This window comes from Siphateles boraxobius, unplaced genomic scaffold, assembly GCF_051911475.1.
Source record: "Siphateles boraxobius isolate OS27281-9 unplaced genomic scaffold, OSU_SipBor_1 61, whole genome shotgun sequence".
Classification (NCBI taxonomy): domain Eukaryota; kingdom Metazoa; phylum Chordata; class Actinopteri; order Cypriniformes; family Leuciscidae; genus Siphateles; species Siphateles boraxobius.
Window position 1 is genome coordinate 3,781,467 of NW_027509188.1, and position 72,089 is coordinate 3,853,555.

At 38.0% G+C, this 72,089-nt stretch overlaps 2 protein-coding genes across 2 annotated transcripts; both read right to left on the reverse strand.

Moving 5' to 3' along the window:
- Positions 1–21,320: 21,320 nt before the first annotated feature.
- LOC143718642 (uncharacterized) lies at positions 21,321–23,987 on the reverse strand. Its single transcript, XM_077209670.1, has 3 exons — positions 23,812–23,987; positions 23,299–23,388; positions 21,321–21,753 (listed from the first exon to the last, which is right to left on the reverse strand). Exons 1-3 carry the CDS (start codon positions 23,842–23,844, stop codon positions 21,445–21,447), a joined length of 432 nt encoding a protein of 143 aa, XP_077065785.1. The 5' UTR covers positions 23,845–23,987; the 3' UTR covers positions 21,321–21,444.
- Positions 23,988–50,722: 26,735 nt separating this feature from the next.
- LOC143718473 (zinc finger BED domain-containing protein 4-like) lies at positions 50,723–52,876 on the reverse strand. Its single transcript, XM_077209534.1, has one exon. The coding sequence runs from the start codon at positions 52,874–52,876 to the stop codon at positions 50,723–50,725; it is 2,154 nt and encodes a 717-aa protein (XP_077065649.1).
- Positions 52,877–72,089: the final 19,213 nt, after the last annotated feature.

Genomic DNA, 72,089 nt, shown 5'->3' on the forward strand with positions numbered 1-72,089 from the left:
TGAATCATCAGATCATTAAGGCATGTGTCGAAAACAACAACAGAAGTACCAATATCCGATGCCAACCCAAACATATCACGGGTGCCAGAATCAACCACCACAAAATAATCTTTGTGATGAATGACGACACTAACTGTGGACACTAACAACTAACTGGTGACACTAACAACGACACTATGAAGATTTAGCAGACACATTCCATCTCTCAAAAAATATTCTTGCAGCTTTTCATACATTACTGACTCCTCTTCTAAAAATCCCAAATCTCTGTACACTGGCAGACCAATTTCTACTTTCCAGTTCCAGCCAAACACATTGTGCTGTTCAATCAACTTACACAACTCCCGGTTACCATCGCTTTTCTGGCTTGCCTTAGCTACATATGTGGCTAGCTTCCTCCCTTCCACACATATGTCATCAACATCTGTCTGTACCCATGTACTTACACTTTACATGTAAATTGTGGTATGATGTGCATTTATTAACAATTAAAAAGTTGTAAACAAATAAATATAATTTATTGACTTTTGAATATCGACTTTTTCAATAAATGCAAGACAGATTTAGCTGTTATCATATTAAAACTTTTGAAATGTTTTACCAATTCATGATAGGTGATGATTATCTCTCATAATGCATTCACTTTTTTTTTATATAGCACATTACACAAGTTTCAAAACAGCTACGGAGAAACAATTTGCAATACTCCATTATAATACCCAAGTGAAAAACATTTTATTAAAGACAAAGTTATGCAATTATAATTGTGTGGGTATATTATGGATATAATGTTAATTGTGATTGAAATGTGCACGTCTGTGAATGGTAGTTTAAGGGAAAATCTGACATTTTACTAATAAAAAAACCGCATCAAAATTAAAGCTGTCTCTAATGACTTAACACAAGCTGTAAACCCAACTAAATTCTGCCTATGAATTAATATTTATATAAGGAAATGAATTGATTTGTTTTTTACCACATAAAAAAACGTGTTAAGTAAACAAACTCACTTTTAAAGGGTTAAAATGCTGATATTAAATAAGGACCAATATTGTTAAACTAACAGTGGATTTGTCAAAGAGAAACCTCAACATCCTGTGAAGTGTCAATAAAAATAACATTATTTAATCGAAACTCACCGTGTGTAATGTCTTCAAATTGTTATCGTCGTTCTTGTTGTCTTGAAATATCAGAATAAGTATCTCGAGTTGTGTATCTCTGTATTTGCTGAAAGCTAAAGGGTGTAAATAGCTTACAGAGTTTGGTTTTAACCCAACCAAATTTTCAATTTTAAAAGATGCTCCTTGTTAAATTCAGACAAATGAACTCATGTTTGGCCTGTAGTTGATATTTATGCACATATTTCACTTGAATTATAGGCTACAAATTATATTAATTGAATAGTTATTTACAAGTAAAAAAAAAAAGATGTAAAACCATATAACACCATTAGCCTACACGTGTAGGCCTATTGAACATTTTATTTATATTGAAATATCCGAAATAAAACCATTCCAATCAAATCACACTTAAGGTCCTATCTTACACATGCCAAATATTTAAAATAAAAGGATTACAATATAAAAGATTATTATTGTGTACATAAAATTATGGTGGAATCCGGTCTGCTCACGCGCTTTTACCTCGCACACGAGCAGGGCTGGGTTTCCCAAAAACATCGTAAGCCTATAAGTTCGTAAAAACGATCGTACAACTGATCTTAATATTATGGTCTGTTTCTCAAAAGCATCATAAGTTAAGTAGCACTTGAAAATCTTCGTAGAACTACGAGTGCTCTGGAGTAGCCTAGTCTAACCGTAAATCCCCAAATGCATCCATCCTAAGAAGACAGATCTTTGAGGTCACCTGCACCTGGTTTTGATTGTCCTTTATTGTACACTTTATTGTACTCGTTTTTTGTTTAAATTACTTTATAAATGAAATAATTAAAAAGGAAAGAAAAAAATAGAAATGCACATCTAAATTAAATGAATGAAGAAAAAAAATCATAAAAGAACGAAGTCATTTGGGTTCATTTTTATGGTGTTCTTTAAATATGTTTAACTCTATCTCCTCTAAAATTAGGCCTACATTAATTTCATCTTTTTGAAAGGTATCTTTTATTGTTTGTTTTTTGTTCAGCCATTTTGTCAGTGCCTCTGCCTGAATGTAGACTTGTCTTGGTTGCTAATCAACAACAGATGACGATTATTAGGTTAAACGTTCTGAATACGATTCCATATAAGGTTATATTTCAGCACTTCGTGAATGGACAGCGACTCTTAAGTAGGCTAGCACGTAAAACGCGTTCTCACGCGTTCATGTTAAGTGCATTTTTGGGAAACGTGCGTGGAATTGCGGCGAGCCTTTGTAACCCTGCACGTAGAGAGCGCTCTTAAGAGCTAAGATACATAGTTATCGGAAAACCCTGCCAAGTTCAGTTTGCGCTCCACTTTTTCCAATAACTGGTTTTAGAATTGCTTCAACGATTCACTAGTTCGTTAATGTAATTACCAGTGTTGTGTAAGTTACTTCCAAACTGTAATACATTATATATTAATTGTTACTGTTATTTAAAAGGAATTCATTACAATATTACTGTCTCAGAATTGTAATGTGTTACATTACTCCTGTATTACTTTTGAGTTACTTTCACCAAAATAGCTATACAGAAGTAGAACTTAACATTCTAGGGCTGTAACGATATGCGGTATGAAACCGAAATCGCGACACTCAGATCCACGAACCTGCAGAATCGCGACACACCCCTTCCAACTCCAAGAGTTATCCTTCCCGTCCAGATCCAATGCTACCACATCTTTAAATTACTATTAGTATTATTTGAAGATAACATTATAAAATATGTAGACCTACACCACAAAACTAGTTGAGGATAAATTATTTAAAATTGGGGAATTCCAGCGTTATGGATTTTTTGCAGTCAAAACTTGAAATATAAATTCTCAGAAAATGCATTTAATACCAAATATATTGAAATGTCTGTATCCATAGGCTACTCCCTTAAAGGAGTCCAGACATTAGAAAAATATCAGTCGAAGAAGAAGGTTGGCTCTCCACAGAACATAAAATATTAATTTTTCGTGTTGTATTTTATTTTTCGTGTTCGCATTTATGAGGAAAAACAAATGTAAGGACGTGACAGTTCTCCGTTACGGACGCGAGCGCTCTGAAAGCGGCACTAAAAGACTGCTTTAAAACTTTCACAGAGACCTCAAACAGAAGACACAAAGCCTTTCTTTAAAATGAATTTCGATTTGTATTAATTGTATCTTAATTTTAATCAATTTTTCATCAACCAATTGCCTGGATTTAATAAATAAGAAGTAGCCTAAATATAGCAGACAATAGATAATCACGACACGGAGGCGCCGGCGCGTGAACTGGAGCTCGTCTCATAAATGCACCGAAACTCAGCGTATAAAGTAGCCTACTTCACAGACCTGAAAAATATATCTATATTGAAATGTCTACTTGTAAACAGAACAATTCAAAACGAAAGAAAACAGACTGCTCTCTGCGAAGATCACGAGTCAGCATCATCCGATTAATAAACAATTAAAATGTCTCCTTGCTATATTTGACATATTCAGAATCATTGCTTTTGCTGGTTCTTTGTGACAGCATTTAGGTGCTTTATCAGTAGCGCTGCCGCCACCCTTAGCTACATGTTAGCCACATGAACACGTCACCACCGCATCAAAAACATGATTGCGTGATGAAAACATGAAAAATACCACCTAAACATAGCCTAACTGTTTAGAAAGAAAACAGAACAAATAGAGTAGCCTAATGCGCAAACGTCTATCTCGCGGATGTACAGTCTTCTTCATGCCATCTTCACCCATTAGCCGCTTTTCCACTGGCCCGCGCGAGCACAGAGGCCGACATCATGCCTCACGGCAACCCTGTCAAAAAATAAATCGCTATACAAATATATCAGACGCTGCCATTTTGTCTTTATTTACAAACTTGGACACCAGATCGGTGATGAGTTGAGTAGCCGAATGTAGACGAACTGCTGCGCGTGTGAGAGGGCGAATACTGAAGAACGAGCAGAGAGAGAGTTTCCCGGTCTCTCTCTGCGGAGCCAGGCGAAAATATAAAGGCTTCACCATCTGTCTTGCTCTCTCTCCCTGGCACATATTAATCTAAATAAATCGACACGATGGTAAAAGGTCGGAAGACCAGTTTCATGTGGAGCATTCGGATATATTTTTTTCCTGAATTACCGCTGGGTGTGAATTGTGCTAAAATACCTTCTTCTATAAAAAGCGTTCCGCACATTCAGCTGACATAAACCACACTTTAAATAAACGAAAACCTATCCAGTGATTAAATATTTTCTGTGTTAACACAAATCTTGTGGGATGTCCTAGCTGCCGGGATAATCAGATTGTTCAGAGCTCCAAAATTAACATGACGTGGTCAACTTCTGAACAGAGCGCCCTCCACAGGTCAAGTAAATATAGCAAAACCCTAAAGTCCTTCAGTTATCTATCAGTCAGAGTAAATAGGCAGACTAAAACTAAATATTTTTATTAAATAATTATGATATATTATTATTGCATATATTTTTTATTAAATATACAAGTAATACATTTCATTTGTACAGAACTATTTTCATAGGCACCACCACAAAAATATTTTTTAATGTGTAAATTGTGTAATGTGTGTAAATTGTATAATATACTGTAGGCTATAGCAGCATACAATCAATGCCCACATTTTTAATAGTCAGTTGTTTCTCTGGTGTGACCCAATAGCGTCATTTGTAATTCTTTAAATATAATTACTTTTAAAATATGTGTTATTTCAAGTGTGATTGGCTGATACATACACAAAATCGTTATATAATTTTCAAATTTAAACCACTTGTCAGATCGGAGGTTGCGTTATCAAGGTAAGCTGTGTTTTTCATTTCGCTAAGATAAGTATTATTTTAGTACATTTATAGATTAAGTATAAGCGTGAATACTGTTTATAGTTGATTAATGGAGTAGGCTACTGTGTTATTTGTCACCAGGTAAATGTGCATCTATAAATGATGAAGATATGTAATCGTTCTCCATAACGCAGTCACTTCGCGTTACCAAGGCAACGACTGACGCGTTTGTATTACATTTCCAAGAGCGGCCGCTATCTGCCCCACATTGATAAAAGCAACAGTAGTTTCATGTTCTTGCAGAAAAATTGGCACTTAAAAGTCCATAAAAAATTATGTGTGAAAATCTAAACTCATGTTTGACTTTGAACTCTTCAGCCCTCTATTATTTAATGTCTTTCATATAAGATGTGCAAATTTAGACACATTTCAAACATAAAAAACATTTTGCCCAAACATTCAAATACACATCACTGTGCTAAATGACCTGAACCAAAGTATAGCTTTACAACTCTGAGTTTTAAAAATGTACATACCATACTGTCGTACAAATTACCTTGAATGACAATGCTAAACATAATATTACCTCATACACATGTTCTTACAAACATGTACTCATGTCAATTAGGGATGGCGAAAACTAAAAATGTTCTTGATCGACCACCGAGCCTCATTAGCCGGTTGAAACCGGTTATCCGATTAGTTTAAAATATGCCACGCTATTTGAAATAACAGCCATTTCGAGCCGCGCCTGCAATTTCGCAACTCTGTCGCATCTCTCTCTGCCTCCCGCTCACACACACACACAGCCCCGGCGCCGCGCTTCAACTCACGTCACTTTTTTAAATCCCCTACAGAAACGCTGTCATTTTCATCCGGATTGCAGGTCCACTTTGTTAAGCCTTCCTGGGGTCGGGGGAGTTAGGGATCAATGGTTAAAATTTATTTTGAACTTGGTCCCTCATAATTATTACCCAAATCTCGCTCTCTGTGCTGCACATGTTACGGAGGAAAGCTTGGTTTTATTGACGCCATTGTTATAATACACCAAAGCACAAACTACCGGTAAAGGAAAGGTGCGTGACGTTTCCGGAAAACGTGCACTGGGCGATTAGCGAATCACAACACTGGGCCAGCTAACCAATCTGAGCCCATTGCGTAGTTTTGAGGGACTGACTTCATAGAACCTGGAAACCATCAGACCGTTTTTACAAGGATGGACAGAGCAGTGTAGAATAAAGGTAAAATATATGAAAAATAATGCAATTTTTTAAAAACAAAGCATGAACACGTTACAGTGCACCCCACAAACACAATCAAGCCTTCGAAAAAATGTTTTACCACCCCTTTAATATAATTTAAAATAAAAAGGCTGCAAAAACATTGCTCATTGACATAGTTATAGACTTCTGATGTTTAAAAATAACTATTGAATTATTACTGCAGGGTGTTTATGAGCTGATAATGAAAAGCTCATAATGAAATCATAAAATGTCAAATTAAAATAAATAAATAATTTTTAAATCTAAACAAAGCACTAAAAAGTTAGTTTGTCATGTGACCATTAGCCGACATCAGAGAACCATGAACAAGCAAATATGTTGTTAAATTACTTTAATATTAACCTAAAATCTACTGACCTAAAAAACGACTATATTACAGAGTTATGGAATAATAAATGCGTAAAGAAACAACTGATTTGCCCTATATTAGAGCTTTGGCTGCACATTTTTATCTTCTACAACTTAACCTTTCTTGATTCTACAGCTGATTGAGGTGGATGGAGTGAATACAGTTTCAGGCAATGGAGAAGATAAAATTGAGCTTGACGTTGATATCAGGTGACGCACACATCTATTCACTGCCTTGAGATTGAGATATATTTGAGATTCACATGCAATCATGAGGCCCTATAATGAGTTAATTGTCTATTGTCTCTCAGAGAGTGATTTAAAAGTCTTGTGTAATCGATATTGTGTCTGTATTTCACAAGCTGAAAAAACCTGACCATTAAACTGCAGCCAACTCATATTTGTAACATAACACGAGTGTATATCCTATTTAAAGACTTCATTTTTGTTAAGTTTTCATTCAAGTTTTAGTTGTTTAGAACAAATTCAGCAGAATGGTTCAATTTGTTTGTAAAGAGTAATAAGCAAACCTAATGTGTCCTCTCCGACATCTTTTATAGTTACGATGGGGAAGTCGATATAAGAGCGAAGTGTTTATATATGAAATGTGGTGTGCAGAACATACAGGAGAGATTATGTGTTGTGAGTTGTGACTGTACATTTGATACATGGTGCCACTGTAGAAATTAAATCTTGATAATTTCATTTATGCGTGTGGTTTTGGAGCCACCATTCGTGGGTGCTGTGACCGTGTTTTTCCAGGAGACGATGAAGCTGAATAAACACATCAGTGTCATTTTTATCTATTGTATATTTGTGTTTTGTGTTTTTTTTAATTATGCAGCATACATTAATATTCAGAGGACAATGTTGTTTAGTGTCAAAATCCAACATTTTAAAGACATTACCTCAAATGCAAACATTAGCCATTAAATACATAATTGATCATTAAGTAGTAGCCTACAGCAAACAAGTGTTGACAATTTTCACAGCGAAAGCAAAATCCTGACACGAGAGCAAGAAATTGCATCGAGAGCAAAGAAAAGCGTTTTGAGAGAAACACCCTTTTTTTTTAGAGAAAATGTTTTCACACTTATAGCAAAAAAATATACATTTGAGATTTCTTTTCTCAGAAATAATTTAAAAAAATTATATTTTATTATGTTCTATGAGAAAATACTTTCTCTCAAAACTTTTTTTAGTCTCAAACATTTTTCCTATTGGTATGAAAACTTTTTCTGTCAAATATTCTTTTTTCTCTCAGATCATTTATTTTCTCACATGTAATAAAGACACAATTCTAGCTCCATAGTACTGGTATCGAATAAAACCTAACTGATACCCGACCCTAATCATGATATCTGTCTAACTATGAAAACAGAATGTCTGAGAAAGGGTTAAGTGCAGGTTTCCCAGACTTTGGATTTAAATGTGGCTGGGCATCTATTGATTTACTCACACTGCTCTCCGTCATCCCATTACAAACTTCTTTTTCTAAGGCTAGTTAACTTATGTTCCTGTTTCCCTTATTCATGTGCTGAGCGCCAACTCGAGGAGACATGAAGTAGCGAAGCTGGGAGCAGGGAAATCTATTTACAGCACCTTATTTTATTAATTAAAATATCAATATTTGTTTGTTTTGAATATGAATGAGTGCACATGAATTTAAACAAAAAGATGTGCACGGATGAGCCATTTACAATAAATACTACAACATTCTATTAAAAATGATTAAGTCATGGTGACTTAAATCTCAAATAAAAATATGACAATGTCTTTCTCTTCCTGTCTATTTCTCAAGGCTATCCAGCAGGCCTGGCCACATATTACTGCATTTTTGAAGAAGAAGATTTCCACCAGCCCCTTCCTTAGGAAGGTCACATTCACCAAGATAGACTTTGGTGTCAAGGTCATACATGAAAACACCACACACACACACACACACACACACACACACACACACACACACACACACACACACACACACACACACACACACACACACACACGATTAATAACATTCCTGCATATTTCATTCCACTATAGTAGGAGATTAAAAGAGGCTCCACTGCCTCTGAACAAGCGTTCTGTTAGACTAAACACATCTGATGATCATGCCAAACGTTCCTGTCAAGGCAAGAGTGAAATTGTGATGTTAATGTGATTTTAAAAACATAAGGCTGTGAAAACCTTGCTCACTGACATAGTTATAGACTTCTGGGTCCGTATTCACAAAGAATTTTAAGGCTAAAAGTAGCTCCTAACTGGCGAATTTAGGAGCATCTCCTAAAAATAATGGGCGTGTCACTCCTAACTTTAGGACTCCTAATTTTTTTCACTAAGAGTAATTCACGAAGCATTTTAACCCTAAACGGAGCACCTAAGTCTGGGACAGCTTAAAAGAAGTCGAGAGGACTCCTAAGCTTGTTTCCGCCACAGAATGAAATATAAAAAAGGTAATTGCGACTTTTTATCTCACAATTGCAACTTCCTATATCTCGCAATTGCGACTTTATTTCTCACAATTCTGACTTCATATCTGACAATTGTGAGATAAAAAGTTTATTCAGTGGCGAAAACAAGCTTCCATACTAATAAGATGTCAATTAACCAAGCAAGAGTTAATGCAAGAGTTGTTTTTCATTATTAGGCAAGTGGCGGTTTCATTAGGGTATTAGGCTACCTTGATTTAATTTAATTTAATTCACCACTTTTCTCTCTCTCTCTGCCTTTTTAGAATTACACTTCACTGCACAAACATGTCATTATATATGCATTTCGATGACATTACTATTATTATTTTGTGTAGGACACAGACATATTTAGATGTCGTAATTCCATGATTTGTTGCGTCTGTGTTATGTTCCGCATGATGGCCCTGTCATCTAACAACCAATCACCGTGATCATTGCGAGGAAACTCGTGCATGAGAATTGACGTCAACCATAGCAACGAAGAATCACTCTTAGTTTAGGAGTTGTCATTTTTCCTTACTAAGAGTAGGTCTGAAAGGCGTTGTGAATAGCTTTTAAGAGAAAACTCCTAGCTAAAATATTTTAGTGTGATTTAGGAATACTCCTAGTGGTAAAATAAAATTCGTTGTGAATACGGCCCCTGATGTTTAAAAATAACTATTGAATTATTACTGCAGGGTGTTTATGAGCTGATAATGAAAAGCTCATAATGAAATCATAAAATCAAAATAAATTGTAAAATCTAAACAATCAAATAAAGCACTAAACAGATAGTTTGTCATGTGACCATTAGCCGACATCAGAGAACCATGAACAAGCAAATATGTTGTTCAATTACTTTAATATGGCAAACATTCCTGTCAAGGCAAGAGTGAAATTGTGATGTTAATGTGATTTAAAGGACATAAACAAAACAGAAGGTGAAAACAGAGTTAAATTTTATTGGAGTTTTGGCTGCACATTTTTATCTTCTACAACTTAACCTTTCTTCTGTTGGTCCCACTGTAGAAATTAATTCTTGAAAGATAATTTAATTTGCATTCTTTCAGCTTCGAGGAAAGATGCGTGTGGTTTTGGAGCCACTGATCTGTGATTTCCTATTCGTGGGTGCTGTGACCGTGTACTTCCCCAAAGAACATGTGAGTGTCTCAAAATTAAGGAATAAAGAACCTTAATTTTTAAGAGTTTATGAAAAATTTGGGTTCTTCTTTGGTTGACTATATGATTCTTAGGAGCTTAAAACTTTTTTGACATTACACTATCTCCCAGTTGTACAGAGTCTTGAGCCTAGTCCCAGACTAAAATGCATGTTTGAATTGAAAGCAACATTTTTCAAGTTATGTCAGTGCAAGTTGCTTTCAGTAAAAACATGTTCAGTTAATAATGTTTTTTTTTCTAAGGCACGTTTAATGTCCTAATTGAACTAAGGCTTAATCCTGGCTTAATCTAAGCCTATAGGTTCTTCAGATCAAGTACATTATTAGTTCTTGGTAACATCCATTAACTGAGGAAGTTGAAACCCTCGTGGGTTCTTTGAATCTCCATTGAACTTTAAAATGTTCTGCATTAGTCTTCTTGCAAGTGTGTACTGATCCTTACTGTCTTTGTTCTTTCAGAAGTGCTTGAATTAGAATATTACTTTTAAGAGAATCATGTAATCTTAATCTTTTTTCTCTTTGTTGTTAGGAACTGACCTTAAAGACCAGTTTGACCAAACTTTCTCTCATTCCATTCATTACACATAGTGACATACACAATAATATTTTATTCAGTTCAGCACAACACTCGCTGTCCTGATCTACATCCATTTCTTTTCTTTTTTTAATCTATTTCACACTTTCTGTCCCTGTTCCTTTTCTCAGTCAAAATCTTCACAAAATGATCATGGACCAGATTGCCTCGCTCCTGATTTATCCCAATCGTCAGACTTTAAATCTAGTGCCGGACCTGCATATGGGACAGTTGAGGAACCATTTGCCCAGGGTAACACACACACACAGACCTCACACACACATCAAATCAACATGCAATGACCAAATCACTCAAATACATGCCACTTTGTTTTTAGCAATTGACATTTATTCTACAGTTCAAACGTTAATGTCGATATAGACGCAAAGTGTTTATATATGAAATGTGTTGTGCAGAACATACAGGTGTGATTATGTGTTGTGAGTTGTGAAAGTACATTTGATACATGGTGCCACTGTAGAAATTAAATCTTTAATCTTTAATTTGCATTCTTTCTGCTTCAAGAGTGATGCGTGTGGTTTTGGAGCCACTGATCTGTGATTTCCCATTCATGGGTGCTGTGACCGTGTACTTCCTCAAAGAACCTGTGAGTGTCTCACAATTAAGAAATAAAGCCAATAAAGAACCTTAATTTTTAATCAGGTTGGAGAAAACTGAAAGTGAGCTGGAAGTTTCGAAGGCAGTCTTGTATTTAGCAAGAGATGGTGTGTGAGATGATGCTGCAAATTGCATTGTTTTGTTGTTGGAATGTGTGATTATGCATTGTATAGATTTTTAAAAAAAATATATTTAGGCTAAGTTTTTCAAATGTGTTTTTTAACTTCAGATATTTTGGAACTTGGGTTAGAGGACGATGAAGATGAAGCAGCAGCAGACATGCTTTCTGTTGAAGGAGACGATGAAGCTGAATAAACACATCAGTGTCATTTTTATCTATTGTATATTTGTGTTTTTAATTATGCAGCATACATTAATATTCAGAGGACAATGTTGTTTAGTGTCATGAATTCATCTCAAAATCCAACATTTTTAAGACATTACCTCAAATGCCAACATTAGCCATTAAATACATAATTGATAATTAATTAGTAGCCTACAGCAAACAAGTGTTTTGGAACTAATTGACCATTTATAAATCATTTTATAAATTTATAAATGATTATGTGCACTGAAAACGCAAATGCATGACTTAGAAGGAATTATAAAAATAATATAAATTAATATTCAGTTATTTTATTTATCACAATTAAAGTTTTAATTTTATTAAATTGAGCAAGCACAACATTCATCATTCAATCAAATATTCTTAAAGATTTTTGCATATTGACATTAGTTGAACTGACAACATTTCAGAATTTCAGTCAAGGGCATCAAAAAGCACACAGTGCACCGGGGATTATCGTTATTTCAACATATGTTTGCATGGAACAAGCAAGATGTGCATTTGTAAATCCGGTGACGCGCGTACATTGATTTTTATTAATAAACTAGTGTTTTGTGTCAGTGTCGGCTCTAAAGATGAAGTTGACGATCGACATCTCCATAGTGAACAGAGTCGAATATTTCTTTTCGTTTTGAATCGTTTCGTTTAAAGACATTTCAAGCTTTCTATAGATGCATTTCTCATGTCTGTGAGACATACTTTGAGTTTTGGTTAATTTATGATGAGACGCGCTCCAGTTCAAGTGCAACGCAAGTGACCGCGCCGGCGCCTACATCATCCCTGTTAATACTCCCGTTTTCCCCTGGAGTCTCCCGTATTTTACACCCATCTCCCGTCCCCCTCCCGTTTTGTTATTTCTGCCGTGAAACTCCCGTAATTTGTATGGCCCGAACATCGTTATATGAATAATCACATCAATATATTATTCTAAGGTTGCCCAGTTGCCAGATCTTGTATGAAACCCATCCTACGTGCACAATCAACACATCATACAAATTTCAACCCATTTGTGAGCTCAACCTGGCAACCTAAAACCCAGTAGCGCTGTTGACGTGCACAGATAGACGCGGAAGTTGAATAAGCGCAACTGGTAGAAATGGGAAGAGAAGATTCAGTGGTAGCCTAAATATTTAACGCAGCATCCATTTTTTCTGTCATCCTTTGGTTGGCATTACATTATATGATGCGCTCTTATTCTTGCATGCTTTTAAAACATTGAAGCCAAGGCAAACTGAGCGCTAGAATCGAGTTCTCTTTCGGCTTGAAGTTGACCAAACACGCAATTATGCCAAAATGTCCGTTTTGTCGAGTATCCTCATAAGAGCAGAATGAGCAGTCTTAAATTAGTTAAAATCTTTAATGAACGAAAAGAGTTGTGAGAGAACGAGGCGGTTGTGAGATCAGCGTCTTTCAGCAGCGGCTGGTTTTAAAGGGACAGTTAATCTATATATGATTTAAAATGTATGCAGTGCAAACTGTTTGATAACTTTATTTAATTTATGTAGATTTCCTACATTTTAGACATACATTTAAAATATACTGTATTTATGTTGTTTCTACATTCATTTGGAGATTTAACTGTGAAATGATTACATTATAAAATATATTAAAAACATGAGTTTGTTTTAATGGTGATTCATCGTGATTAATCACAGAAAAAAAATGTGTGATTATTCTAGTTAATTTTTTGCAATCGATAAAAAAAACAAAAAAACTTAAATGTAAAAATAATTGTGTCTCTTTTGTTGCATATTATGTATTTGTTTATGTTAATATATGCACAATTAATGTGTATTTATTTATCCTCTGCCATCCAGCAATGAATGTAATTAGATGAAAATTGCACTTTTGAAATGTAGTAAATTCGTTGTAGAGTCATATGGTGGCCCTTTTCTATCTTTGAAATCGTCCAGCGTTCACCAACAAGCCGGATCCTTTAAATGAACGGTGAGAATTGATTACCATTTGAGAGCCGTTTTGTATTTAAATATTAGACAGACTAATATGATTATTATCATTTCGGTATACTACAATGTTCAGCTGTACATCAATTAGGCTAGCTAGCTGAATGTTATTTTGATGTGTAAGCACATTATGCTACACATTTACACACTGTATGGAGAGTGTGTGTTGTTGAGCACTGTGGCGAAAAGATCATCCATATCGGGTCAGAAAACAAGATGTCTAACATGCAAACGAAGCAGCATTTGGGTACGTTTAATAAAATAAACAACAAAGACCGAACATAAGGTAAAAGATCACATCAAGCAGGGACAGCCTTCAATATTATAGGCCCTATTTTGACGATCTAAGCGCATGGCCTAAAGCGCGTCGCCGTCTCGTGAGAGAGCTAGCCGTGTATGCATACAGAGATGGACTTATGCTCTCACAGGCAGAGCAGCCGCCGGCAGAGAGTGAGTCTCCCAGGCATGAGATGCAGCTCGTGTGTCCTTCGGCCTCGTGCAGAGAGCATCCGCACGTCATACAAGAGGAGCGAGGCGTTTGGAACAACTGTGCGTCGACAACAGAAAACGACTTCGAAGTTAAGGCGTGGTCCATTAGTGTTGCTCGCTCAGGCTGAAAGGGTTTGTTCGACGTGATGTTGTCGCTGAAGGAGTGAAATCTGCTATAAAGGCGTTTTTCGGGGACTAATATAGGCTAAGGCCGCGTCCCTTGGCGGGCTCTGACGTGTGTGGCGTAATACTGGCTCATTGGTGCACACGTCAGATTTTTCCTTAAACTACCGTTACACATAGTGAGCCTGTGAGGGAATGTGATCCTGATTGGTTTTCTCAGATTAAAATAAAGTTATTTTAACCACTAAAATAGTTCTCATAAAAGTGATTATCAAGGAACATATTAAGATATGGAAAAGTTGATTGTCTTTTTCTAGTAAGTTAAATGTACCACGTCCACATCTTAAAAGCGGAGATTTTTTTTTGCAAAAAAAACTTTTAATCAATTTTGCAGTTAATGTAAACCGCATCTATTTGATATACTTTGTGTAAATGGCATCTATCGCTAATTTTCTCCTCGCTGGCATCTATATTTGACAACAAACGGCCCTTTGAATACCCTCTTCAACAGTGACATCTAGCGGGAAACTATTATTACATTAATTACTAATAATTACTAAAAGGTACTAGGTTTACTATAATAATAATAATAAGTATAATTGAAGACAACAGATGCACAAAATCCTTTACGTCGGTCTGACATTTCTTTTAAAATTAGCATTTTTATCAGGCTCCTATTTAGGTTCAGTCATTTCACTTTAAAGTCGTCATGAAACGGAGGTTGAGATCGTCCTTTTTTCCTTATTGTGACGTATATCCGAGTGAAACGGCTTCTGAAATTAGAAAAAAGTGTAGGGCGGGCCTTGAGTTCGTCCTTTGGGAATTGATTGGATCGTTGGAGGTTGGGCGTTGCTAACAAAATGGAGGCAGATTTGAATGCCGGTTTACAGTCAGTTGTGGAGGATTTCTCTCCACCGTTACCCTCCCATGAAGCATTTTTAATTGAGGAACCCGACGATGAGAACGAGCAGCCAAATTTTCCGGAAGTAATCACCCCATATTTATATGAGCCTCCCGCGAACCAAGATGAGGCGGCTGATAGTCACGCCCTCTAGTAATAGTTTTTGACCGGAAGAGAAGTCGTTTCGAGGGAGGGAAAGGTAATCTATTTGATTAAAGATTGTAAAGGTACATGAATAAAAAAAAAAAAAATTAAGTGCACAGATAAATCATTTATAATAAACACTACAATATTACATATAAAAATATGAATGGTAAAATTTGATTTCATGATGACTGATTGAAACAAGAATATCACTTTTTACTTTTCTTTGTAGTAATATTACTATTTGTTATATTTACAGATGACTGCGGTGAAGATGGAAGAGGCTTTCAAGTGCAGGATCCACAATTAGACTAGTAATAAAAGTGTATTAAGTAGTAGTTTGTTTTCCTTTCGTCTTTTGCCCATGTTTTTGAATGTGATGCATAGCCTACCCCATAATTGTTTTTTCTGTGTTTTTAAATCAACAATTAAACATTAAATCGACAAAAACATGGACTGCATAGGCTGATTATTTATATAGATTTATTATTGTATTTTATTAAAGTAAAAAAAAAGATGAATTGTTGTTAGCTTAAGAAAACTACTGGCTAACTAAAAACAAACCATAAAAAAAAATGTTCTGAGAACCAAAAATTGTTAGCTGGGTGAATGTAAATATTCACGTACAAGTACGAATATTTATTGTACAAGTTCTCAAATTCACATCTATGTGCTCTCGAGTTTTGCTACTAATTTACCTTCATATTCCTAATATTGAGTTGGTCCTGCTTTTGCTGCCAAAACAGCCCAGATATTTAATTTCACAATTATTTTTACGGTGCACAGTTCACATTCACGTCGAGCTTTATCTCTGACGGACCGATGAAGGAGCTGTGAGTCTCACTTGGTTTGAGTGTCCCGGGTTTAACTGCATCATATCGCCGGGATGATAATCCTCAGATATAAAGTGAACGCTACACAACACCGTGTGTTTGAAGCAGAAGCAGAAGTGAAGTCCGTCTCTTCACCCGCACAAAACACACACAGACATGGAAGATATCATAACATCGTCCTTTTCTGTCTCGGAAAGCTGTGGACTCGATGTCCTGACAGGTTATAGTTTGTGCAACCTCCACAAACACAATAATTTACCATGACGATGATAAATCAAAATACAATAACTACCGAAAACACACTGAAACAAGATCCGCTCTCACTGAATACCATCCGAGTCTGACTCTGACTCTGCACTGAGGGAAAGCAGAGCCCGCCAAACGTCTCCTCCCCTTGACGTAACATGACGCGATTATTTAAAAAAAAAAAGCGGTTTTTTTTAAACGGTCAAGGAAAAGCTTTATTGGCCTGGATGCTGGTATTTGGGGTCAAATTTTCCCCAAATAATTATATTATTGTGAATAATAGATAAATTCAATATAAAAATAGATCAATTTTATTTAATAGTTGTAATAAATAAATATTATATTAGTTAAATAATATTATATTAGTTAGACAACTTTTTAAACTCAAATGGCAATTTATTATCTTATAGTGACTTCATGGATAAATTTTGGTTTAGAGTGACACCAAGAGTAAGCTGTTGTATTTGTGCCATACCTCAACAAATTACACATTTTTTAAGAACTTGTGGAAGTGATTCTTCTGAGGCAATATATGCTAAAGACAGCGTGTTTCTAGGAGACATTGATATTCTGAAACACAGTCGTACTAATAAACATATTAGGAATATTTTAACAGGTGAAACAGCTACTCATAAAAGCTCATTGTGGACCAGTGTATTTAGAAATATAAACTGGAATAAAGCTTGGTCTATTTTTGAAGCATACTGTTCAAATAATAAAGTAAAAGAGGTTACATTTTGTATATATCCAGCTAAAAGTGTGTTAGAGAGGTTTAATTTATATATTGATTATTCATGTGATTTTGTATATATTTGTAAAAGTTTTTTTGGGGTGGATGTGGAAAATTTCATTAGAAGGAAGACACATGTTACAATAAAATAATAATAAATAAAATAAAATATAACAAAAAAATAAAAATGTTTTGTTTTTATTTGGATGTATTAAGATGCAAATTATGTATAGGCTACTATATATATATTTGTATACTATATTGTATACTGCTAAAGTTCGTTGGATAATCAAAAAATAAAAATGGAAAAGGAAACTCATGTTTTGGACTAAATTTGTGCCATCATGTCTTGTAAAACAATTTAAATCATGTATTAACTTTTTATATGGTATTTTGATACAAGGTTATATATTCATTTTGGAATAAGAAAACCCTGCAATATGCCCTTTAACATTTCCATTGTTTCTGCTATACTAAATGAGGTTACATTAACATCAAATGGAGACTTTTTGCTCGAGTCTCTTGCTTCTCACACACTTCTCCTGAGACAAAAACACTCATCACACACTCATGTCTCGTCTAAAGTTTCAGAAGAGATCAACAACATCACACACTGTGCTCAGACTTTCCTCCTTAGCTAGAGACAGTAGTGTTCACTTTATCACTTTATCCACTCATTCCAGCACTTTTGTGGATACAAACTTTGATAACACTTTATTTTACAGTGTCATTATTACACGTTACATACAGTTGCTGTAGTAATAACTATAAATTATGCATAATTACATGCAATTAACCCTAAACTAAGCCCTCATCATAACCCTAAAGTAAGTACATGTAGTTAATCATTATTACTCTGGACTTAAATGTATAAATACACTGTAATACTGACACCTTAAAATGAAGTGTAAACTAAACTTTCACCAGTTCTGTCAAAATAAAAGCTTGAGGCACAAACGTCTGAAGATTTGGAAATGAAGAATGTTAAACACAAATATTAGTAGTTAAAACAAATATATGTTTTAATTTGACAGTACAATTGTATTCCTGCAACAGTATTTCATTTCTGTTTTAAGTTTATAATCTTAATAGAGATAAGGAAGTAAAGAGATCATTTTACAATAAAGTTAAAATAATATTCACAGTTCGAGCTAATCCAACACAATATGATCTGTTTGCTGGGTGAGATTTGGCACAACAAGCTTTTTTTCTTTTTCTTTTAATAAATATTTATAAAGAAATATTTATAAAGAATTTAATATTCAGAACAAACTTATATTCTTTTAAATAATCTTGATACATTTCTGTATATCAAGACAATATATTTTGTGCATATCATTTTTTAAAAAATCATAATTCTGCATATAAGCTATATACTTAGATTTCATTAAAATATTTAACACTTGTTTATTTGTCATTAGGACTTGTAATCCAAAAGTGCATGTATTTGGAGAAATATTGATATATTTACGTTTACTTCAGACGAATCCTAATTTATAATAATTTTCCACTGATGAATTGGATCCAATGAGCATTACCGGTTTCTCTTGTTTTCACTTTCTCGATCACTGTTATGATCATTCGCTGCTCACGCCACTCATAATAACGTATTCATAACCCGCTCAATCTCTTCCAGTGACGCTCCATTACACTTCCACGTTCTGTGTCCGTTCACAATAAACACAGAGACATGTTTCTATACATGAAACATGAAGCTAATAAACACTGTTAATGATTTCCTTGTAATTTTACAGGTAAGTTACCGGCAGACAGTTGCCATCAAGTTGCTATATTTTGATTTACAGTAATTGCAAGTTACAGCGTTTTAATTTATTTTTTCAATTTTATCTATTTCTACTTTATTTTACAATACTGTAATATCTATATTGATACATTATTTGTAATTATATTACAATATTTAGCAGTAATGATGTTTTATAATTATATAATAAATAGTTAGTAAAATAAATAAGTCTATAGTTGGTAATATTATAATTAAAAAGATATTCAATAATATATTTAAACTTTAAAAAATGTCTGTAGTGTTTGTAAATATCTTCATTTGTGTTCTGAAGATGAACAAAACTCTCACCGGTTCGGAACGACATGAGGATGAGTAAATGATGACAGGATTTTAACTTGGGTCGCTTTAACTATGTAAGAAATAAAATCGTGTGGAATAATAATAATTTATCCTGCATGTTTTTAAAAAGTATCTTCTCTCAGGAAGTTCACGTATCACATTGTGTCATGTTGATCCTACAATTACATATTCAATACAGTGTTGAATACTGGACATATTGAAAAAGGCATCTAGACCAAACATTTATTTATGATCTGAATTTCCACACCTTCTGTCTGTGACCTTAATATTGGTTTAAAAATAGGAGTGCTATCTAATCTAATCTAAACATGGTGTCCCATTTGATAAGAACACACGCTCACAAAAAATAATAAGACGCATGGATACTGAGATTTATTTCTAAACTTGGGCATTAAACGTTAAACACAGCTCTTCAGATCACAAAACAATCATAATGGAAAATCATTACATTTTTCATATGAAGCTTCTACTTGTGGAGTTTCAGTTAAACCACTCAACAGCCTTGAACGAACAAGACCATAATACCATTATATCGTGAATCAGAAGTTTTTCCAGTCTTTGGCGGTCGAGTTCTGCGTAGAAGATGTTCTGGCAGGTTCTGGTTCATCATGCATTGAAATTCAGCGTACACCCGAAACAGAAATATAAATGTGTCTCTATAGCACGCATGGTGTTTTTCGTGCAATGTATACGCCAAAATGAGTTTTTACGTGCATATGATACGCATGGGTAGTTTTAGGGTAGGTTTAGTAGTGGTAGGGTATGTGCATATGATACGCATGGGTAGTTTTAGGGTAGGTTTAGTAGTGGTAGGGTACGTGCATATGATACGCATGGGTAGTTTTAGTAGTGGTAGGGTTACGTGCATATGATACGCATGGGTAGTTTTAGGGTAGGTTTAGTAGTGGTAGGGTACGTGCATATGATACGCATGGGTAGTTTTAGGGTAGGTTTAGTAGTGGTAGGGTACGTGCATATGATACGCATGGGTAGTTTTAGGGTAGGTTTAATAGTGGTAGGGTACGTGCATATGATACGCATGGGTAGTTTTAGGGTAGGTTTAGTAGAGGTAGGGTACGTGCATATGATATGCATGGCTAGTTTTAGGGTAGGTTTAGTAGTGGTAGGGTACGTGCATACACTGAAAAAAAAATGTCATTGGATTTACTCAATTGAATTATGGACACTGGTTCCACATAATTTGTTTGGGTTCACAGTATCCAACACATTCACATCGTTTCTGTACAATAGTTTTGTGTTAATCACATGTATTTTATTTAAGTAATGTGTACATGCTCTGTTTAAGTTAACATTACATAATTCAGTCATGTTAGCTGAATATTATTCTTTTATTTTAGATACATGACTGGATCATGTTAATTCTACAAAATCTAATCAAGTTATCTTTACATAATTTTTTTGTTACATTTTTAATGGTTTATGTTGTTACTTAAATGTGTTTTTGTACTAAACAATAAAAAAGCATTCATTTAAACCATTTATTTCATTTATTGAACATTCATTCATTCACTTCAATTCAAAATTATGCATGTAAAAACGTACAAAAAGTACTGAATGATGTATGCAGTGATGGTCTTTATTTTCTAGCTAGACATATAATCTCATTTATGAAGACCATCAGATTCATATCATAGATAGATAAGATTGTAAGCAATATAACATCTCGTATTTCTGTGAAAACTGAATTTTGCACAATTCAAAGAGAAATTAGTTATCTCCGAAACATTTAATGTGCAGACCTAAAAAGGGTCAGTCCAGCACTGAATTTTTTTTTATGACATCTTGAAATGACAATGAAATAACATCTCTTTGGTGATTAAATATCAACAAGACTTAAACTACCGGTAGTATGTAAAAACCCGTACTGTTCTATGCAATACGCATACATGCCCATTTTAGAGCGAAGATGTGAACTCTTCATAAGAAATGTTTTAAGAAATGTTTTAACAAGATCATGAACATGAGTTATATATCATACCTGCATTCATGACTGTGTCTTTATAAACAAATAGAACATTGAAGCACAAATAATTTGATTTCATGAAATAAAAACAAATGTCCTGTGACTCCTCTGCACAACTTGAATGTGTAGAACTTGTGCTGATTGTCTAGAAGAAACCTCAAAACTTTAAGTGCCTAAGAAAAGGCAGTACTCAGAACTGTTAGTTCATGCATCCTGCGAACTCTCACAGGTGAAGTTTGGATTTGAAGTTTTGGGCCTTGATAGAGAGCTCACCCCCATCCAACTCCATGATGATTTTTTGCAAAATCTCAAAAGTGTACCGTAACGTTGTGGGGTACTTCAGGTTAAGAGAATAAATGAGACCAAACAACATTGCAGTTGCAAAAGCCACATTCTCAAGGTCCTGAAGCACAATCACACCCTCAAGGACAATTCCCACATCTCGGGGTTCATTCTCAGCAATGTGCTTTATCACAAAGATCCCCATGGTGGTCTTCTCAATGGCACTGTGAAACAGATCCTCATCCATGTCCTGAAGAAAGTATTAATAGATTAGATGGGTATATAATTAAAACACTAACACAAACCATAAGGGGTAGCTTTTAGAGTTTTTACTGGGCAAGTGCATTTTTAATAATTTGCAGTACATAAACACTAATCTAATACAGATGGTTTCAAAACAGTTTTACAGTGACAACAGGAAATTAATGCAACAAAGATTGTTTTGGCTGTACGGCATGCACATATTATGTGTTTAATCTATAGGCATGCACGTTTGGATGCGTATATGGGTGGGCGCGTAGTCTTTCTTTACAAAGTGACATTGCCAATTACTTGTCTAGCAGGGCTGGGTAAAAAAATAGATTTTTTGATTTATCGTTTTTTAATATGTGGTCAAAAACGATTCTCAAACGCCACAAATCGATTTTTTCAAGCCTACGCAATTATATAACACAAAATGCTGCGATTTTATATGAACTAAACAAATTTGGGCTGTTAAAGCAATTAATGCAGCATCATTTGTTAATTTTTGTCATCCTTTGGCTATTGTTACATAATCCCGCTCTTATTCATGCAAATGTTTGTACACCATTCCTACGTGACAAGACAAAAAAAGAGCTCACTGCATGTGAACGTCCTGACCATAGACTGTAAAAAAATTTGGACGACGCCCCTTCGTTCTCTTCCATGGTGAAAACTGAAGCCGCCAGTGTCCCGATATGGCGCTGACATCTTGGGACTTGAGTCTGCACAGTAGCGATTTCGGGACTAGATCTGCGCAGTAGTGAGCAGGAAGTAAAGCCGCAAAAATAAGGCCCCGCCCTCACTCTCGGTGTGATATAATTTAAATTATATAATAATTTGTAGTGGTGCACGATATAAACTTGAGAAAATTGAGAGAAAATCTGCTTGTCAAATGAGTGTATATTAGATCTTTTTTTTTTTTTCATGATTACCTGCATCTCATGTGCTGCATCAAGCCACTCTCATAATAGCGGCAAAATAATGCATGGCTCTTCAGCTGTTTATACTTTCGCCTCGCTCCACACCTTGACTGCACGCGCACCTCCCCAGACGGACAAGGCATTTATACTCGACGCGCTCAAGTGACAGTTCCGTCAACTGACCCGAGTTTCTTTCACGCTGGCCCCGGGCAATCCTATATCGCGTCTTTTGCGCGCTCAAGTTAGTTATTTCAAATGTAGGCGCACGGTATGCTCGCTCATAATGGAAGCAACGCGGTCGCGGTGCGACGCGCTCGTTTTTTTCCAAGCGCGTCAGCGCCGCATCGAGATAAAAACATCTCAACTTTTCAGAATGCCGCAAGCGCACCGTAGGTCACGTGACAACAACCAAGCACAGCAATGACAGACGCCTCCGGAGCGCAACCGCCCTAGCGCTTTGGAAAAAAACGTGTTTTCCTACATGTTTTTAGGCGCTATATGTGAATGGCGCCTAATAAGTGTTATGACTTATCCCTTGAATGGTTTTCTTGTTTGAATGTCTAAGGTCGAAGCCGCTTGCCTGTTAAAACTAGAACAAACAAGTTCAGTCTATGCAGCTATAAGCCACTTACCACATACTCCTGCATAAGATCTTTAGGGTCTTCATTAAGATAGATGCAGAGTCCTCTGATGGCAAGTTCTCGAGATGCATCAATGTCATCCTTAAAAAGAAGTCAGACCAGAAACGGAAAAAGGTCAGCTATAGACACTGATACTCAACACTAAACAAAAAAGCTAAATGGGTCTCATTAACTAAGAATTTTATTGAAAATATTAATGAAATATTTCTGCCTCATTTCTAACATTTGATATCAGCCTGATCTGTTTGACATAGGGTGTTGTATTGATTTGTAAACTACAATGAGTGTCAGGATGCAAGAATCAATTGTTTCATCTCAAATAGTGTCATAGTGCACAACAACCGCCACTGCAACGCGTAGACTGACATGTTTCATGTCTACTACATGGCAAGAATTTAGGAGTCAAAATCATAATCAGACACAGTGACTATAGTAGACAAAAACATTGCGTAGCCTGAACCCAGCACACACAAAAAAAAACCTTTAACTATCTGTTGTTCTTACTTGGATTACCGCTGACATCATTTCTTTCAGCATTCTGCCTTGCTGTCCTGGTCGCCTTTCAAAAACCTTCAGCAAATTTTCATAGTGAAGGTCAAGCTGTGATAGAAATTTTGACTGTAGAGGAATGGTCGTGATTCTTTTAAACTCTGTATTCACCTGAAAGTAGAAAATTAACGTGAAAGCACAAAGCAGTTTCAACAATAAGCTATGCCTCATTACAATACATATTCACCAAGTAGTAAACAAGTCAAGTCAAGTCAAGTCACCTTTATTTATATAGCGCTTTTTACAATACAGATTGTATCAAAGCAGCTTCACAGTGATAACATGAAAATAATATAACAGAGTTTGTTTCTAAAAGAAAATTGAGTCAACGTCCACCTTAAGCAAGGCAGATCAATAATATTATTGAATATTAAATGTCCCCAACTAAGCAAGCCAAAAGCCAAGGCAACAGTGGCAAGGAACCAAAACTCCATCAGGTGACAGAATGGAGAAAAAAACCTTGGGAGAAACCAGACTCAGTCGGAGGGCCAGTTCTCCTCTGGCCAACGAAGGAACAGTGCATGATTTATGATTCGGGCAGCATTACAAGTCAGATTGGATCGGAACATTTAGAATATTTATCCATTTCCATCTTTTGGAAGTCCAAGTAATCACGCCGGTGTTGAGACGAGCTGTTGAGGATCAGTGCCGTCCACCATAGAGGGTCCATTTCGCCGGTGTTGAGTCGTCTCTTCACAGGCTTTGTGATTGGCGTATCTGAAGTCTCTGTGAAAGGCTGGATACAAACTGGAGCTGACGAACGCCGTTTTTCTCGGGACTCGCGTCCCGAGATAACAGCAGAAAAGCAAAAAGGGAAAATAATTAGCGTAGCTACTGTTCATAATGATTTCCATAACACGGGCGTAAATGATAAAAAACATGAAGACAGTGATTCTTGCGTCCCAGAGTCACCCCCCTCCGTCCCCCACTCAACTCAGCCCTGCTTACTGACCTCTACATCCCTCCTGCTGCTGAGACCCAACCACAATCTCACAATCTCTCCGCAACCCAACCATACGCGCCGACCCGTTTGACTAAGGCTGTCGAGCCCCACTGTCGTCGTTAATGCAGGTTCAGTGGCAACGGTTCCGTATGGCATACCAACTACCGCAAAACACAATATCTACCCAACCACCCGTCATTCACGCAATATACACAGGAACGTAATGACTGTAAATACTATGCAACTTATACAAATAACCTACAGACTCCTCAAGTTTTATAATATTAAATGCATTTGATCTTATTCAGCAGTGGTATAAAAGGTAAGCATTATGTAAATGCTTGGCTAAAGAGATGCGTCTTTAATCTAGTTTTAAACTGGGACAGCGAGTCAGAGCTTCGAACAATATCAGGAAGGCTATTCCAGAGTTTTGGAGCTAAATGTGAGAACGCCCTTCCTCCTTTAGTGGACTTAGATATCCTAGGAATGACCAGAAGCCTCGAATTTAGTGATCTTAAAGAACGTGATGGATTGTAGGGCGATAGAAGGTCCATTAAATACACAGGAGCTAAACCATTTAGGGCTTTATAGGTCAGTAATAGTACTTTGTAATTGATACGGAACTTAATAGGTAACCAGTGTAGAGATGATAAAATTGGTGTTATATGATCATATTTTCTTGACCTAGTAAGAACTCTAGCAGCTGCATTTTGCACTAACTGTAGCTTGTTTATTGAGGATGCAGGACAGCCAGCTAATATAGCATTACAATAATCTAGTCTCGAGGTCATAAATGCATGAACTAACTTTTCTGCATCAGAAACAGATAGCATGTTACGTAGCTTTGTAATGTTTCTAAGGTGGAAAAAGGCTGTTCTTGTAACATATGAAATATGATTTTCGAATGACAAGTTGCGGTCTAGTATAACACCCAGGTCTTTTACTGTAGTGGATAAAGTAACTGGACATCCTTCTATATTAAAGTTGTATTGTAAGTGAGTTTGTGGGTAGTTTTTTGGACCAATAAGTAATACCTCCGTTTTATCTGAATTTAGTAGCAGGAAATTACGTGTCATCCAGCATTTTATATCTTTGAGACACTCTGTCAAATTTGATAAGTTAGTGTTTTCATCTGGCCGTGATGAAATATATAATTGAGTGTCATCAGCATAACAGTGGAAATTAATTGCATGTTTTCTTATAATATTACCAAGTGGCAGCATATATATTGAGAATAGCAGAGGGCCTAACACCGATCCTTGCGCCACTCCATATTCTACTGACGTTATCTTTGATTTTTCCCCATTTAAACAGACAAAATGATAACGGTCTGATAAGTACGATCTAAACCAGCTTAATGCCTGTCCCTGAACACCAGTGTAGTTTTGTAGTCGATCCAGGAGTATTTTATGATCGATAGTGTCGAACGCAGCGCTTAGATCGAGTAGAACTAGTATTGAGATACAGCCTTGGTCAGAAGCTAAAAGTAAATCATTTGTAATTTTAACTAGCGCAGTTTCTGTGCTATGATGCGGTCTGAATCCTGACTGGAATTTTTCATATATCTCATTTTCTTGCAAGAAAGAGCACAATTGAGTGGACACAATTTTTTCTAGTATTTTAGACATAAATGGAAGATTTGAAATGGGTCTGTAATTTGCTAAGTTATTTGGGTCTAATTGCGGTTTCTTAATGAGAGGTTTTATTACTGCCAGCTTGAATATTCTTGGAACATGACCTAAAAATAAAGACGAGTTAATAATATTGAGAAGAGGCTCTTCCACTACAGGTAACACTTCTTTCAGTAGTTTAGTGGGTATTGGATCTAATAAACATGTTGTTGGTTTCGATGCAATGATAAGTTTATTTAGCTCTTCCTGTCCTATAGTTGTAAAGCGGTGTAGTTGTTCTAGAGGGGCGATAATTGAGGCTGAATCATAAGACACCATAAAAGAGTGTACATTTACAATTGTGTTACGGATGCTTTCTATTTTCTCATTAAAGTAGTTCATAAAATCATTACTACTATACTGTAACGGAATATTTTGCTCTGGTGATGTCTGTATATTTGTTAGTCTAGCCACGGTGTTAAATAAAAACCTTGGATTATTTTGGTTATTTTCTATTAGTTTGTGGAGATGCTCAGCCCTGGCTGCTTTTAGAGCCTTTTTATAACGTGACATACTGTCTTTCCACGCGAATCTAAAGACCTCTAAATTAGTTTGTTTCCATTTACGCTCTAAGTTACGAGTTTCTCTCTTGATAACATGCGTAGCACTGTTGTACCAAGGTGCTTTAGTTTTCTCTCTAACCTTTTTTAATCTAATTGGTGCAACAATATCTAATGTACTAGAGAAAATGGTGCTCAAGCTGCTAGTCATTTCCTCTAGTTCATCTGTTTGTTTGGGTTCACTGAGCAGCTGAGATAGATCAGGTAAGCTATTTAAGAATCTATCTATAGTGGTTGGAACGATTGTTCTGCCTGGTCGATAACGTGGCGCAACATGACAAATTTCAGCAGTACGTATTATACAAGTTACCATGTGATGATCAGTGAGATCGTCACTTTGCGGTATAATATCTATATCAGTTGGATTGGTTCCATATGATATAATTAAAGGGTTACTTCAGGATTTAGCATTAAGATTTGTATTAGTAGAAAACAGTAGTATTTTCGAATTACCTTGCTTCACCCCCTCATTTCCCCCTGATATGAGAGATTTATGTATTTTTAGTCTGGAAAAAATCCTCCGATGACGCAAAAATCGTCATTTTGCGTCATCGGAGGATTTTTGGGCCAGAGGCTTAAAACTACAGCCAGTACTAGTAGCTAGTTCCGCATGTTTTCACTACGCCCATATGGGGCGGGATCTCACTCACAGAAAGTAAGATATTGTCAGCCATCTTTCTGTAGAAGCTAAGCTAACAGGCTCTTGCTCTGTGTATAAAGTTTGTATAGTGGGCTAATCACGATAGCGGAAGGTAACGTTAGTTTAGAAGTTGAAATGACAGAAGGGGATTTCGAAGATCAGTTGCGCGAATCTGGTGCTCGCGGCTACCTGTACGAGCCGCAATACAGCGATGAACAGTTGCGGGAGATGGAGGAACAAGATGCGGCCGGAGCAGCTGCTGCAGCAGGGGAGCAAGACCTGACTCGAGCCCGGCCAGACTCCAGCTGGGGCGGACTGGAGCTGTCAGTGCTCACGCTGTGCGCCTATGGAAACAGATAGAGAGTCCTATTGCTGTCGCGAATTTCAACGATCCCATTTTCTTCTGGACGAGATAAATTGGAAACGCCAGCCAAAGCCCGCAGGGACAAACGGACGGCTTAGTGTAAAGTGAGTAACGTTATTTGGTTTGTTTTTCTTTTTTTTACCAAGACGTAATGTACAGAGTTTGGACACCCGGCATTATCACAATGTTCTTCCCTCGTAACGTTAGTCAGCTGAGCTATTGTTGTTATATTTACATCTATGATAGTATACTGTGTGCAAATAGTTCGCATTGCTAACGTTGTGCTTACTGTTTTGTAGACAATATCGCCTAACAGCCTATCGTCACTTTATGGAATGGTTCCAGCAAGGCGAGCGACTTGGTAAAGACTATCGTCTCGTTTTGCCCACCTGTGTTGTCCAGGACATCAGACGGAAATATCCAGCTCCTGACTGACAATACTGTGAATGAATATAAGGAAACAGCCGAAGCTCTGGAAGAGCTTTGAGTGTAAAAGTTTTAATATTAATTTTAAGTTAATATAAAAGTTATAACTCCCATCGGTTGTGGTTCTTTTTATAAACCTTTACTGTTACTAGAGTATGTATTAGCCTAGAGAATGTGTGGAGAAATTTTTCGGATACTGCCGCCTGTAACCGGTAGGCGTGGTTTGGGAGTGGCCTGGCCTCGTAAGGGCAGCAAAGCAAGTGCATTCTGGGAGTTGTTGTCTTTCAGCCACATGAGTAAAAAATACATTTTCTGCCTTTTCTCAGTCTAGAATGCTTCAATTTAAAAAATAATTTCACATTTCTACTATATAAATGATCACTATTAAATACACATTCATGTTCCCAGAGCTGAAGTATCCCTTTAAGTCTAGTGTATGATTTAGACGGTGAGTGGGACCACTGACGTTTTGCTTGACCCCAAAAGAGTTTAATAAATCTGTAAACGCAGTCCCTAACGCATCATTTGTGTTATCTACGTGTATGTTAAAATCTCCAACAATTATTGCTTTATCGGTATTGACCAATAGATCTGAGAGAAACTCTGCAAACTCTTTTAGGAAATCAGCATAGGGCCCTGGAGGTCTATATACAGTAGCCAAGGCTAGAGATAATAGGGATTTCTTTCTTACATCTAAGAGCGTAATATTTAGTACAAGTACTTCAAATGAATTAAACCTGTGACCTGTTTCCTGAATAACATTAAGAATATCTCTATAGATTGTTGCAACACCACCGCCACGACCGATCAGACGGGGCTCATGCTTATAACAGTATCCTGGTGGAGTGGACTCATTTAGACCGAAATAATCATTTGGTTTAAGCCAGGTTTCAGTAAGGCAAAGTACATCGAAGCTATTATCTGTGACCATTTCATTTACAATAACCGCCTTAGGTGTGAGCGATCTAATGTTTAGAAGACCTAGTTTTAGAAATTGTTTTTGTTCACTGATATTTAGATTTTCAGGTTTAATTACAATAAGATTTTCCCTAGATCCTACAGTAGATTTATTATATGGCCTCACTAAACGAGGAATAGACACAGTTTCTATATAATGTTCTACACTACTTATTTCAATTAATTTGGCACAGCAAAGACTGTGATTTGGACTTTGATTTTCTAGTCATATGGTGTGTAACGTCTTGGAGATGTTGTCCGACAGAACAGCCGCTCCGATTCTGCTGGGGTGCAGGCCATCAGCACGGTAGAGCCTAGGTCGCTCCCAGAACAGATTCCAATTATTTACAAAGAGCAGTTTCTGTTCATTACACCATGACATTAACCATTCATTTAGTGCAAATAATCTACTGAACCTTTCCTGTCCTTGTCGGTACGTGGGAAGCGGTCCAGACACGATGATCGTTGCCTCAGGCGCTGTGCTGCGTACCGTCTCGATCAGGCTCTTGTAGTCCTTCTTCAGAACCTCCGTCTGCCGCAGCCTGATGTCGTTTACTCCCGTGTGCAGCACTACTGCTCCGACGCGCTCGTCACCGTTCAGGATCTCGGGAACCTGTGCGGCGATATCAAGAACACGAGCACCAGGAAAGCAGTGAGTGCGCACCGTACCCTTACCTGAGGTAGCGCGGACATGACGGACCATGGAACTGCCGATGATCACGGCGTCGTCGCGTTCCGACTCGCGAAGGGGGGAGAAGCGGTTCCGGGTGGAGATCTCGAAGACCGGGAGGGGCGGAGAGGTTCTTGCTCTGGTCCTGGCTCGTGTCTTTCGCTGTGGGATCACCCAGGGTCCATGGTGTTGTGTCGGTGCCGGAGTGAATGATGCCAGAGATGATCGCGTCCTCCTGGGCAGAGAAACGCACGGAGTAGACGAAGTCGGAGTCAAAAAGTTACTAACCACTGACTTATGAGCATCGGCGCGTGACGTTTCAAGCGCTGATCGCCGATCCCGCAGCTCGGCTTGTTTCTCCAGCAGACCACGGATCTGTTTCTCCACCGATTCCAGCTCCAATCGTACCGAAATCAGCTCGAATGTGTCCTCACCTGCACTCAGAGGTAACGTTAGACACACATCCGATATGTTCGCCATTATAACAGATGAACAGTAAATTAGTAGTGATACTATCAATATCACTACTAATTTAGGAGTGAAATGCTGGATATAACCTGTATCCTTTCAGTGAAACGGGTGTAAAATAAGACGGTCGGTAGGCGCGAGGCCACGCGTGAAATGCTAGCGGACTAAAGGCTAGTAGCCGAGATTCGCAAAGTTGGATCTAAGTAGCGATATCAAAGTAATCCGATTGTTTTTTATAAGGAATAGTAGCGAGGATAAGTTCCCATGATATAAAAATAGAAAGTGCTTGTTTATAAATTAGTTGTAAAGAAGAAAAGCAAGGATTAATGAATCAATTCGACGGAGCTCCAAACACAAACACAAACCGCACGCGCATGCGCATATGATCTCGCATGCGCATATGATCTCCCACAGGTAAACGCATATGACAGGTAAACACCTGTCACAAACCTCAGTCACATCAAAGAGAGCTGGCCATCTTGTTAGGAAGTCGCTGATCATAGGAGCACCACGAAGAACTTCACGTCTTCTAAGTGCAAATGTTCGCTGCATTTTAGTCTTAATGGTCTCTCTGTTGTTTCTTTTTTTAACATCAGAAAGGAGCTCTTCTCTTGCAGTCTCCAGCGTCTGGTCATTCTCTCCAATGGGGTAGGAAGGGCAGTAGTCCACTTCACCTCTCCTGGGTTTCTTGACATTGTAGGCAGGACTTTGTTTTCCATCTGGCTTGTGTTTTAATGCATTTACAGTAACTTCAGGACAACCAATTTTTCTGAGATGTGTGCGATAGTTCGATAATTTGTACTTTAGACTCACTTTCCAGCCCCCATAGCCAGTGTCTGAGCCCCTCTCTGCTAAACATGGATGCCTCTTCGTGAGTGCCTCTGCGACCTGTTCAAACTCCCTGTCTGTGACATAGAGTTTGTATTGAACAATTTTTTGGATCAACCCCTCGAGTATGTCAGACTTGAGTTTAATGTCAGGAATAAGAAGTGTTCCTTTTTCTCTCAAGACACCATTGGCCTGTTCAAGTTTAAATTCTGCATCGAAGGAGAAATGTGGAATGCTAAATGTATCAGGCCAAGAGGATCGTGTGGTTGTGGACTCTGGAGATGAGAGGACGATAGTATCGGAAGAACAGGATGGAAGTTCAGAATGTCCTGAAGCAGAATCTGAAGTGTTCATTGTGCCAGACAGAGGTGTGAGGGAGTCAGTCAGTTGTATTATCTTGATTGTGTCTTTGTTCTTTATTTCATTAACTGAAGTTAAGTTCATAAACTGGTCCTCAAAAAGTGTGTCCATGAACTGCAGGCGAAAGGCACCTTGAAGTTTACATTGACTCCTTACCACATCCTCCAGTTCGGTCATTGTCTCAGGCAAGCCAGTTGGAAAAACAACTCTCTGGCAGCTGTCCTTGCCTAAAATTACTCTGAGTACAGATGTCATAGTCCAATGTCTTTGTCTGCATAAGGAGAAAAACAAACAAATAGTGAACACATAATATAACTGTGGGCAAACTAAAAAAAACTAAAAAAAATCATGTTGATGGTGAAACAAGTTTGGCTCCAGTACTTTTCAACATTTTTTATATATAGGAACTAAAGGAAACAGAACAGAATCATAAAATAAGGGTCCACATAACAGAACAGAACATAAACCTGACAATAAGCTTGTTGGGCTATTGTTTGTCTAACAGTTCCGATCCTTGAATCTGACTATTTCACCAGTATCAGCACTGCTTGTTCTATACAAGCAGTTAGTTAGTGCAGCAAGGCTCGAAATTGCGACCATTTTGATCGCATATGCTCCTGAAATTTAATCTGTGCGACCTAAAAATATATTTTGGAGCATTTGCGCGAGTGCAAATAATGGTTGGTGCGACCTGTTTTCATTTCTCTACAAAACGTTCGCAAATTACTGCACAGTGTGTACCTTATGTGCGCTGATACGCGTTGGCCGGACCACCATTCTATCCGTTACATTACATAACCAATCAAACTTCATCCTTACGTTCTTAACTTTAAAGCAGATTTTAAATTGGTTAATATTAGCTGTCAATCACTCCCACTCCCTTTCACTGCGCTCCGTTGTCACGTGACAGGGAGCTGACTGCCTTCGCTCAATTTAAACCTATATTGCAGGTCATGAAAAAGAACGGAGTTGCGATTAACATGACATATGCAAATGACAAATTATGTGCCAATATCATCTGGGTGATAGCAGATACTATCCGCAGTTAAAGTATCATCAGCTCTGTACATCTCTTTCATTATCGATGGAGACACCGACCTGTCTGTCAAGGAGTGTGTGATCGTGTATGTACGCGTCTTGCTTGATGGACAGCCCACCAACATCCTCGTCGGACATGACATGTTGAGGTGGAACACGCCAATGCTGATGGGGAGGATGTTTTTTTTTAATATATATATTTTTTATTAATATTAATACATAGCTTATTTAGTAGACGGAAAAGGTTTCTGACTTTATCGTTGCACAGTGTTTCTCGTCAGCGCCGTTTCATCTGCCTTTAAACTGGTTTAAATCACTGAGACATTTGTGTTCTTCGCTGAATTCAAGCACTTCTCACTAGATCTCATGACCGAGACCGATCAGAGCATCTGCTCCAGTGAGCTCGCGCTGCGCTGCCGTTTGGACTTTGAGCCACAGCAGATAAATGGTCCGTGTGATGCGTGGTTCAAATGAGTTTCGTTCTGCTTTTGGCGCATAAACATTATCGAACATTTATCGAACTCTTGATATCGTTTTATTGAGAAAAATTATATCGCGATAACTATCATTATAACGTTTTTTGTGATATGGATTTCAGATAGATGAGGATATCTCTGCCTCACAACCTGAGCTATTTCGTCCTTCAAAATATGCACTGGGACTGCAGATGCGCTTGACACATCTAGCTCTGACTTATCAAGACTTGGCAATGTCAGCTGGTACCCAATCATTAGCTGATGTTTTGTAGCCAAGGAGAGTGGGACATTTTTAAAACAACTGGTATGTCTAATGACCCGTTTAAAGAAGCTGTGCTTTGCTTCAAACCTGATTGTCCAATATCCCACAAGAGGACCAAAGAGCCTGATTATTTGCGGGTAATGCTCCAAGTAGTGGTGTTTGGGCAGCAATCTCTCTTCAGAAAATAGCTCTTTATATCTTTGTCTGTGCTCCGATATTTTACATTCTAGGTATGCAATAGACTCGTCATTGTGAACTGGGGCAACAACGAGTTCTACAATATCTTTCAATTCCAAGAGAATCTGCCATGCAGGCTCATGTTCAGGAATCTGAGGACCAATTATAAATGGAAGCAAATGTAACAAGCTCCAGTTCTCATGAGCATTACCTCCTATTGTATTTCTGCTTGAGAGATGTTGAGGCAAAACATGTGGCTTATCAGTCTTATCAGTCCACTTGTATGGGAAATCTAAAATTGATTTGTTGATTTCATTCAAAGTAATGTACTTTTTTGATATTATCAATGTGAGACACTTTGCAAGCTCAACAGGTACAATACCCTCAAAAATATCATGAGCAATGTCTGGAGGGTATCCAGTTAGAACATCAAAATGTGAAAGAGCTTTAGTAAGAGGGCAAGCTTTTTTCACTCCAAAACAACTAGTACTATTATCTTCAGCTGACCTCACGTGAGCAATGTGGAGATCTTTTGTTCTGAGGCTGAAAGAACCTGTTCTTACCTCTTTTGACTGAATGTCTAGTTTGCTTGCAGTACAAAATCGACAACTGTAATGCCCTGAAAAACTTTCATTAAAGCCTGCTAAAGCATGAGCTCCTAAATTGTCAGCAGCAACAGTGATAACTGTACCCTTCAGTGATTTTCCTAGCTGTAGTATAAAAATTCCATTTTCTTCCAAGGATTTGAGGTCTTTTAGGAGTGGTTCTAACACTGTGTTATAGCCATATGTTTTGACATCATCAGTTTTACATAGTAGGGCCAAGTATATGGAGGACAATGATGAATTGGACCCAGGAGGTAGGTTACTCAGCACCCAATAGACTGCACAAAGCTTGTGTTTTTTGCGGGATGTCCCCAGGGGGTTGCAGAGCTCAAAATCATCAATATATAAACCCACACACAGTCTTAAGTCCTGTCCTGAGAAGAAGCTATTTTGCTTAAAATGAAGACCATCTCTAAAAGACCGATACAGACCTTCCGCCTCAGTTTCTTGTGTTTTCAGATCCTGTGATATGTTGTCTAAAATATCTTTCCTATTCAAAATCACTTTTAGAGAATCAAGAATAGGAATGTACTGAAAAGTCTTCTTGTTTTTAGCATCCAAGATACATTCAACTGGATCAACTACATTAAAGTTAGCCTTATAATACTGCCTACGCTGATAAGCAGAACTAAGGGAGCCACCTTTTTGTATAGCTTTGTGTATAGGGTTAACTGTGCACAGTGTAGTAGCTATTTCTTTCAGTACAGATTTCTCAACTTGAAGATTATGCTTCTGAAAAGCATCACAAAGAACATCTGTATTAAGAGGAATTGATAATGTGCTATTTAGGTTGTAAAGCACTTGTAGAAATTCATCAATTTGTGAACTTGGTACATGGGACAAATGTTCAAGCTTTAACAACGCTGCTGCAAAATTGTGTTTGATAATATTTGGTAGGTCCTTTGTGGAACAGACATCAGAAGCAGATTCTATATCATGACATGCCTCTACCTCATCATCCTCTTCAACATCTGATTCCTGTGAAACTACTGTGGTAGTAGTTACTATCCCAGGTTTAAAATCTTTAAGTGAAAAAGAATTATGTTTTCTGTTTTTATGAGATTTAAACGTACCACAGATGTTTGTTTTAAAGTTACAATGTGAAAACATGCACGTTATCAATTCATTTTTTTTCAAATGTGCATTAATATGAGCCCAATAATCTTTCTCGGAGTACAGATCTCCACAATTACATATATGGCAATTAAATATGCTATTTTTAGACTGTCTCTGCCTAGTTTGAGTCACATGGAATCTATTCAAATGAATCTTAAGAGCATTCCACGTTCTAAACGAGCATGGGCAGTTTAAATATACACATGGAAAACAACTATTACGTCCAAAATGTCTATGTTTCAGCCTATAATGCTGCAATAGTTTCAACCTACTTGTTACAACTACTGAACAGGCCTTGCAAGTCCACATGTACAGCAAATGTTACTGAAAAGATAGAAAGAGCAACAATTAGTCATAAATAAAAACAATAAAATTATATAACCACAAGATATGACAAAAAATATATTTAACTAGGTGAGTGTATAATTCAGCAATTCTTGAAAAAATCTTTGGACAGTAATTTTATAAAATCTTCACATCTTAATAATAAAATACAAATTACTATATACTTTTGAAATACATTCATTAAAAACAATTTAAGTTATATTGCTGTTTGCAATTTGCCCATGGAGTCACAGTGCGCATTGAAATGTTTGGAAAAAAAAAACATCCTAGTGTATATCTATCCAACAGTTTATAGATCCTTATTACATTTAAATATTACATTTAAATTAAATTACAGTTGTTCTGCGTATGATGCCAATTAATGTAGTGTGATGGACTGAAAGTCTGAACGAGGCCTTAGAGACAACAGTAACGTAACGTTAGCGGTGACGACATCGTTTAGACACCACAAGTCATTACACTTCAGCAAGACGAAGTGATTTTATGCAGATCCACAGCCCTTTAAATGCAGATCAAGCATTATAATGGGATTATATCATATCAGAGAGAGTTTTACCCGGTTTTACCGTGCCGACTGTCGTAACCGTATGAGGCACGCTGGAATGCTGCAGCTGAACGGAGAATGATTGACATCCTCAGCAGACGGAAGACAAGTTTCCGTGAACTTTAATTTTAGGATGTTAATATTCTTCTGTCCCTCACATTAATCTATAGAATGGCTTTAGATAACTTTGAATATAGTGGGACGAAATTTGATGGAGTCGGTCAGGCGGAAAACCTCGTAGTTTTCAAACCCTGACCAAGCGGCTAATGTTACAACACTCGACGAAATAAACAGTCGACATGATTTAAAACGTGTGGGATTATCTTAAAAAAACTATTTATTGTATTTAAAGTTAGATGGACAGAAATCTTTAGAAAATAATATTACATTTGTAATGATATTCTTACCTCTTAAAGTCAATCCCCTCAGATGTCCTTCTCCAGACCAACGGTCCTCGTGCATATAGCGCGTGGGCGGTCGCTCTCGTCCAAATACTCCCGCGCAGTGCGCGCACACGAAAATTTTAAAATAAATAAAAACCTCAAAAAAGACAGACCAAAAAAAAAATGTGCGGGCATTTTTTTCTTCTTCCTTTGTTCAATAAAAGCCTAATTGACTTTGTGTGCAGCATTTCAACATAAGTCTAAAAATATGTTTTTTCCCAGCATTGACATGACACTACCCAGAAACCCGCATTTGATAAATATTCAGATTGAGAACACATGGACGCCAAAACGTCTTGTTTTTATCATATAAAAATGATAAAATAAAATGGAATAAGCTGAAACAAACATGTACCTCATTTGTTTAATGTAGTTTCAGAAATACACTGATGCAATATTTACATGTTGCAACAACTGAATTAGGTTAATTATACATGATGAAATTAAGTGCCAAAATACAACACAATTGTGTTGTATTAGCTCATTTTAATTAAGTAAATGGAACAGCAGTAGAATCATTTTGCGTGAACACCATCTGTTTGATGGTAAATTGAGCCTGAATTGATTTGAACATTTTATTGCAACATGATCATATAACTTTTTGATGACTGTGCTGAATTTCATTTGGAGTTTATGCAATGTAATTATGTTTGCATCTCAAACATAAATGCATTAAGTAGATTGTAAGTGTATTATTTTAGTATTCTCAATAAAGCTGCTTTCCTTATTTTTCAGTGTATGATACGCATGGGTAGGATTAGGGTAGGTTTAGTAGTGGTAGGGTACGTGCATATGATACGCATGGGTAGTTTTAGGGTAGGTTTAGTAGTGGTAGGGTACGTGCATATGATACGCATGGGTAGTTTTTGGGTAGGTTTAGTAGTGGTAGGGTACGTGCATATGATACGCATGGGTAGGATCAGTCGTGTGGGGTGCGTGTGTATTACACGCAATTAATGGTGTGTGTGTGTGTGTGTGTGTGTGTGTGTGTGTGTGTGTGTGTGTGTGTGAGCAAGTGAATGTTTATAAGTTCAGCCAAAGACACCAGAGTTTGGAGACGCACTGCTCATTGCAGGAACATGTGAGTTGGCTTTTTGAACACGCCACTGGCTTGTTTTACTACAGTTTAATGATGATATTTTACTGAACACTGTTAATGTATTTGTTACAGCAAATAAAGAACTTTTAGTACTAAACTTTAACTTTTAAACTTCTTTTAGTGACAGCGTCCAGAAAGACGATGATAAAATCAGCAAGAGTTTACTTGAAGAAATCCCGCCTTGGAAACGCCTGTCCAGAGGTGAGGTCAATAACTGGAAATAACATTGCTTGAAAAGCACATAAAGCTCCGACACAGTAAAGTTATTTAAATACACAATGATTCCCTAATTTGTTCATCTTTAAACAGACAACAGGGAGAAACATATCCGTATATTATTGTGGGTGTGGAGGCTTTAAGAATCAGAATAAACAGACACTCAGTCTCAGTCAACGGACGCGTGTACAACAGTGAATCTTCAACGGACATCCACCTTCTTCATATTACTTTGATTTATGTCAATTCTAGTCTGTTTCTGGTTTTAGTTTTAATTCTCACCTGCATTTAGAATTTTGGGCTCCCCCACCCCAACATTACTAACATTTTACTCTGAATTGCACAACAGTAATATTGAATAAGTGAGACATTTAAAAAATATATATTAATTTTACTTTTAACTGCATTACACAAATTGTTTACATTTTTTTACTTGCTCCCTTAAGTTTTAAGATATAAACCTTCTTGGTTTTGGATTCATCAAGAGTCTTAATTTTGTCCATTGCTTTAATATTCAAAATTACACAGAGTCCATTTCGCTATGAGAAAATAAACCTCTTGGTTTCAGCTGTGAAATAGGCTATCTGATATTCCGATTCTCAAATATGTGTTAGTGATTGTATTTTGTCTTTTAAAGGTGCAATGTGTAAAAAATTTGAGTATCTATTAACAGAAATGCAATATGACATCCATAACTATGTGTTCAGTGGTGTATAAAGAACTTACTTAATAAACCGTAATGTTTTTATTACCTTAGAATGAGGCATTTATATCTACATAGGCGCGGGAATCCCCTTCTATGAAGGTCGACATATTGTGACGTCATGTTTCTACCGTAGCCGAGCGCGAACAAACAGCGTTACAGAGCGCGTTTCGTCACTACCTTGAAAGAGAAGCCGCAGAAAACTAGAAGCTAGCCATAAACACCGTGAGTAGAGACTTTTCCCTTGTCAGTGGTGTAAAATATGTAGTTGGATTGTTTCATGTAACTTAGTTCTTCTCCCTCGCTGTGTTATGGCTTTGCTATGTGGGGATAAATGTGCTGGTTACGTTCATGAGACAGCTGATTAGCACTCTTGTCATTGACCGTAAAACAGTTACAGGAATCACCAACCCGTCGATCTTGGAAGCATTTTAAGTCGATCGAGTTTCCAAAATCAGAGAAAAAAAGCCTATTGTGTGTAGTAGATGGTGTCTAGGGGATGCGGAGGCGCGCGCGCTGTTACAATCACGTCATTTTTGCCGCAGGCAGCTTTGGGCTCATGCGGACGCATGATAAACAAGTCCAGTATAAACAAGGCTTAACGCTTTAACCAGCTCAGCCACAGTAACAGCTCATATTAGCCAGGTAAACTTTTACTACACTGTTAGAAAAAATATATAGTTGCATAGTTTCATGTGGTTCTTCTCCCTCGCTGTATTATGGGTTTGCTATGTGGGGAGAAATGTGCTGGTTACGTTCGTGAGACAATCAACTAATTACTATTATTATATTAAGTATTAAGACCCTTGATCCTCACCTGACTATGGCTTTGTAAACTTTATCCATGATGTGGTTTATAATGGACTGTGGTACAGAAACTTGGTTTACTCTGGCTATTCTCTGCCGTCTCAGACGACGAGGTTTGTCCCGTTTTCGCCTCGGTAGCTTCTTCGAAAGGGAGGGGTGTGCAGTGGGCCGAGCCCTTAGTGTAAACTCGCAACCGAACCGCTAGATGTCCCTAAAAGTCACACACTGCACCTTTAAACACTTTTATAATGATCATGTTAGATGATAATGGGTGATCAGTTGTCGGATTTACAACACGCAAATTCATCCACTTCTCCCGAAAGACATGAAAGTAAGTGGCCGGTGAACTGGGAGAAGAATAAAAAGTAAAACTAAAAGTAAACTATTTATTACCCACACAATGTATTTCTGACGTGAACAAAACGTGTCCAATTAGAAGAGGTTTAATTGCAGCTTCCATAGACATCAATGTTTATTTTATAAACTCTTTTTTTTTACAGAACCTATTTGTACTACTGTAGATGTTTGGTACCATTCCCGGCATTTTTAGTGGGGTAATTTACCACAAACTTGGGTCAGTTAAGGCTTGCATACACTGTGTGATTTTCGTCAGATTTTGAGCCGAATTCTGACTCGTGCGACTCTTTTTCGGGTCGGGCCGATTTTCAGCTTTGCCGTGTGTCGTTTGTCTTGCAGTGTTTGTGCAGTGTACAGGGAGAAACGAGAGGCGATTAACCTCTCCCGATCGGCAATCGGATGGTCGGATGAATTTCTGGCATGTCAGAAATGTTGGTCGCTCCTCGTGACTATATCGCACAGTTGAAGCAGAGCTACGAACCGATTGCCCTAAACTCAGTGTTTTTCCCTCACTGCGCCTGCGTGAAAAAATAATGTTAACCATTTCAATCTGCAGCAAAAAAAAAAAAAAAAAAAGAGGGAGATCTTTAAGTTCTCTAGTTCAAACTAGCTACAAATTACTGTTGCTTACTCCAGTTTGTCCAGTTATTACCCACGTCTTCCAAGCCACCTGCGATGTAACACTGTTCCTCTTTTATTAATTTGTTAAACAATGTTTTTTTAAATAAACCCTTTTTTTAATTTTCATTGATGACTAATTATTGCAGTGTTTGGACATATTATAGCCCATTAATATAATTACATGCCTATAATTCATTGTAATCGACCTAAATGTTTTATACTACTCCTCCTCATTGTTATCGTTGCGGTGATGTGCTGTGAAATTATTGCGTGGCAAATTAATTATAATAGCAGATCAATTTAATTATAAAATTAGCCTTTCCTAATAATGATAATACAATAATACTAATAATAATTGAATACATAAATTGGAAATGCTAAATCATCTTGATATTGATAGCTGATGCTTGTTTTGACAATATCTCTGGATACATGATATCGTCTAGGCGCAACCCGGCACCGGTTTATCGCACATATTTCACGCGTATAGTGTAAGCAGTCGCAGCTCGACGTTTGGACCATATAGTGTGACCACTAAATAGAATAGTTAATAATTACAATAAGATATGATGAAATTTATACCTTTAAGGGGTCATGACACACTTGATTGTCGGGACTCTAGCAGTGATACTAGTGAGTTGCAGGTAGAATTAAACAGAAATAGAAACAGAAAGACAACCTCACAATTTCTCTGTTGAAAAACACATATGTATATTTTATGAAAACTTGTCCAGAGGATGAATATTGGAGAATGTCTTCTAAAATGGATTGGACATCTCATATGTTGGGTAATGTGTTAATCATGTTACATTTTAACAACTTACATTTGGGTGGAAAAGGTATTGAAACATTTGTATTCTCCTTTGGGAAAACTCTGACATCATCTGAAATAGAAACATGCTTTGAAATTAAAAACAGAATTCACAAATAGAATAGAAATTGATTAATAAAACAATTATGACACATTGTTCACTCCATAATGTTTGAGACAAAAACAATCCTAATTGTCCCCTGTGTAGTGCAGTTTCAGTTTTGTAACCAAACAATTCAAAAAGTGGTTAAATTTCCATGTTGTAACACGTGTATGAAAATGCCCATTAATACAACCTGAGAATGTGCACTTCCCACAAGCACACAACATACATTTTCTCCATGTGTAAACACTAAAATTGTTTTACTGACTGAATCCTTGTTTTGAACGAATCAGTTTAATTAATGATTCAATGGCGCATCACTTGCTTTGTTTTTCTGAATGAATCATAACTCAAAACATATTTTCAGGAAAGTAATAAGATCAGTACCAATGAACATTATAATAAGGTATCTGCTATTGAAATCAGTGTGAATAGATGCAATCACTCTCGATCACAAACAACGTTAACAAAGTGTGACAATGAGACCACAAAAAAAATCGCCTTTCGTCGGAGATGTTTGTGAGATGTTAACCATACTTTATTAAATTAACAGATCCATAACTTATTCACTATAAATTAAACAAATGCGTTGATACTCAAACAAATACTAAATTTGATTGGAAAAAATATATAGTGCTGGAGACTTTAGCAAAGGATCTTGAACATCAGTAGACCAGAAGTAGTACTTTGCGGTATTGGACTATGTTAGGCCTACTTTTTTTTATAAGTGTACTTCTTGTCACTCCGTGCAGCACAGAGTAGCTGTTTGTCTTTCAAACAGCTACAGTAAAACTCTGAACAGGACTGCTCAAAGTTGAGAGTGATCAAGAGCTGTAACATAGAGGGGAGGAGTAAGATGAGAAGTTTCTAATGAACTTGAGTAATTGTATAGGGTGTTGTGAACATATTGTGGCCATATTTGTCATTGTTTGCAGTAACACCATCCAAACAGTGATACCACACATAAATAACCTATAATCAACAAACATTTCTACATTTAATTATAACATTATTTTTATTATTGGTAAGAAAATCTATTTATGTACTTATTTATTAATTTATTTATTCAGACCTATTGTTAATTCTATAGTATTAAAGAATGAAATTCTCTAGATTTGTTAAGGATAAGTTATTTTCTTCACACATGCACATTATTATTATTAAATATGTATTGAATATATCTCTCTCTTATTTCTTGTTTAAAAAATGCATGTCTGACTGTGTACCTTAACCGTGATAAACAAATCATAGGAGCTGCCTCCACCATTGTCTCGTATCAACTCCCTGCCAAAAGACCCGCCCTCCTCTGACTCTGATTGGCCCTGAACCTGATGGTATTAAACAAACCAATCAAACCAACAATGGCAGCGAGTATTACCCAATCAAGGGTAGAATAGGATGAGTTTCCACAGAATGCGGGTGGAATGATTTGCATGGGATGATGCGTTTGAGACAACTCGGAAATACGGGACAAACCCGCGTCCTGTATTGATTCAAAACGGGACGCGCTGTTTATGTCACAAACACGGGACGATTCCGTATTTTAAGGGACGGGTGGCAACCCTACCTACCACCTACACCGCTTCGTACCCGGTTCAAGATTATGCACATTCAGCTCAAGGTGTAGTTTCGTGATGATTCATTTAATGTTGTTTGTAATTATAAATTATTTATTTAAAGTCGGCATGAAATCAAATTTGACATCTTCTTTTTATATGTAATATTGTAGTTTATATTATAAATGATTTATCTGTGCACTTCATTATTTTTTTTAAATTCATGTACCCTTACAATCTTTAATCAAATACATTACCCTTCCCTCCCCCCTCGAAATGCGGCCCGAGCCGATGAGGGTGCGGCCACAACTGAATGTAAACTGGCATTCAAATCTGCCTCCATTTTGTTTGCAACGCCCAACCTCCAACGATCCAATCAATTCCCGAAGGACGAAATCAAGCCCCGCCCTACATCTTTTTCTAATTTCAGAAGCCGTTTCACTCGTATATACGTCACAACAAGGAAAAACTGACAATCTCAACTTCCGTTTCATGCCGACTTTAAAGTTTATATAAAACGGTTATTTCCAGTCCTGGATTGTGATGATTCACGCTAAAACACGTCAGCGACCGCTTCACCCAACGGTACACAACACCCCTAGCAACCACTCTTAGCAACGCAAACATGTTTGTTCTCAATGATATTGTTCATTGAAGCTTACAGAGTAGAGTATTGTTAGAGATCGAGTAAGCGAGTGTACCTGCATTTACAGTAGATATAGCATTTTCCTTCTAATGTGTCGTATAATGTGGGCGGCCCAGAGAAAGAGTTTGTGTACACCGGGGTGAGGAGCTTCTTCTTCTGTTCCACCGCAGAGGGAAACACTGAGGAAGAGAAGAATGAAGGAAATACTTCACTGTAAATATTTATTTATTTGTAAATATTGTATATTCTCTTTCTATAAAGGAACTTTTATTTGTGTTTAATAAAGATCATGTAAATAGTCCTAAATTATTTATCTTTACTTTGTTTATCTGCCTTCATAAAGGTCATGGAAACTGTCCTAAATAATTACTCTTTATTTTAGAACATTTAAATATTTTTCTTTGTTTGAGAACATTTATTTGCCCTCATAAATGTCATGCCGATCCTTTTATATTTATAAATGTGTATTTGGTCATTGAAATTGTCCTAAATAATTAATCTTTATTTTAAAACATTTAGGTTTATTTGCCTTCATAAAGGTTATGGAAATTGCCATAAATTATTGTACTATATTTATTTGCCCTCATTATTGTTCTTTACTTTAGAAGGTTTATCTGTCTTTATAAAGGCGTTGTTAATAATCCTACATAATTGTTCTTTATTTTAGCACATAAAGGTCATGTTAATTGTCTTACCCATTTATTTTATTTGTATTGCTCATAATAATGTATTGCCCTAACCCTGTTCTATAGCCTCGTTATGTTTTATTTCTCATAGTTTTCGTTTACAATACATGTACACATGCTGCACACTTCATCAGTTCCCGGTAGTTTTACTGACGCAAATGCATAAAATGATTCATATGTCGGAAATCTTGTGGACTTCAGCTGCTCATCTGAGCGATACGGCAAGTAAAGCTTTAGAAAGTGCCATAGAATTTGTCTGGATGTTTTTGCTGTGAAAAACGTTCAAATCTGATGACAGCAGGTTTTCCCCTCGTTCTTTTGTGTATGCGTCCCAAAATTTGTTGAAGTGGCAAAACATTTTTACCTTTTTTCTTACCTGCATAAACAATGCGGTATTCACTTGCAGATTCAGCCAGGCACATGTTCTCAAATTCAGGTCTGTTTGGTCTGGCCTTGTACTTGTCTGGCAATCCAGTCATCCACACATCCTCTATGTCATCATCCATGGTCTGCAAGCAGCTCATTGGTTAACTCATCTTTACAGCATTGTGTATGAATTTCAGACTGCATGTGCGAGCGACTGCCTCCTGAGCACTGACTTCTCTGTTCTTTGATTAGACGTTCATGACCCGTTTCATGCTCTCACAGTCAGACAGGTTATCATGGCTTTTATCATGGCTTAGTCTTTTTATCTTAGACTTTTTTAGGTAATCGCTCATCTCATGTTCAGCTTTTGAAATGTATGAGACAATATACATGATACAGCTGTAGAGGTTCAGAATGAACTGTATGTCCATGTTTGCATCCCAGACTCTTAACAGCAGTGGATTATAACCATTACCCAACAGTCCTGTGGTCGTCTCTCCATAAATATTGAACTTGATGTAGACGGATTTTCAATGTGTTTCTCGTACTATGTCATTGATTACAGCTTAATTGTTGTAGAGGGCTACTTGTACCTTGACTGATGTGTATGCTGAGTTATTCAGCTTGTTAAGGCCATTTGATGTGGTGGGTCTTAAATGCGTCAAAATGACCTCGTCGTCCAGACACATCAGAATCAGGGCTTCATCCCGACACAGTGTGACGCTTAGTACAGCGCTTCCACACTTCAGGTCCAAGACTGGTATTTCTCCCATCTCAGACTGAGTCATCCTTATGACCTTCACCTGTAAAAAGTCAAATGTTAACCATGCAGGACATATTAAACCTGACATATTAACTAGAGCTGCGTATCGATTCAGATGTCCCGATTCGATTCTGATTTAATTAAAGCTCTCATTTAATTTTAATTCTTGTTTTGATTAAATTAAATTACAATACAGAAAAAAAATGAATCAATTCAGGTTTGAGAATTGATTTTTGTCAGGTTGAGTGCAGGTAGCTGAAGACGAAGATGCAGGAACTTCAAAGTAGTTGATTTATTTACAAAATAAACTTCAGGAACATACAGGAACAAAATAACAAACTCCAGGAATTCAGAGACACAACCATACACAGACGACGACCAACAAACACTGAGGGAAAACACAAGGCTTAAAAGAATTGGGACTAATGGGATAATTAACAGAACACAGGCGAAGAAACTGAACACAAACGAGGAGCGGGAAAACTAACTGGACTGAACTAAAGATCACAAAGACGGGGGGAAACAAGATCTCAAAACTGAACTAAACACATAGAAACATGACAATTTTAGATTTTAGACCAAATTTCAGATAACGATTAATCGATGTTCTGCTTTTTTCCCTGAGCCCTAATATTAACCCTTTGTAAAATGACATCAAGACCACCACATACACCTAATCATAAATCATTAATAAAATGATTAGAAACAGAAGGCACTATAAAACCAATAGTACAAATAATTAACTGGCAAACTCTGGCAATTATTACATCAACACATCTTATACATATAGGGGCGGTTTCCCGTACAGGGTTTAAATTAATGGGGCATTCGGCAACTATTTCAACTTAATAAAACCGTTTGGAAATCATTTGGATGGTTTAATAACCTGTTCTGGTGAGAATGGTGACTTTCCCCGCTCCCCCCAACGTTCCCAAGCAGAAAACCAACTTTGCAACATGGGGATTAACGTCCCGGTAAGTTGAAAATAGGAAGAATCGTGAGAAGCGAGAACGAGCGAGAAACACAAACTGCTTTACAGCAATTCGACATAAACACACACGCCGCCCTCAATGTGTATGATGTATTACCCACCTCGGTAGACATACTCCACACGATAAAGTTGGCGGGCTCCGATAATAACAACTGCACATGAGCAGCGGTAGAAAGGGGGAGGAGAGGCCGCAGGTGAGTTTTTTTTTTAACGACATTGTTGTGATATATACGTCTCACAGCTCGCTGAGAAAACATGCGACAACAAAAGTGAAAATCAGCGAAGAAATAGCTAGGGTTGCCGAATGCCCCTTTAAAATAGGATTAGGCCTTAATCTAGAATATTTAATCATATTTTAAAAAATGGCCCTTTAACACAGATTAGTTACATCAAAGCCCTAATATTAAACTAATGCTACTGTGTTTTTTAGAACTTCATCATCATCACGTCAAACTAAAATTACATTTCATTATCATTAGAAGATGAGCAGCTCCGTAGTTTCTGTTAACAGCTCAGACGATCCTGTAAATTCATTAGTCCTTTGTGAAGAAGTGCAGCTCCCCGTTGACTTCTGATCAGCCAATGACAAGCAGCCGTGTCACAAAGTCTTCGGTGCGTCTGGAACGATGAATTCCTCATAATCTTCTCCCAGAAGAACAATCATGCCATTTCCAGATGATGATCCAAACTCTCTCGTTCCTAAGACGTTCCTGTAGAGACCACAAAGGATTGGCCTGGAGGCCCGTCACCCTGAGTGCCGGTGTGGTGAAGAGATGAGTCCCAGTTTAGGACCCAAGCAATCCGATCGGTTCAAAGAACGTTTTATGGTAATCGCTTTAGTGTCTGGTTACAAATCAGGCAAAATCACTTAATTATATAATCCGATGAGCGTGCTAGCTGAGCTTATACTGTACCAATCTGCACGTACCTTACCATACGTGTATTCACAGAAATCTGTAATGCAATTGTAACTAGATAAAAAAGTTTGTCAACACAAACTTTAAGTTGGCTTGAGAAAGCCGGACCAGAGAGTTTGAAAAAGTTTGAAGTAGTTTGACATTTAAAGTAGTTGATAGATAGATAGATAGATAGATAGATAGATAGATAGATAGATAGATTAGAAATAGACAGACAGACGGATAAGATATCTATAGATAGATACAAAATATTAGATAGATAGTTAAATCCAAATTAAGTGAGCTACTCAAATTATAGTTGAGCTACTACAAATTATTATTTACAAATTTTTAAAGTATTTTGATGCATGTTGTCACAGTAACAGGGTGAAAGTAATGAGGAAATTAAATTGCTACATGAGACACAATTGCCTCGCTCCCTCCAAAATGGACGTGAAAATAAATGTAAAGTGTTGCGCCATTACAGTAACAGTTATACATGCTCACGCGGCATGCAATATTACTTTTTATTATAATTTTTTTTGCATCATGATGCAATGCCCAATCAGATGAGTTTAGATTAGTTACCGATGAAGAAACAAACTGTGGGTTCATGGGAGTTATCGCCGCGTTCACCACCTCAGACACACAACCACACTCACTCCGACTGGATTCTGACAATTCTGTCGTGGAAAAGTGTAGATTTGATGTAAGAAAGATATTAATTTATAATCCTTTTGTTTCTTCATGCTACTAAAATAACAATGTCTTGATTTTCTAATGCGTAAAAAGCAATTAACTAATTAATAAATGGTTCTTCTTGACATACAAGAATGACATTTTACCACAAAAAACGTTTAATATTCTTTAAATCGACATTGGCAATGACATTATCGGCATTAATGATGGTTTTTCAGTTATTAGTCAAATAATTGCTATCGTAACAGCTTCAACCTTTCTGGGAATGCTGTGGTAGATGTATGCATCATCTTTTCTCAAATTCTTACATTTAATCAATAATTTTAATTAGAGTTTAATTAGAGCTGATGAATTCAGTATCAAAATTAATCTTTGCAATGCAAATACAGCATCTGGAATAGCATTGTTTACTTAATAATGACTTAATAATAGTTATTAATAGTTCATAACTAATGATCGTTGTGACGGAAGTGAATAAATCAAAACTAACTTTAGCTGGACAATAACTTTATTCTAGAGCCGCTGTAAAGCCTAAACAATCTCTGTTACTTTAATGTCCTATTATCACTGTAAACAGGGGTGGTAAAAGTACTCAAAAATTATACTCGAGTAAAAGTATATATACCTAAATAAAAAATGACTCCAGTAAAAGTAGAAAGTCCTCCATTCAAACATCACTTGAGTAAAAGTACAAAAGTATCCGATTTAAAACGTACTTAAGTACCGAAAGTAAAAAGTAAATATTCAAACTGTAAATATCAATAATTAAACAGATCACTTGTTTTGGGAGTGATATGCAATGTTTTAATTTAACAAATTATTAGATACTGCAATTAAGAATTTGTTAGATTTGCAATCATGAGAGCCAAAGAAGCACCTTGCATCAATTCTAAACAATTTCATTAAGTTTAGTGACAGCATATTATGGTGCAATGACTGGTAGGCCATTCTTTGATACAAATTTTACAATTTCAATTCAATTATTGTGGTTTGATTCCGATCTTGATTCAATATAGATTCATTTTCATAAATATTTGGTACAGTAGATGCATGTTAATTTTTAAATTAAGAAAATCTCACCTAATTCTGTAAACATAGGCTATAGAGAGCCCTGTCAGCTGGTATTATTATATGTTAAAAATACATGTGATTTTTATTATAATAACAACTTTATAATATTTTAATGATAGCTTATAAGTAAAAATATAATAAATATATAGTGCATATATTTAGCAAAATACTAATTTATACTAATATTAAATATATTAAAAAATAAAAAAATTCTAGCCAACTAACGTGCTATGGTCATTAAATGTTTTTTTTTTTTTTCCCTGAGGTAAATGTAACGTTATGTGACATTGTTCTCCAGCTGTTTTATTGACCTCTTTCCGCGGTTGAAAAACACTGATTTATTGATATTATGTGTGTGTGTGTATATATATATATATATATATATATATATATATATATATATATATATATATTTATAATGTACTATATACATTTTGGTAAGTTGTACTGTATCTTTCAACATAGGCTACCTATTATTGTTCATTTGTGTGTATTTACAATAGTAGTAAAGAGATTAACGGCACCCCATAGCAGGCACTAGCTATCTGTCACGTCACATTTAAAAGCTCCAAAATGGTATTTATTGTTTGAATTTCGTAATAAAATGGACAGAATCTGAGAGCTGAGAATTTGTTTCATATCAAAAGTAACCTACTCTGTCTTGTCTGTCGGTGTCAATGTCCTCTTTGCTTCGCGATTTTTCTCTGCGTGAGAAAATGGATGTGTGTCGCGAGAGCGTGTGGAAAGTGTCAATTGCGTGAGTCTCACACTGAATGAGTGAGAGTTGGCAGCTCTGCAACAAACATGTTCCATAACATTAGCTGCATCAAACAGAAGATGTGCAAGATAAGCGGGAATCTCGGGATCATTGCTGGGCAGAGCTGCACCTTCACCTGTTTCTGCGGTCATCTTCCACAATGGCGAACTGACTGCTATGAGAGTGTATGCTTGCAAAGAGCTCGCGCGTTCTTTTTTTCAAAATAAAACCAAGTTTTTCATTGGTTTGGAAAGCCAGTGTAATAAATAGGGCTGAGCGAGTACAGCATTATCTGTATCTGTATCTGTATCTGTTAACCATATGAATTATCTGTATCTGTATCTGTACTCGGACTGGGCGGGGCCTAAACCGGAAGTGGGTGGGATTTAACCCGGAAGTGGGTCGGGTTGTCTTGAAATGGGCGGGGCTTTAACGGGTATGTTATTTTAAGCATGCAATTGATATGGGTTGATCAGAAATTGTTATATTTATTGCTGACTAGAAAACTATATTTACATGACCGCATCAGCATTGAGCTTTAGATCAATGGTTTTTTTGATCACGATAACAAACGAACTATATACAGAACAAGTTTTGCAATAATGAATACAACACATGTGGTTGTAATTATTAAGTAAAATGTAATGAACAAGAGTTTTCATACTCAACATAACTTTCTTTTTTTACCTTTTAATTTTTTTAAGAGTGTGAATTTTTTTTTGTTCTTTTTTTTATTTTTATTTCCACACCAGGTGTGTGTGTGTGTGTGAGTAAGAGAGAGAGAGAGAGAGAGAGAAAGAGAGAGGGGGGGTCGGGGGACTGTGTTCTACGAATCAAATAGTCCAACGCTGTTTTTCAGATCTGCATTGACTTTAATGAAGACCAGTTGTTCCACATGGCTAGGGTCTAAGTTTGCACGTTGTGGACTGACCACATTTCCAGCTGTGCTAAAAACACGCTCAGACTGGACACTTGTAGGTGGACAACTGAGATGCTGCAGTGCAAAGCGTGTAAGATTGGGCCAGCAATGAAGCTTGCCTGACCAGTATTTCACTGGGTCATCGGTAAGGCTGATGTCCCCATCTGCCAGGTAGGCCTCCACATCACCTGATGGTAAATGTGTCCTCATTGGAATAGCCGATTTCTTTTTCTGCAGGAAAGACAAGACTGAAGTGCTGCTGGTGGCAGGTGTCTCTTCTGTGTTTCTTGCAGGTGTAGCCACAGGGTCACAGAGCTCCATCCTGAGGAGTAATGTCCTCTTCAGTGTCTCCACATCAACATTGTTTGGAAAACAGCTGTCCTTATATCTGGGGTCAAGGAGAGTGGCAAGCAGAAATGTGGAGTTTGCAAAAATTGGTTCAAAACGCCATTTTAGTTCTTTGCTCAGATTGGCTGCCAGTTTCCTTGCTGCTGTGCCTAACCTTTCCCTGGACTCAGCCGCAACATCTTGGCCCAGCCCCACTGTGGCATCCTGATCATCATCACCAGCCATGAACTGATCAGATTCATCCTCAGATTCCTCACCAGCATGCAGTGACCTGATGATGGAGCACAGGCCATGCAGGAGGGGGATGACCTCAGAGATGGAGGCGCTGTGTTTTGAGAGCGCCCGTGTGACCTCCTCAAAAGGAATAAGAACAGTGAGCATGTCTGATGCTAACCCCCACTCATTTGGATAGATGATTGTTGGAGCTTTACCCATGTTAGACTCCTGTGTCATAATCTGCACAGCCCTGCGCTGCTCCACCAGCCGCTGGAGCATGTAGAACGTATAGTTCCACCTTGTTTTTACATCTGTTATGAGCGTGTGCTGGGGGAGGTTCAACTGTGTTTGCAGCTCATGTAGTCTGTTGCTGGCTTTGCTTGAGCGATGAACATGGCCAGATATGCTCCTGGCTTTGGAGAGAAGGGATGTCACAACCCTGTCCTTCTCCAGTGCTTTGATCACCACCAAGTGAAGCGTATGGGACACGCAACGGATGTGCCCATATTCAGTCAAAGCTTTCACCATGTTCGCTGCATTATCTGAAACAACAAACCGTATTGTGACAGACTGACCAACAGACTCTTCCCACTCTCTCATCTTTTCCTTAAGGCAGCACAGAATGTTGTTTGATGTGTGCTCAATGTCCAGCACACCAACATTTAGCAGCCCTGCTTTCCTCTGTACTGAAGCTTCCCCTACACGTTCACACCAGTGCCCAGTAAGACAGAGATATGCATGTGCGTTGTGATTGCTGGTCCAGAGATCTGTAGTGAGGTTGATGACACCTCCTTCAGCTGCCTTCAGTGACTGGACCAACTCCCCTCTCATTGCCTCATACAGCTCAGGCACTACAGTTCGACTGAAATAGTGCCTCGATGGGATCTTATACTTGGGCTCTAAAAAGCCAACAAGTGTCTTGAAGCCTCTCCTCTCCACCACAGAGAAAGGTTCAAGATCAGTGCAGATCATTTTACCAATCATCTCTGTAATTTGTTTTGACCGGGGATGGTTTGCTGAGAATGGCTGCTTTGCTGCAAATGCAGTGAGTATTGTTGAAGAGGAAGATGAATGTGAGCCCTTAGCAGCACCCAGCTGAACACCAGTGACCCGAGAAGGAAGAGGAGAGGAGGAGGAGGTGCCTGATACAGTGGGTTTTCTCATGTGATGAACATATAGCAGATGGTTATGTAGAGATGTTGTGTTGTAATGTTTTGCATCTCTACCTCTACTTAGCTTGGACTTGCATAGCTTGCAAATGGCTTTGGAGGGATCATTTTCAGATACAGTGAAAGAGTTCCATACTGCAGAAGTCCTCTTGATCTTTGGTGGAGGAGGACCTCCATCCCCAGATGCAATATTGGTCTCAGTGGGGGAAAGGTGGGTGCTACAGTCACTGTTTTCATTGTCACTGATTTGACCCTCACTGTCCTGCAAGGTTAAGCAAACTCTGACTGGTGGTGCAGTGTTAGCTGAAGTACTCTCTGTATCACTCATTATTCTGTATCACTGATCATGAGAGAGGGAGAAAGAGGGAGAGAGATAGAGAGAGGGAGAGAGAGGGGGGGGGGGGTGTTTGTGTGTGTGTGTGTGTGTGTGTTTGTGTGTGTATCTTAATTTGTAATATTATTTATTTATACCACAACTACCTTTATTTTTTTTATATAAAATACAGCAAGATGTCAGACACTCAGTGCGTAAAGTCCAAAAAAAAACAGACAGTTTAAAAAAGCCAGCAGACGGTTTAAAAAAAAAAAACTCCGATGGCCGGCAGAGAGAGGGAGAGAGTGTGTGTGTGTAGCTAATTATTAATTTGTAATATAGTTTACTTTATTAGTTTTATACCACTACTTCCTTTATTTTTTTATGAAATACAGCAAGACAGTGTCACACACTCAATGCGTGAAGTAATAAAACTGGTTAGAGCAAGCTGAGCTGACGGTTTAAAAAAGAAAAAAAAATCTCCAACAGGCAGAGACGCAACGCGAGTCGCATTCTACCAAGCACCACGTCTGAACAAACCCCACGTTTACCAGAACTCTACTGGTTAATAAGTAAGTACAAATCTGAAGCTGAAGAAACCCTAAACGTTAACGGAAAAGACACGCCCACGAACCTGAGTGACTGAGGGAGAGACAGAGAGAGAGCTGTTCTCTTCTCTGTGTTCTGTGTGTGAGTGAGCAGAGCGGGACAGAGTAACACGATAAATCTGTATGTGTGGAGGAGCGCTGTGACTAGCCTATCACAGAACGCAGACAGTCAGCTACCCAATGAGGATTTTATTCAATCCGAGCACAGATATTGACTCGTATTACTCGTATAACACTCGTACTCGGCAAACGTGCTTTATCCGTACCGGATACTCGTTTCAGCCGAGTATCCGGCTCAACTCTACTAAATACATTACAACACTGTATTATATTTATTTTGAAATAGTTTGTGGATCTAATGGGTGATTCAATGTTATAAGAAAATGTCAACATACAAATTAACAGGACATAACAGTTGAGTAAGACTGTTGACACCGTATAGGCTTTTTCGCCCCCAGAATTACTATCTATCTTTCCATCTGACCGTCTTCATCTGTCATTCACTATGGCACTGTGATTTAAAAACACGTTCAGGAAACCTCAACACTTCATACTTTGGATTTTGCCCTTATTTGGAAAACAAATCATGTAATTAACAAATTGTATAAATAAAATAAAAATTCAAAATGTGCAATGTGCAATGTTGAGGAACTCCAGGAACATAACTAAGAAACAGAACTGTATTATACTCACCCATGAATAAAAATTTTCCAGTTGCGTGGCGTGAGGATGACACACACTAATGTCCCCATTCTGGACATGCGGCTGCAGTGTGGAGGAAAGAGGCATGATGTGTCGCTGTGGAGGGATGAGGCGTTGACGGACCTATATGAGGAGATGAGGTGGTGCTTACACACCTTCGTCTCTGCATCCTCAGTAACGGCCAAGCAAAACTCCAGTCCTCAGCCTACACGTCTGTGAAGGTACATGATGCACAACACGACTGCTGCCATAGTTCACACTGAAACAGAGTAGAACATGCATTTTGGAGTTGTAAACCTACATTTCAATTAATAAATATAACATGAACAAAAGCATTACTGTTCAGAATATCAGCATGACTGTAATCTGATAATAGGCTAGAGTAGCAAGTGTGTTTTTTAATACAACAGGTCAAAAAACAAGAATTTAATATAAAGAAAAGCAAAATTGTACAAAAAGAAACACTTACATTGAGGTGTTTTTAGTACTAATCCAATGAAACTTCCCATACTGGTTTGTTTCCACAGATCCCTGAGGAGCAGGTCCAGGAAACAGAGCCAGACATTATTGGCGTCTCTGAGGTGAATGACACCTGCCACTTCCTCAGCAGTGTTTATATAGGGTTCATATAATCCCTGCCACCGTCTTCTCTGGCAATCACGATGACCTCCTCGGGAAACTGCCAATGAAAGTTGTGCTTAAGCACATAAACGGACGGGTCCTGCAAATCCGTTCAGTTAGTGAGACGGAGACCTCATTGGATTAGCCAGCTCCTTCATCCCTTTTTCTTCATTTATTTCACTTTTTTTGTGTTCTCAGACTTGTTTAAATTGTTCTTGTTTAGTTTCTATAGTTTGTTCCAAAATAAAATATAATTTTATATGTTTCAAAGTGTTGTCTTCTCTATCGTCCATATCTTTTTGACAACAATGCATACAATTACCTAATTACCTCTAATTACTAAAAAATTATTACTTAATTATTACTTAACTGTACATTACGTGTATGTGCCGTTTATTCACTCTCGCACCTACATTAGTAAACGTTATTTTTACATGAACACATCCAAACTATATTGCTATAGCCTACTGAGAGGAGTAAAAATAAACCGAAATATGTTGAAATTAAATGTCTGTATAAGCAACAAACTGCAAATTAACATGTATATGCTAATATATCATAAACACGATATGTTACAGACTAAATATAAATATGTTTAGACAATATTTCGTAGATAAGTTTTGGATAGATTATAAAGTTTTTACTGTAAAAAAGACTACTGCCACATTAAATAAGCTTTTGTTCGCCAATTTCTGCTCATATGTTAAATATATAGTATGGAATGTTTTGTCAAAAAAAAGTAGGTATATTGAATTATCAACTAAGATGTTGTTATAGTGTTTGTTCCAATAATGGCTCATTATGCGGTATTACGCCCCGACTCTAGGGGAATATAAATCACTAAAGAGGCGTAATAAATAACTATTGGGTTGTGGTATGGAACCCCAGCAACGAATCACTCCGGTCGATAATCAAAAAAAAACTCATGCACAAAATTAAATCAAAAGTAAGAAATTTATTAAAGAATAACAAGTGAAATAAAGAGCAAATCTTCAGGGTGTCCAAAAGGCCAAAATAACAAACAAAACGAATATAAAAAGTAAAAGGGGAAATTAATAACTTACTCAAATAACAAAAGAAAATACATTTATCTTACCTAACTCCCTGCCCAAAAACAGAGATCAAACAATTTACAAAATAAACAAGGCAGGACACCCCTACGCTCCACACTGTTAAGATGGTTTAGACATTAGGAGAACGGTCCAGAGATTATCACAAAATGCACGTTCACTTGAACTAATCAAAGTTTCTAATACACAATTTGATCATCGGCCGGAGGAGGGATTCCGGAGCTCTCAACCCACGTGCGACCGAACCAAGAATGAGCTCCCAGACGAGTGCCAGCAGCGTCCTTATAAAGACCACGCCCTGACTGGACAACCAATGGCATTCGTTCACTTCAATCATTGGCCAACCTATTAAAAATCAGGAAAAAAAAAACAAACAAAAAAAAGAGAGAGAGAAAAAAGGAACAGAGCAATAAAGAAAATAATTAGCTACACAGACACAGGTCGTAACACCCTCACACACAAAGAATCTACATAGAATATAGATTCACTCAGAGTTAAACGACCGTGATAGGGCATCGGCCAACACATTATCCTTGCCTTTCTTAAAGCAAATTTCCAGATTAAAATCTTGGACAAAGAGAGACCAGCGCATGATTCGTTGATTTGAGTTTTTCATCCTAGACAAAAAAACTAACGGGTTGTGGTCTGTATATACAACCACCGGAAGAGAACTAGAGCCAATATACACCTCAAAGTGTTGTAAAGCCATTAAAACGGCTAACGCCTCCTTCTCAATAGTACTGTAGTTTAACTGATGTTTCAGGAATTTCTTTGAAAAGTACCCAACAGGGTGTTCAATCCCATTTTCATCATCCTGCAGAAGGACAGCACCACCACCCGTGGCACTTGCATCGACATCCAACTGAAATGCACATGAATAGTTTGGAGCCATTAAAACAGGAGCACTACTCAAAAGGGTTTTAACAGAATCAAATGCAGTCTGGCATTTAGTAGTCCACTCAAAGATTTGTGACACACGAAGCATATTTGTTAGAGGCAACACAACATCTGAGAAATTTTTACAAAATCCCCGGTAATAACCAGACATTCCTAGGAATCTCCTGAGGTCACGTTTCGTTCGAGGCACTGCAAAGTCTGCAATAGCTTGCACTTTCAGAGCAACAGGTCGAACCTGCCCTTGCCCCACCTGTTTCCCTAAGTAGGTAATTGTCGCTTTGCCAAACTCGCACTTCGCCAAGTTAAGAGTCAGGGATGCATCCAATAAATGAATAAAAACAGTGCTCAGGGTTATCAAGTGCTCATCCCACGTATTCGAATAAACAACGATATCATCGAGGTAGGCTTTACAGTTGGAAACACCGCCCAGCACTCGACTCATCAAGCGCTGGAACGTAGCCGGAGCGTTACGTAGTCCAAACGCCATCACCCTATAATTTAGGAAATCATCTGGAGTAACGAAGGCGGATATTTCGGCCGCGCGCTCCGTCAAGGGAACTTGCCAGTACCCCTTTAGCATATCAAGTTTCGTGACAAAGCGCGCCGAGCCGACTTTATCAATGCAATCCTCCATGAGCGGGAGGGGAAACGAATCTGGTTTTGTCACGGCATTTACTCTTCTAAAATCCGTACAGAACCGTTGTGTTCCGTCCGATTTCGGAACTAACAAACAGGGTGAACTCCAGGCGCTGAAACTCGGAACTGCGAATCCATTCGCCACTAGATATTTTACCTCGGCCTCCATTACTTTACGTTTAGCAGGGTTCACTTTATAAGCACGTTGCTTAATCGGTGAATGATCACCCACATCAATATCATGCTTCAGTACTTGAGTGCAGGTAGGGACATCTGAAAACAACCCCAAGGACGAATTTATCAACCTTACTATGTCAGTACGCTGTGAGTCAGATAAATGTGTCAGATGAAGGTCTAAATTATCCAAAATCGTGGAATTATTCAATCTCCCACCCAACACCAGGGTACTCTGCAGATTCAGCCCATCTTCATCAATATCACTGTCAGAAGCAACCACGATCGAAGCTACTGGAGTGATAACAGAGCTTTTTAACTCCATATCTTCCCCACGACTCACATACAGCTTCAGCATGTTTACATGACACACGCGAGTTTTTCTTTGCCGATCAGGAGTCCGAACAACATAATTCGTTTCATTCAGCTTCTTATCAATGAAATATGGTCCAGAGAATCTAGCCTGCAATGCAGCACCCTGAATTGGCAATAAAACCAAGACCTTGTCCCCCTCAGCGAACGAACGAAAAACAGCACTCTTATCAAAACGTGTTTTCATTTTCACTTGCGTTCTTTCCAGTGCAATCTGTGCTAATTTACAAGCATTATGCAATCGCTCTCTAAAGGAACTGACATAATCCAGCAGATTACAGTCCAATCTCTGCTCAGCCAGCCAGTTCTCTCTCAACATCCTCAGTGGGCCCCTTACTGTGTGTCCAAAAACCAATTCTGCTGGACTAAATCCCAGCGACTCTTGAACACTCTCACGGACAGCAAACATAAGAAGAGGCAACCCCTCGTCCCAGTCTTTCCCTGACTCAGCACAATATTTACCCAGCATAGACTTCAAGGTTTGGTGGAACCTTTCGAGAGCACCTTGAGACTCTGGATGATAAGCACTAGATGTAATGTGCTTAATTTTCAGTTGGGACAGTACCTGTTTAAATAATCGTGACATAAAATTGGTTCCCTGATCCGTTTGGATCACCTGTGGAAAGCCGAAGGTAGAAAAAAACGTGATTAGGGCTTTCACCACAGCCTTCGCTTTTAATGAACGCAACGGTACTGCCTCCGGATAGCGAGTTGTCGCACACATAAGCGTAAGCAGGTAGACATGTCCAGATCTTGTTCGCGGTAACGGTCCAACACAATCCAAGATTACTCGTGAAAAAGGTTCTCCAATGACAGGGATAGGTTTAAGTGGAGCAGGATGTATAATCTGGTTAGGTTTTCCTACGACCTGACACACATGGCACGAGCGACAGTACTGCGCCACATCAGACTTAATGCCAGGCCAGAAAAAATAACGCAAAATGCGATTATAGGTTTTTCTAATACCCAGGTGTCCTGCTACATCATCATGAGCCACGCTCAGAACCTGTTTTCGAAAACACTTAGGCACAACCAGTTGAAAAACCGTATCCCAACCTAACCCATCAGAGCCGGTCGGAGTCCACTTTCTCTTTAATACCTCATTATCCCAAAAGTAACCTATTGATGTATTCTCAATCTCATTTAATTTGAACGCTACCTTCCTGCAACGCGACAGAGTAGTGTCTTTTCTCTGTTCAGCAGAAATCGCGTCTTTATCTATGGATAACAGATCAGCCGGTTCTAGTTCAGCACCACTAGTCACGGACAGCGACTCAGGATCAGACAGCTCAGGTTGAACCTTGCAAACTTCGCTTTGAACTTGCTCCTCAGCTGCCAAAAAGGTATTCGAAATATCAATCGACTCGCCAAACTTACGCGCTTGAGCCCGCGTCACTACACACGCAGCAAACACTGAAGGAAACTCTGATGCCAACTCACCGGAAGCAACAGAGTCAAACACGGGATTTTCAACGACCTCGGGAAATGGAAGTACTTTCCCTCCAGCGAGATCGTTACCTACAATTAAAGCCACGCCACTCACAGGTAACTTATGCCTCACTGCCAACTTTACACAACCTGTTACTAAACCGGATTGAATGTACACATGATGTAGCGGTACTTTCAACACCCCCAACTCAATCCCTTGAATAAGAACATCAGACCCACAATAACTCTTCTCCGAAAATGGCAACACACTAGCCAATACAAACGACTGATTGGCCCCTGTATCCCGCAACATAGTCACAGGAACCAAATCACGTTCGGATTCGCCGAGGGAAATCATCCCCTGACACACAAAAGGATCATACGCGGCATCAATATTCGAACGTTGACTGCAAATTTTCTTAACGAAACCAACACTTTTGGCTGTTTTCCCTTTATTTTTACTTTTCAACAAAGGACAATTCGCAACCAAATGCCCAAGTCCGTGACAGTAAAAACATTCACGGGCTTCAACGGGTATTGCTGGCTTAGTTGAACCCATTTTCGGAAGTTTAGCATTTTTATCCAAAGACGGAGAATAGAATTCACGACGCACAGCAAATGCATTCTTGTGAGTCAAGGTAAACTCATCTGCACAGACAGCAGCCTCAGCAAGAGTACCAACTCTCTTTTCGTTCAAATAAACGACAACTCGGTCTGGCAACGAATCTTTAAAATCTTCAATCAACATTAACTCACGGAGATTCTCAAAATCAACGACCTTGCTGGAGTGACACCATCTATCAAAAAGCACAGTCTTCTCCCGCGCATATTCTACATAAGTTTGAGAGGCAGTTTTAACATGTGCACGAAACTTCTGCCTATACGCCTCTGGCACTAATTCGTACGCCCTTAGTACCGCACTTTTCAGTTTATCGTAGTCCAAACTGTCACCCACAGACAAGGTGGAGCAAACCTCCTGGGCTTTCCCAGTTAACTTACACTGTATCAAAAGAGACCAAACTTCTCTCGGCCAGCGCAACGCAGCAGCTATACGCTCAAATGCGCCAAAATAGGAATCTACCTCATTATCCCTAAATGCAGGCACCAAGGTTAGATGACGACTAACATCGAAATCAGCAAGCTGATCAGACGCCACAGGCGAAGGCACAGAGGGCAAGTGATAATCAACACTAGTGGAGGGTGCGTCAAATTTAGTCCTAACTGAACTGAAACGACGATCATCAGTCTGCGTTTCCAGTTCACACTGCCTAAAACGTAACAATTGAGTAGTGTGCTCTTGACGTTTTATTTCGAGATCTAATTGCTTTAATTGAATAGCCAGTTTTAAATCCCCCGAATTTACACCACTAAGTGAGCGCAAAACGGGATCGGAACTCGCAACATCAACGCTATCTTCATCACCTAACTCAACGTTAGAACTAGACTGCAAAATACCCTGCTTAATTAACGCAGCTTGAATTACGTTTCGCAGTTGCTTCTTTTTAGCAGTTCTTAAAATCGCAATATCATAGCAATCAGCAATTAAGACTAAATCAACTTTCCGACAGGACTCCAAAACTTCACACGAGGGAGCCTGTTTAAACGCCTCAAGACTAAATTCCATTTATCAACCTACCACTACCCCAACACGCATGAACAAACTGCCAATCAAAAATATAAAATGTGTACTCACCAGCAAGGTTGCAAACTTCTCAATTTGGATCGGGCAAATTTCCAAATCAAAAATAGAATTGGACGGACGAGCCCCCAATTATTACGCCCCGACTCTAGGGGAATATAAATCACTAAAGAGGCGTAATAAATAACTATTGGGTTGTGGTATGGAACCCCAGCAACGAATCACTCCGGTCGATAATCAAAAAAAAACTCATGCACAAAATTAAATCAAAAGTAAGAAATTTATTAAAGAATAACAAGTGAAATAAAGAGCAAATCTTCAGGGTGTCCAAAAGGCCAAAATAACAAACAAAACGAATATAAAAAGTAAAAGGGGAAATTAATAACTTACTCAAATAACAAAAGAAAATACATTTATCTTACCTAACTCCCTGCCCAAAAACAGAGATCAAACAATTTACAAAATAAACAAGGCAGGACACCCCTACGCTCCACACTGTTAAGATGGTTTAGACATTAGGAGAACGGTCCAGAGATTATCACAAAATGCACGTTCACTTGAACTAATCAAAGTTTCTAATACACAATTTGATCATCGGGCCGGAGGAGGGATTCCGGAGCTCTCAACCCACGTGCGACCGAACCAAGAATGAGCTCCCAGACGAGTGCCAGCAGCGTCCTTATAAAGACCACGCCCTGACTGGACAACCAATGGCGTTCGTTCACTTCAATCATTGGGCAACCTATTAAAAATCAGGAAAAAAAAAAAAAAAAAAAAAAAGAGAGAGAGAAAAAAGGAACAGAGCAATAAAGAAAATAATTAGCTACACAGACACAGGTCGTAACATGCGGTCATTGTCTTCTCAGGTGTGAACACGCCTCACACATATTGCCTTTCCAAACAAAAAGTGTCTTACAAAATTTAAATCAATGTATTGTTTTGTGTGAATGATTAGGCAGGATGATTTTCAGATCATTTTGAAGCAAAAACTCTAGGCGAGAACATCCATTAGTAAAAAGTCTTGTGGACACATATTCAGTATGTGTTTTGTGGCCTTATTTCAGACACTTTAAGTTTTAGTTTTTTCAATAACCATGCATAAACAATATTCTCTCAAAAATACAAACATGTACATACATGTTGCTCACATATTACGGTAGCCCCGTTTGTGCTATATAGAGTGAATTTACACCTTTGCCATTAACATGTTTATAAATAACTGAAAAAAAGCACAAATGTCAGAGCATGTCAGAACACCTGCAGGACCCCAAAAACACCTTGGACCCCACAGGGTTAATGACTTTTCGTGGATTTGGGTTCCGAAGATGAACGAAGGTCTTACGGGGTTGGAACAACATGAGGGTGAGTAAATACTGACATAATTTTCATTTTTGGGTGAATTATCCCTTTAACTGTTTTATTTATTTATTTATTTATTTTTAAAGAAGAAGCATTACTCTTGCCTCAGAGAAAACAACACAGGAATAGCGACAATTGTGTATATAAATTACTACCTATGGGTATTGAATTACAAGCTGTGGGCAGTTTTTCTACATCCTATTGTGAACGTCGTTTTACACTTGTATACTGCACAGCGGGTCATCTTAAAAGTGCTGTCGGAGCAACCAATCTCTGTATAACGGCCGCTGGAGCCTCTGCTGGCAGGGAATCATAAGATGGCCGCTCGAACACTTCCGGTGGCTTCACTCCCTGATGTCAGTTTAGAACGTCATGAGATATCCAGTCATTATATAGATCAGTGTTAACAGCTAACTCTTGTCTCCCTCACTTTTTTTATTGAAAAATAATAAAACGACCATTCAAATCTGTTGAGTGGATCTCCAGGACGGGGTCTGCAACAGATTTGATTTGTTTTTTATTATTTTTTTAATTCAATATACTCATTATTAACATTCTTGTAAAGTCATGGATATATATTTATTTTAAGTATTTTGTGTACTTTTCTCTTACCCTCTAGATGGCAACACAGAGCCCATACACTCGTCCAGCACCAATCCGCTGCAAATGTGTTGTAAACAGAACAACTTGCAGAGCAGTCACATTTTCAGCTGATGGCCAAAAAATTTAAATAGCATCACTTAAGGCCAGATCAAGCAGCGCATTAAGCGCTGGGAAAAATGTTTGGGGAAAACATTTTTCTGTGTTCAAATAACGAGACACCCGATTTTGACGGAGTAACTTATTATCTCAAAAATGTAACAATTGGCAACAAATATGGGCGACAAAATTTATATTTTGGCTGGTCATCCACTAAATTCAGGGCAGCACCACTGGCAATCACAGAGGATGTAGAAAAGGCTGCCAAAGAGGCCCTGTGTCCTCCGTCACTACAAGTCACAGGAGAGGAGGATAACATCTTTTCCCGGAAGACTATCTAAGTCTTCAAGGGCAGGTGGAAAAAGTGAGTTATTTAAATGCCATTACTGAATATCTAGAAATAAGTTCTTCTGCATTCCTCTGGTTCTTACATGAAGATGAAAATAAAGAATCAGGTTTATTTACTCACACTCATGAAGTTGCAAGCCTAAAAGCATATGACATATTAATATATTTCTAAAAGTATCACACCAAAGTTGGAAATTCCAGTAACGTGACAACATTAATCAAGATAACTGAGAATCTTTACAAAAAGGTTAAATTTTTCCATTGGCTAGAAACAATATTAAATTAGTAAGAAAATAAATAAATAAATAATACAGCTGAACCATAAAAACATTACTCACATAACTATCTAGACCACTCAACCACGGTCCCAAAGCTGAATGAGGGTCATTTGACCCTCTTTTTTTAATTTGAGCGCTGAGGAAGCCCGATCCCCGTCCTGGATCTGTCCATTAGATGTGGCCAGAAGCTCCTGGACGTTTCTTTATGGAGAGATGAAGGCTTGTGTGAGCTCTACCTTGGAGATGAGCTGGAGTTCACACACCTCAAGGTGTTCGTCTGGGACAGTGGAAATGGGAAACTTAATTCATCGACCTACACCACTGTAAAGGTACACAAATATAATGCAAAACACATTATTAACTACTTCTGTAGAACTGGGGATGCACAATATTGGATTTTTGCCAATATCCAACATTTTTCAACAAATTTTGGCCAGTAGTCAATGCTGGTATACATCTATCTTTTTTTAATTTTAATTTTAATTAACAACGTGTTATGTCTGCAACAGACCAATAAGTCAAATCAGACTTGTGACTTTATGACATCAATTACTGCATAATTAATTCTTATACAGACGTAACTTAATGTTACTTGTAGTCTAACAAGAACAGCGCCCTTAAATAAAGCACTAGGACCCAGGGGAAGGTCTTGCTGTATCACACACAACCTTCTGTACTCGCATTGTCAAGTTCAACGCAGAAATCCATTAAAGTGAATCTAATCACAGTCAAACGTTCACTTCAAGAATGACCACACTGCTGACATGATCTTATGGCTAACATGAAAGTTATTGCAAGCACATAATCAGCATAATTGTCAATACTGGGCTGATGACTACATTTTAAGCCTTTACCGATGACACACCGATAATATTGTCCATCCCTATCCATAACTCATGAAACAAACCCCCACCCCATTAGAAATATTAAAAACTGTGCATAGTGTAAGTCTAACATGAAGTTAAAAGCACCCAATAAAAATTAACCTATTCTTAGAATTGTAGCATTAACCATTCTCATTGCTGGGTACATGGTTGCTATAATTTTGTTATAGCAATATGTAATTTTTCTAGTAGGGCAGTGGTTCCCAAACTTTTAACAGGCATGTACCCCCTGAGACATTATAGATCTTCCGGAGTACCCCCAACACTACCAATTGTTAACAGCAAGTTTTTTATTTATTTATTAATATTTATTTTTATCAATTTTGTCGAGAATAGTTAATAGAATCATAAACATATGATACAAATCTCATCAAAAGTCAACATATGATACAAATGTGCTAAATGTAATGATTTTAAACAGATATGCACCCAATCTCACACACAATAGGCCTACAACACATATCCAACATCTCATTAAAGCTCTCCATCCACATCACCAGTTTAATCAATGTGAGGGATGTGCCTGGATGTTCTTACATAATGCAGCGATGTTAGGCCGCATTGGGGACAGTTTCAGTCTTAGATCATTTTCCACAAACAGTCTGTACCTATACTTGGTCTTAAGGCAGACCAAAGCTGAGAATCCAGTTTCGCATAAATACGTTGGCATCATAAATAAATGGCATCAACATAAAAAATCATCAACATAAATAAATAGCATCAACGTCTTAATCGCTCGGTTTGCCAGGTCCGGACTTGAAATATAAATTCTCAGAAAATGCATTTAATACTGAAACGTCTGTTTATATATCCGCACTCCCTTAATAAAGCTCCAGACATTAGAGCCTACACATGCGTTTTATATTTAATATGAGGGAAATACACGAGACATGACACAAAAAATCTTTAACTTTTAGGTGGCAAAATATGTTGTAGTGATTCTATGAACTACACTGCGCACCGGATGAGGGTCGGCCTCCACAGAACATAAAATATTATTTTTATTTAATTTTTCGAGTTTGCATTTATGAGGGAAAAAACAATGTTACGGACGTGACAGTTCTCCGTTACGGACATGACCACTCTGAAAGCGACTTCAGAAAGCACAAAGCCTTTCTTTAAAGTAAATTTCGTTTTTTATTAATTGTATCTTAATTTTAATTAATGTTTCATCAACCAATTGCCTGGATTTAATAAATAAGAAGTAAATACATAGTAGAAAATAGATCATCATGACACGGCGTCGCCGGCGCGTGAACTGGACTCTCGTCTCATAAATGAACCGAAACTCAGCGTATAATGTACTTCACAGACTTGAGAAATATATAGAAAGCTTGATGTCTACTTTTAAACAGAACATTTAAAAACGAAAAACAGACTGCTCTCTGCTTATGTAATCCGTATGAAATCTGCATTTTCTACTTTTGCCGGTTCTTTGTGGCAGCTTTAAGATACTTCATTGGGAGCGCCACCCTTGTTACATGAACGCTTGTTACACCACTGCATCAGCACCGAAAACATGATTTATTTTTCTTAAATCTAAAATAAAAAATCATGATACGAACCGAATTGTAGGTTTGTCTTTGAAGGTACAAGTCCGAGACGAGTCCGAGAAAGCAGAAATCGCTCTCGAGACCGGACTCGAGTAGCCTACTACATCACTAGTCAAGCGCAAACCAGTACAGAAGTAATCAATACATTATCGGGGAGGGTCATGCCTTTTTTCACAATCATTTTGGAGGGTCATAGAAAAAATTATTGCTGGCGAAGGGAGGGTCAAGTCTTTTTTGACAACAGATCTCAAAACTCATCCGGTAGCCCCTTAAATAAAAGATGAACAGTCCCTTAGATCTTTTTTCGCGTACCCCAGTTTGACAACCGTGGTAGTAGGGTGTAATATCACTGAGGTATATAATTTAATTCATACATTAATTGTGCTTTTAAGGAGATCTAAACCTGAATGTAAATTGTATTTTTGTTAAAATCCTGACTGCTAAGAGGAAGGAAGGGGACTTTGGAGGTGCAGGTGGTTGGGGTCTCTGATGAGGATGGCAGCCCCACCCCCAATTTCCACCAACTCCGGAACGGCGGCGGAGTCAATAGGTTTCCATTAAAGTCAATGTGTGTATTTTCACTGACTGCGGAACGGCTGCGTTCCGACTCCGTCCCAGCTCCGGTCACTCATAAGTAAAATTTAAACCACACCAATTTTGTTTTATACTTTTTCCTTTTCCAAAAAGAACAATAGTTAACTTTATTTACACAGCCTACTACTTTCCCAATACATTCAAAAAGGAACCCAAAATAAACATTTAGCATTTTATAAGTTGATTATATAATTAAAATATTGTACTTCACAATAATGTCCACAAAAAAGGGAGATCAGCAGGTCAGCACAGAGTTGTTTCTCCTCTACTCCTCTGGATGGAAACAAACTGTTGGTTTTGTAGTTCTGTTTATAGAAACTACATCCTGTTATATCGCGCGATCATACTAAATTTGCGAGATATCGTGTGTCCTCGTGACTTCAGCTGTCAGTCATGGCCGCAGTCGTTCCGCAACAAATCCGGATCTGGTAGGTATTGAAGGACGGCGAAGCACGGAGCGCGCAGTCTCAAGCGCGTGTCATGTTTCTATGGCAACCAGAGCTTCCGCCAAACCGCACTTTACATTTTCTCCCATTTTTATAATAATATAAATGAACCGTCTTGTTTAATCTTAAAGTTTTGGTGGTCAGATTCAGACTCGATGCAGAGCAGAGAGCACAGATATGATAGCAAATAAATAACGTCAGCGGCCATGGCACTGAACGAGCAATCGTTATTATAGTTCAAAAGGGCAAACAGTTAAAGTTATTATGCGAGTTAACTCGAGTCAGAATGTACATGTTTAAAGTCGCATTTGTCATCCATCACCGTGACATCAAGTGGACTTTTAAAGCTGAAATAATGAGTGGATTAAGCTTGGAATAACGAGACAAATAACATGGATATCTTGTCGGTGGATTGTAATGCATCACAGTCAGTCAGGTAACGTTAACGTTACAAGGAAGTGAGACGACGGCTACTAAAATTAGGTAAGACAAAAAGGTTTATTTTTCGCAACTTGTGTGAAATAATATGTGAAAATCGGGTCCAGTCGGGTTTGTGTCTTCCCGCCGGGTTCGGGTCCAGTTTTCAAATAATAGACGGGTCCAGGTCGGGTCCGGGCAGTACATTTATGGCATTTCTCGGATCTGCACGGGTCCGGGTCCAACTTTTGAAATAATAGACGGTTCCGGGTCGGTTCGGTGTAGCACATTATGGGTCTCTTCCGTTTCGGGCATGAATTTTTGGACCCGTGAAGACCTCTACTGCTGAGTGCAGTAAAATATTTTTTATTGTGATTGGAACTTTAATTAAAATGACTATCACAGAAACTGTCCGATCCCACGCAGCATTTATTCCATTGTACGAAATAGTGGGTTCGCGGACAGTGGAATTTTGCGACGAAACTTGGGGCTACGGACTCTGGGTGGACTGCTGAGTGCAGTAAAATAATTTTTATCACGACAGGAACTTTAATTAAAATGTCGATCAAAGAAACTGCCTGAATCCCAATTCAATAGATTGCAGGTGGGATTGTGTCCAATTGCAGCATATTAAATGAACGGCGGAAAACATTTAAAAAATAGTAAAATAGTTTTTATCACGACAGGAACTTTAATTAGAATGTCTATCAAAGAAACTGCCTGAATCCCAATTCAATAGATTGCAGGTGGGATTGTGTCCAATTGCAGCATATTGAATGAACGGCGGAAAACATTTAAAAATTATTGGTGGTTTATTGGACAAATAGTGGGTTCGTGGGACAGGGGCGTGGCCTGGGAGTGGGGGTCAACGGGACGTTTGCACAATATAGTGGGTTATTGGACAAATAGTGGGTTCGTGGGACGGGGGCGTGGCCTTGGAGTGGTCAACGGGACGTTTGACCAATATAGTGGGTTATTGGACAAATAGTGGGTATATGGGACGGGGGCGGGGTCTGGGACTGGGACCCGACCCCCTCAGGGGCCAACAGGAGCCCTCCAAAGTCTGAGGCCTCCAGATGCACTTCAGTCTTCGTCCTCAGTGAGGCGCCACGCACCCCCCGTCCCACTAACCCACTATTTGTCTGATTGACCACTAGATTGGCCGAATGTCCCGTTGACACCCCCCCCAACCTTATTGATGTTCAACATGCATTTCATCCCTCTGAAAAATTGCATGCATGCTCAGCTCATCTGCTCATCGGTTCTCAGTATGTCGAACGTGTCTGAAAGAAACCGTTCTTAGTTCTGTACTGTGATGTGATTGGAGAACCGCTGTATCAGTGGTATATGCTCAGTATCAGCTGTTCATCCTCATCACTTCTCTCAGCACTTGTCACATGTCTGAGTTCAGCCAACTGTTGGATTTACTGGAGTAAATTTACTCCGGGATTGTGTCAATAAGGTCACGATTGTCTCCTTTAAATTATGCCACTTGCCTTTTTTATTTCTCCTGTTCGGGGATCTTTTTTATAATCGTGCATTAATGATATTTGAAAAGCGAGCGGATATGGCTTCACTGTTATGATTGTCTACCTCTTTATTGGTTGCACAGATGTGTAACGCATCAGTGGGACACTCTTCAGGAGAGGATCTCATGACTGTGACGTTAATAAAACAGAAGATGCAAATGCGATGAATAAAGTGGTTTATTGCAGAAATGTCAGGATGATGAGTGAAGATGCAAGTTCAGTCTCGGAGGTAGCGCAGGGAGCAGATGGGCAACCCAATACTCCGTATAGAATGATGACATGTGAATGGAATCCTCCGGAAGATGGTAGGCAGACAGAACACAGAACATCCAAGACAGGAACCAGAAGCACAAGACGAAGACCAAGACTGCACGTGGATACATCCAACAACAATCTGACAAACACAAGATGAAAGACCATGAGCTTAAATAGAAGCTCCGCCCACAAACATACAGGCACACACAAACACAGCGCGAGAACGAGTCAGTGAATTCATGAACCTTGACAATGACAGTTTCTAACATGCTCTCGTCTGCATCATTCAGCTTCTCTTGCTTCTTTTTTTAAATTATAATAATTATTTTTATTTTACCCACAGATGTCTCAACAAATTAGCCCCTATAGCCGTCCTCACCCTTGAGATGCGTTTGTGTGGCGAAACGTAAAATACACAGCATTTGTGCAAGGTGGCGGTGCAGTGAAAATTACGGCCTTCAAAACCACAACTAGTGCGCTCAGCACTGGAAATACAATTTATTTGGCTCCCAAAAGCAAAGAAGAGGCAGCATTTGAGGAGGATATTTCTTATGTAATAAATAAAAAAATACATTATAATTTAAGTTTTGGCTTGAGTGTATTTTCATTGGATCGTCATCGGCCATATTTAAATGCTCCAATTCCTCTGGCGGAGGAGGCAAGGGCGAATGGACGAGTGGCGAGGACAGTGACATGTTCACAAAAGGTTAACATGTAACCCTCAGTGGATATGTGGAGAAGGTGAGTAAAAATGTCATACTTTAGAATGAAATAAGAGTTGTGTTCTTTATTTAATTAGGTGTTCAAGCACCAAGTGCTGAAAACCTATTGTAATTGCTATTTGAAAAAAAAAAAAAAACCTAAAACGCATCGTGCAGCCCAAACCGTAAGGCCTAGAGACTTGAAACTCAGCCAGATGGTAGGCCACACTTTTGGGGAGAACCTATTAGAGTATGACCCCGATTGGCCCATAGGTGGCGCTACAGCAACCAAAAGTACTAAATTGCTCATAACTCCTAGGCCGTTGGTCTCCTAGCCTCAAGCTTTTTACACCACTGTGATCCTTGGTTTAAGACGGACAATATGTATATCTCCGATTTCGATTTAAGCAAAAAAAAAAAAGTTATGTCGGATTTTGTCCAAAACCTACTTTTGCGAACTAGTCCCTGGTTTTTCGCCCGATCGGAACCAAACCAGTCTAGGCCTCTTCTCTGGACTCTATAGATCAATAATTATCGAAAAAAAGTTGAAATTTTGCATTGGGTGGCTGTAACAGGGTCATTTAGAAAAGGGGCGTGGCAAAATACAGTCAAAAGCCTATAAATCATAAATAAAAAATCAGAACTTCACAAAAATTGATGAGCATATGTGTCATAACATGGTGAAGAAGCATGCAAAGTTTCATGGAGATCGGACCATAGGTGGCGCTATAACTGTCAAAAAGGTCTCATTATTATTAGGTGTTCAATAACGAAGTCCTAAGTTTTTCGCCCGATCGGAACCAGACCAGTCTAGGAAAATTCTCTGGACTCTCTAGATCAATAATTATTGAAAAAAAGTTGAACTTTTGCATTTGGGTAGCTGTAACAGGGTAATTTAGAAAATGGGCGTGTCAAAATACACTCAAAAGTCTATAAATCATAAATAAAAAATCAGAACTTCACAAAAATTGGTGAGCTTATGTGTCATAACATGGTGAAGAAGCATGCAAAGTTTCATGGAGATCAGACCATAGTTGGCGCTATAACTGTTAAAAAGCTTTAAAACCATATATTTCATATGGTAAATTGCCTGTATTGGCTGTAAATGGTTTTTTCCATCTATTATGTCAGTGGTTAAATTAATGCTAAATAAAACTTAATGTCTTTTGATGCTTTTGTGCTTAACGGCCTTAAAGGCCTTAACTGCTTGAACACCGCTAAATGCTGCTTGCAGCTTTAATTTTTATTATTTTTTTATCAAAGGCAACATGTTTAACACATATCTGGTCTTATACTGGTAAATTATTGGTAAATCGAGCAGTGCTCATTCCTGTAAGCTTCACTGTTTTTTCTGTCCTTTGTAAACATTAGATGTGCATCTTTGCCCATTCTCGCCTTCTTTTAAAAAGGACAAAATTCTGTCATCATTTACTCACATTAGAAGTGAAAATCTCTCTCTCACACACTCTTTGTAGTTATAAGTGGTCCGCATGTCACCTGTCAAGGAAGAAGTCCCCATCCTTGACTTTCATCTGAAAACTGGGGAGAAACTTATCGAGGTTTCATTGTGGCGGGATGAAAGCCTCGTGGACCTGAAGATGGGGGATCACATCGAGGCCACACCCCTGAAAGCCAATGTCCGACCCAGCGGGAGGTCCAAGATGAATTCGACCTCTTATTCGACCATTGTTGTCAAGATATAAGAATATAAACATTAATCATAAACCTGTCCCCCATAGACTGTAATTCGACTTACATTAATGAAAAGATTCCTCATTTCACTTTGCAGGGGTCTGAGAGAGAGCATCATTGGACTGTCAGAGGAGACTGACATGTTCATCCTCCTCGATTCAGATTACGCAGAGTACAGACTGCCATCGGACTTATACATGGGGGCCAGTGAAGACCTGCTCGACGAGCTGCCCACGACCGTGATACTTGACCACTTCAATTTTAAAGTGGTCAAGTTCACTAAAAAGTGAATGCAAAAAAATGAAAGGGATAATTTGCCCAAAAAT

What these genes read in the sequence shown, in the direction of transcription:
- LOC143718642 (XM_077209670.1), bottom strand. Translation starts at nt 23,844, where the DNA reads ATGCTGAAAGAAATGATGTCAGCGGTAATCCAA. An exon ending in TGATGTCAGCGGTAATCCAA is followed by an intron (nt 23,389 to 23,811) that starts GTAAGAACAACA and finishes CTTCTTTTTAAG; the next exon opens with GATGACATTGATGCATCTCG. An exon ending in ATCTTATGCAGGAGTATGTG is followed by an intron (nt 21,754 to 23,298) that starts GTAAGTGGCTTA and finishes TACTTTCTTCAG; the next exon opens with GACATGGATGAGGATCTGTT.
- LOC143718473 (XM_077209534.1), bottom strand. Translation starts at nt 52,876, where the DNA reads ATGAGTGATACAGAGAGTACTTCAGCTAACACTGCACCACCAGTCAGA.